We start from the raw sequence: 72,089 nt of genomic DNA, 5'->3' as shown, positions 1-72,089 counted from the left end.
GTATGGGAGGTGGCAGGGCCTCCTTTGGCATCCCTCTTGGTCCCCCACTGTATAGGATATTATATTCCTGATCAGTGTTTTCATTCTAATCAGAAACTTTGTTTGATTATCTTTGCCATTGATGGTTAACTGAAACATATCTGAAAAGTTTTTATTAAATAATGTTTTTGGAACAGAAGGAAACCACGGAAAGAACTTTTGAATTTACCAGTTAGTTCTCTGTGCTTTTTCATGCATAGAAACAGTATGTTTCTGACCCGTTATCTTCACCCAGAGAAGAATCGTATTGTTCTCTGCATTTTGATCAAGAAGACATTTCACTTCAAGTTGATTTAATTCTTTTGTATTTTGTTTTTCACTTCTGAGCATTCGTAATACATATTTAACCAGTATGGTCTCTTCATCAATTCGACTTAAACAATCAGCAAGCACTGAATGATGATAACAGCGGATAATGTTGAATTAAATGAAAAATAGTTTACTGTCCTCATTTCAGGGAAAACGAGAGATTAACTGTAAGAACACTTGAATTAACAGTTACAATATACTGACTTTCTATATATCCATATCGCTTTGGACCTATTTGTATGGAAAATTAAACGTGTAGGTTAATCTCTATTATAGGGAGAAGAAATTCACTGAAACAGTACATATGTACTCTTGTTGAAATTGATGTGTTAATGCTCCCATTGTGACTCAGTGCCAATACAGCAAGGATGTTGTTTGTTGACACGTCACCCAGAAAGAGCAACATATATTTGATCATTGTATGTTACTCTTCTTTGTCATCGGGAGAAGAATCGTGAAATTCTCTTTCAATTGATGATAATTTCAGAGGTTGGAAACCTAGAGTGCTTAAGTTGGAAACCTAGAGTGCGTCAAAGTAAATTGTCCGTATTCAGAGCAATGTAGAAAAGATGTAGTTGAAATGCATTGAAACATTGTGTGAAAAACCTACGAGAGTATGTTTAAGACAATTTGACCATACAAAAATAGTTCAAAAATTACCGGTAGTACATTCGGGAGAAAATTATATTAATGTGAACTGTATGGTATGCGTTTATGAAATGATTCATAGTCAATTACAGAAAAGATGTCGGCGCGGTTAGCCTAGTGGCTTTGCGCTTCGCAACCATATGCCTGGGGAAGGAGTGTCCTAGGTTCGCTACCCGTCGCCGAAGTGAGGAACTTAAGGATCTCCCTCAGGCCTAGCCAAGTTAGCCGGTCTTGGGCGTGGAAAGCAGGGTTCCCCCCCTAGTTTATCTGGGGTTTTTCATCCCGCAAGCAAGCAACCGGCCCCGTGAACACACACGGTTCTACAGCCATAAATACTTAACCACCCCATGAGGGAACTCAACTCCTCCCAATAGAGACGTTGGAGAAAAGGGAGGGAACTCCTTACGAATAAATAAAATAAACAGAAAAGGTATTTTTATGATATTTATTTCATATCACACAGAGATGAGATGCTTCAAAGAGCTGTGAGGGAGATCTGGATGATCAATGCAGGTGACATTCATTGTGTTGCCCTTTGTGCAGGACCCATAGCTGATACTTCTATACAGCTTTGTCTGCAGTGGAAACGCAAATGATCTGTCAAAATTTTCTTTTCAATGGTAACTGAAAATGATCCACTGACATTAAACAAAGTATGCTGCGTGGGATGCTCAGTGAGTGTTGCTAATTTCATCCAGAGCTCGAGTGATTAATCTCGGAACTTTTCTGAACGTAGGTTTTCTCGGATTCTGTTGTTTCTTGATGAAGTATATTTTTCATCGAAATTTTTCGAAAATTCATCGAAAAATAGTTAATCGAAAGACAATTCATTGAATGCAATTCATCGAACAGCAATTCAAAGAAAAAGCAATTCGCCAAATAAACAATTCATAGAACGACAATTTAACAAATAGCAATTCGTCGAAAAGGCAATTCATCGAATCACCAATTCATCGAACGACAACCAAGTTGATCGGTAATTAGAGAGTTCAGAAAAACAGTTAACCGAAAGACAATTCATTGAATGCAATTGAAAGAACGACAATTTATCGAAAAAGCAATTCAACGAATAAACAATTCATCGAAAATCAGTTCATCGAACAACAGTTAATCGAAAAAGCAATTCCTCGAAAGGCAGTTTCCCGAAAAAGCAATTCACCGATCAGCAGATAATCGAAAACACAATTAATCGAAACGCAATTCATCGAAAACCACAATTCATCGAAAAATCACAATTCATCGAAAATACAGTTCGCCGAAAAATTAATTTTTTAAGGCAAGTGGGGTGAAGATGTGTGTGTGTGCAATTTTTTTTTTGTTTTGTATTGTTTTGAGATAGATATATCTTTCAGGTCACTTATATACGGTAAATTACTATTTATCCGACTTCGTTCTGAAAGTGATTTTTTGCGGGGCATACTAGTTGCAGTGAATGATATCCACTGAGGTCAGTGAGGAGGAGGAGGAACACTGATGGTAAGTGAGTTGGAGGTATTCATGAGGAATTCAGTAAACTCGATATCAATCAGCAAGCAGGTAGCGACGGCGCCCACCGCATTATGGCTGAATGAGCGCCCTTATTAAGCCGCGCCGTGAGGCAGGCTGCCTCTATGCTACACCCTGTCGACGGTAGCATATAGGCAGTCTGCCTTCCATCATACGAAGATGGAAGATTTTTTTCTTCCCTAAACTTGGATTTTTATTGCCGAAAAACAAGCAAACCGAATAGGAAAAGACACGCATGTGTTTTAAGGCCAGTTGCTTCGGCCTTAATTCAAAACAACTCAACCCAATTCCAATTTCCTTTAGCACTGTGTTTTCAAACTGTGATCTGCCGATCACTAGCATCCTTCAGAAGTCGAATAAGACTTCCGACCGATGCTCATCTAAATATAACAGCAGATGAGTAATCTTCAAAAAGTTTATAGGTTTGTTTTTTAGGACACTTTATTCATCATTCCTATTTTATTATTTTCCTAGAGAATATTTTAACCTTTTTTTTAACAAACTGCACCGATCACCTCCTCAAAACCCAGAAATATACCAACGCATATACTCATCGATATTCTTAGCCTAATCCTCCCCTTATTAGCTGCAATTACTTGCTTTCGAGGTTATTCGGGAGATAACTCCCGAATAACTCGTCACGTCGTAACGTGTCACTCCTGTTGTTGAGGAATAACAGAAACAGGAGTAAATAAGTAACACATGATTGAAAAATCTTCACGAATGATTTGTTTTTCAAGTTTTCCAATATTTTTACTCTGAATTCCTGTATATTTTGTTATAATATTATGAAAAATATTTACATCTAAGAATCAATTTATTATTATTATTATTAGTAGTAGTAGTAGTAGTAGTAGTAGTAGTAGTAGTAGTAATATTAATGATTAATACTATTTTCCCTCATCCTCCGCAATATAATGATTGTTGGTATAGCAATGCTACTTTACTAAGGAATAGTTATAGAACAATATGGATTATTATTGTCTTTCTTGTCCGATAAGTGTTTCCGGCCTGTATATATGTGTGTTCATGGGACTGATTTGCCTATTTCCAGGAGGAAAAGCCAGGTCATCTCCGTGTTAGGCCCTCATATAATCCACTCAGTTTTCTTTACGAGTTAGAAACATGGCTAAGCGGCATCGAACTCCGTACAACACACAGGCCCATCCTAAAGGAGACATTAATATAAATACGCTTGACCACGCTTCTCCAACCACTAACACATATCTAGATATACCAAGTCAGTACAACATAAACCCCACCATTAACTCCCCAACAAGAGAGGACATACTCAATAACTCACTAACAATATCATGCACTGATCATATCGACATACGGGCTCCCATCCATACATATACATCATCAGTAATTAACTTCAAAATTGCCGATCACTACTTTGTCTCAACTTCGTTTTATTACGTCTTCTACCCCCCCTCCCTCTACCACAAAAGTCGACAAAACTCGATCATACTAAAGAGCATTGTCGATAACCAAGTAAAAAACACAGACTGGAATTCCCTACATAAAATAAATGATCCTGTAACATTATACGAGAATTTTCAACTAACGTTCACAGAAATATATAAAAAAGCAACAAAACCTACACAAACGAGGCGACAAACAGACAACAATCCATGGATAAATGACGACATACTAAATGTTGTCATTTATCCAACTACCAACGAGCAACAAAAACCTATCGACACAAAGTCAACAGCAAACGACGTATTTTCCACCCGTAACAAAATAGGAACTGAAAGAAGCAATCCTACAACTAAAACCAAAGGCCACTCCAGGAATAGACAAAATAAGACTCACAGACCTTATAATACACTTTGAAGAAATAAATCCAATACTTTTGAAACTCGTGAACATAATATTCGACACAGGCATTATGCCACAACTAAAAACTGCAGTAATTACTCCAATATACAAACACGGCAAAAGAAACGATACTCAGAACTAGAGACCAATAGCTACATTACCAATCATTGCAACAATTCTAAAAAATAACACACAGCAGACTACAGAACTATTTACAGAAGCACAACATCATCTCAGAAAACCAATACGGCTTTCAGAAAACAAAAAGCACCATTACATTATTAGAAGACATCGCCGACACAATAAACAAAGCTCTCGACAAAGACAAGTACGCCGTCCTTATACTGCTGGACCTAACCAAAGCATTTGACACACTTGAACATGACATACTACTCACCAAACTATACTCAATAGGTATAAGAGGAACACTGCATACATGGTTCAAGAACTACCTCTCAATCAAAACACAAGAAAAAAATTAGGTACATGTCACAGCCGGGATAAACAAATAAAACAGTGTCCCTCAAGACGCCGTATTATCACCCACCCTATTCAACATATACATTAACGATGTTCATAACATATCCATAAGAAGTCAGATATTTCAATACGCAGATGACACTGCACTACAGTCCACACAGACATTAGGAAGTATGTTGTGATTTCATTTAGCACAACAAGATCTAAATGAAATCACAACATTCTTCCACCAAAACGCAATTCTAATCAACGGCACCAAAACACAGATGTTGATAATACACACCCCAATAATCACATGCCCCGCATCACTATCGATACATTGTCACACATACAGCTGCATTAACAACAAAAATACCTGCCAATGTTCCGAAATCAAACCTGTACAAAATACCTCGGTCGCTATATCGATTCCCATCTTAAATGGACAAAACATATAGAATACCTACACACCAAACTCCAGATAATCGCAGCAAAGCTCTTGCAAGTTAAAGACATTATTCCTTCCAACATAAAAAACTCCTAGCGAATCCCTACTCAGATAATAACAGTCTCTGAGTAGGGAAACAGCCACCTCACAATATTAGATATATTACATAGGAAAATTGTGTCAACAGCGATTTGGACACTTATACGCAACAACCAATATCCGACAAACACATGGCGATACACAGAATTCTGAACATTATAAACCTGAAACACTACATAACATTAACAAGGAATTACTTCAACATCACCTATCGAAACAACAGAGACACATATTGTATAACACGACTTAAAACAACTCTCTACATCCCCACACCCTTCAACAACTCATATGGTTCTTTTGATAGATCACATCAGATACCCACGCAACTCAACAACCTACTAAGAAATTTAAAACACGTAGATAACTACAGAACATTAAAAAACGAACTCTGGAAAATATATCAACAAAGTTAAGATACCATTAACACTAATATACACAACACGCATCAATAGCATCCAATGCCTACATCCCATACATAAACAGTAGCAACAACATAAATAGTGAAGGCTAAATCCCACTCTCTTCATAAAAGCAAACCCAAGCTTCGATGTAGGTGGGATTAACTTACTTCACTCATCTACAAGTAATCCTTATAAACAAATGCAGAAATTTGTTTGTATAATCACTCCTTCTCAAACTTTGAAAAAAAAAAAATATTATACAAACAATTCTGTATAATCTTTATTGTTAATATTAGAAGAACATGTGTTGTAAATACATAATATAAAGGCAAAAAAGTATTATTAAAAATTTTAATTGAAATCCAATGTAGGAATTACAGCACTTAGTGCTGAACTCTGTCAAATTATAAGGTGCAATGTCACACAAGATGTTTATTGTATGTACAAATATTTTAGCAATCAATAAATTATCATTATTATTAAAAACAATATTAATAATAATAATAAAATTATTATTATTATTATTAGAGTGCTCTAGATATCTGAGTACGCACACGTTGTTATTGCTGCTATGTTCTTACAGTTTCAAAGAAAGTTTTAATTCCTGTTTTTAAATGTGAGAGTGCTGCTCGGTAAATTCATGTGACACACGGAAACAGATATATAATTCATTGAAGTTGTCTAAGTAGTATTCAAATTTTCTGTGCTAAAAGCTGCAGACAAGAGTTGACGCTGGTCACTAACCAGTGTCCAGAAAAGTCTAGATGTACGTCTGATGGAAATGATATAAAGCGAAGCAAATACATTACCAATCTCCGGTTTTCAATTGCCAGTCTTCATGTAACAACATGGTAAAAATTTCAATGGTTTCAATGCTTTGAAACCATTAAATTTGCTACTAGATATTCAGACGAAGAAATTACAATCGCCTTAGGGAATATCAGGATTTCTTCAAATATAAAACTTTCGCAGTCTTGCCAACTGTAAAAGTTATCAAAAATGATGTTAATATAATAACTGCCGGTCAAAATTATTTGATGAAAGACACATCATCTGTGTGCTGAATTCATTATTGAACTCGAAATCAGTTCTTCAACTCATTCAAGAACTAATTCGCTAAAACGACAATAACAACTTTTAATCCAGCAACAATATAAAGATTTTGTCATAAATGGTAAACCTTAAACTGTCCTTACATAAAATTTTAATTAATGTAGTTTTTTAGTTCAGCCATGCTCTTGTTATCTCTCCACAGCCGAACCACTTCAGACAATAAATCGCATTCCCACAAAGGCAAAAAACAAGGTTTCCCATGGCACTCTCCTGTTATAGTTCGTCTTACAAGCATGTTCACAAAGAATAATCCCTGATAGGATTATTTAAAACTGTTCTAACAGAAACTGTTTTATCAAGCAAGAAAAGCAAAAACAGAAAAAAATGCAATTTCTTGGGAATCAAAGATGGTAAGATATATTTGAGGAAGTCACAAACTTCATAGTCTACACATGTCGGGGCTCAGGGGGGTATAGCTAGGCTGGCACAGTGTATCAAACAGAAGACCACGATAATAACAATAAATTAACATAAAAATAATCAAAAAAATAATAATAAAAAGAAAACCTTTTTGTTATTTTTTTATCGAAATTACTTTTTCGATGAATTATGAAGAATTCATCAAAAAAATGTTTGGCCGGTGTATCTAACTGGAATGTTGTTTGCATTACGTGAACTAGGCCGCCTCAGATAAACTTAAGTTCAAATCAAGACGCCAACTGGAGGAACGTTTTCTAATCCTTTCTTTAATCGATTTCCGAGTTACTATCGGCGAATTTATTTCGATCAATTGCATTTGCGACGAATTTTCATGCGATAAACTGTTGTTAGAGGAATTGTTTATTCAATAAATTACCTTTTCGATGAATTGCCATTCGTTACTGTTGATCAATGAACTGACTATTGAACGAATTCCTCTTTCAATAAACTGTCGCGGGGTGTTATTTCATCCGTTGAATTTTGTCCATTGTAAAAATCCCACCACCCACCACAATACTAGAGTTTGTCACGTTCCGCTAAATCCAGTCCCCACAACGTCTACTCTCTTCGCCTGCTAAAAATAACTATTTTTGAACCAATTGGTTAACTCCAAATTGCGATCGATATTTTCATTCCGTACCTGCAATCGGACTCTGAACATTCAATGTCCCTAACTCTTCCAGCAATATATGATCTATTTAAGGATGACGATTCTGAAACATAAGCAACCAGACGTTCTTTGACTTTATCAGCGCCTTTCCTCTCTCTATATTTTTATGAACATAAAATTCAATTATTATTCTATTCGAATCAATGACCTACCCCTCAGCCTAATTCGTAAATTTTAAAGTTATTCAAGCTATTCTGTTTTACTGCCTTATGCGATGGTAATTCCGTTACAAAAATATACCTCATCATGGAACAACAGAAGTGGGGAAAACCTACGTTCAAAAAAGGTCTGAGATTAAACACTCAAGCTCTGGATGGAATTAGCGAGACTCTCTGAACATCTTACGCAGCAAACTTTGTTTAATGTCAGTGGATCATTTTCAGGTACCATTGACAAGGAAACTTTCGACAGATCAGTTGCGTTTCCGATTTAGACAAAGCTGTATGGCGGTATTAGCAATGGGTCCTGCACAAAGGTCAAATCACTGAATGTCACCTCCACTGATCATCCGGATCTCCCTGACTGCTCCTTCAAGCATGTTATCTCTAAGTAATATGAAATAAACATCATCAAAATACTTTATCTGTAATTGGCTATGAATCATTTCATAAACGCACACCATACAGTTCACATTAATATAATTTTCTCCCGAATGTACTATCCGTCATTTCTGAACTATTTTCTTTTTATGGTCAAATACTCTTAAACATACTCTCGTAGGTTTTTCACACAATGTTTCAATGCATTACACTACATCTTTTTCACTGATTACTCTGAATATGGTCACTTTACTTTGATGCACCCTGTAATTAAGGCACTGTAATGTTTCCATCCCCTGAGGTGAGCATCATTTGAAAAAGAATTTCACGATGCCTTCTCTTGATGACAAAAGAAGAGTAACCTAAAATGATCAAATATATATTGCTCTTTCTGGTTGATGTGTCAACATACAGCATCCTTGCTGTATTGGCAGTGACTAAAAGTGGCAGCATTAACACATCCATTTCAACAAGAATACATATGTACTGTTTCAATGAATTCCTTCTCCCTATAAAAGAGAGATTAACTTAAACTTTCAATTTTCCATACAAATGTTTCCATACAAATAGGTCCAAGCGAATATGGATATATAGAAAGTCAGTATATTGTAACTGTTAATTCAAGTGTTCTTACCTGGATAAATAGCAGTTAATCTCTTGTTTTCCCTGAAATGAAGACAGTAAACTATTTTTCATTTAACTCAACATTATCCGCTGTTATCATCATTCAGTGCTTGCTGATTGTTTAAGTCGAATGATGAAGAGACCAAACAGGTTAATTATATATTACGAATGCTCAGAAGTGAAAAACAAAATATTGAATTTAATCAACTTCCAGTGAAATGTCTTCTTGATCATAATTCACAGAAGAATAAGATTCCCTCTCTGGATGAAAATAACGGGTCAGAAACATTCTGTGTCGATGCAAGAAACAGAGCAGAGAACTATCAGATAAATTCAAACGTTCTTTCAGTGGTTACTCCTTCTGTTCCAAAAACATTATTTAATGAAAACGTTTCAGATGTGTTTCAGTTAATCGTCAATGGCAAAGATAAGCAAACAAATTGCTCTGATTGGAAGAAAAAAGGCGATCAGGAATATAATACCATAAAGAGTTGGGCACACAGAGGAGCGCAAAGGCCATGGCACCGCCAAAGAAAGAAAAAAACGCTAGAAAAGGTTTCAAATAATCTTTTTTTAATTAAAAGTATATTTTTTATTTATATTGTGTCGTGTCTTCTATTTCTGTAATTGCAGATGCTCAGTCATAGGTCCTATGACTGAGCATCATATGCCATGAGTAATGTGTATTCTCTAATCGTCTGCTCAACTGGGTCCACCAAGATTTAATCCTGAGTGAGGCACTGATAGTATAGCCTACTTGTTTTAATCACATAAATATTTTCAACCCTTCTCGCAAGATAGGAAAATGAGTGGTATCGCCCTTCTCAGTTTTCATAATTTTATATAAAAACAAAATGTGAAATTGCATCACAAATGGTAGAACAACGCCACTAAACTGTAGTCCTCTCAAACCCAATATCGTCTGGTTACAATTGCTGGGTATGTAGAATACGTAGTATGAGTAAATTACGTAGATCCAGCATAAAGAAGTATCTTTGTCTAGCCTATAATGAAGAACCAATCAGATAATTTATTATCAGTTTGTCAATTTAATTGTTAACTTGATGGAATTGGCAGATGGAATGCATGGAGTGAAATTACTTTGTATCGTTTGGTTTCTTCAATTTTGGTTCGATTCCCATCGGAGATGCGAGGAGTTTAAGGATCTTCTTCAGTCATAGCCAATAGCCGATCTTGGGCGTGGAGAGTAGGGTTTTCAACCCAGTTTATTCTGGGGTTTTTCAACCCGCATGCAGGCAAACTGGACCAGTGAACACTGGATACAGTCATAGGACATCACGGCAAGGAACGCAACGGGAAACTACCTTGCTCATAGTCACTTCCCTAGTATGGTAGCATGGCTTCCCCTACCATCCGTAAGGATGAAAGGAAATCATTCCATTCCATCCCAAGTCGTAGGTTAGAAGTCTTGTCACCGTTTTTTATGGTAGGATCTTGTTACTAATGGTTGGTTGCCTATTCTTATTCAGAAGGGAGTAGAGTTGGGCAATAGTTTGCTTGAGTTCGAGGTGATGAAATCTGTGGGCATCATGAAATGCAGGCCTTTATTTTGTTGTGCTCCTTGGTATTTGTCGGATGTTTGCCACAATACAGGTTATCCGACCTGTGTACCGCTTGTATAGGATTTCTCCTCGTCTGCTGAAGAAGATGGCTAAACTAGTTTCCTCGGCTGATTGAAATTCTCTACTTGCCATCTAGCTGCGACTACGAGTTCCTTTACTAGTTCAAGACGGTGAGCTATAGATATAATGAGTGTATCGGTGGCATACAGAGCTGTGATGGTTGGAGAATATTTGGAATATCTCAAGTAAATCGAGAACAGCAGGATGATGTGAGAGTCATTTGATGTAATTCTATTTTCTGTGTATCTGATTTCGTTTATTTTTGCTCTGAAATTGAAGTTATTGAGAGATGCGATTTAATGATTAAGACGACGGGTGTTGGGAAGTTTGCATCGAAAGGTTTATTAATATGAGTGGTGACAGATCCTTTCGATTATTTTAGAAATGTTCGCGAAGGTCGTATTGGAGTTAGTTGAAATTCGAATTTTTAATTGATTTATTCTATGATCTGATAGCTTTATTGTGTTGTTGTTGTTTGTTAGTTCAAATAGATTCAATAAAGATCTGTTTTCGGAGGTCATAATATTTCTTATATTGTTATTAGTTGCGATAGAAAGCTTCTCCGTCTTAGATCCGTCTTATTTGAATTTAAAATACCTACTTTTCTTGGAAGCAATTACCTTTTCAAAATTTCATCCTCAGTTGTCATTCCATGTTAATATTTTAAATTAAAAAGAAGCTAAAGTAAGAATTAGTACAACTCTTAACAATAGAGACGAACATACGATAAACAAAATATACGAGATAAAAATGATCTAATTAGAAAAACACAGAAACGGAGATTGCCATTGTGACGTCACAATTACACTTACTGTATATAAGCCAGCCGAGATCATTGATCTCCTCAGATGAGGACATTATCTGACTACAACGAGGAGTTCAGATAATGGTTTGTTTCTGATTTCGGTCAGGGGGAAAACAAACAACCAATGAGTCTCGGAAACTAGCGCTAGTTGGAAATTCTGCGAGTAAAACACGTAAAGTTATTCACTTTACGTGATTTACACGGTTACTTTATGGCGTTTGTTACTCGTAGACTTTCCAGGTCTTACTAGTGAGAAATGAAAAAATAACTGACGAAGAATTGTAGAAACACACTTCGCGAGTGTGTTACTTTTTCATGAACTGAATCGTCAAGCGTAGTTGGCTCTTTTTATGTCTCCTTTAGTTCACTGAATGATGTTGCATGCTAGTAAATGAAATTTTATTGCCGTCCTAATCTAGATGCTATTAAGTGTGTTTGATGTCAGATTACCCCATCTCTCAATAAATATCATTTTTATTAGTATTTTCTGAGACGGACGGTTGTGGGTTTATTGAAAAGTATTGCATCATTTCGTTTAGTGTGGCTGAAGTGTATGTCATAAAAAGGGTGGGGTTGTTTGAAATTTCAGGAGTGGAAAAGTGTGTGAAGACCTTAATAACAGCCCAGTCCTCCCACGTGGGACGACTGGGCTCATATATTAAGGATAGTGGGTGGGTAGGTGGGTGTTTTTGTTTAAAATGAATAGAAATCTCATATTTTATTCAAAGTATTTTGTTGTGTCTTATTCGGGTGTGTAGTCGACAATTGAATTCCGTTAGCATTGGTGATGGACTATTGTAATTTTCTCTGTTTGAAATGCATGGTATATACAAACGTTCAGTTATAGATATAAGGAGAGGTAATTAAAGGACTAAAGATTGAATATTTGCTATAACGAATTACTGAAACAATATTTGGCTTATTATAACGTGATTTATTACCACTTTTATTTATTTTATTTATTACGTGATTTATTACCACTCACAAGCCAAATATTAATAATATGAATAATAATAGTAATAATTTTTATCATTATTACTATTATTATTAATAATATTGTTTATTATTATAGTAAAATTGGTTGAATTGCCCTGAATATTTTTCCCAATAAATTCTGCATTTTACATGATTAAAAATTACATCAAAATTACAGTCAAATCCTCGTTGGATAACTTTTAGTGGTAACTTGGGTGTTTGTGTCACACAATGACCATTACATGTACTTACAGCACCGGTTAATCCATACATTGTTATGAGTTTATGTTTTTGTATGCTTAAATCTATATAATGAATTGTAGGTATGAATTTCACTCGTGTGAAATTAGTCAAATTTGTTATATTAATATTTTCTTAGAGCAATTAGCCTTTAAGTTAAATTAGTGCTGATTTCCTAGAAATTATAGTATATGATATATTCCAGTTATTTTGTATATAGTGCAATATTAGATAATTTTTATCATTATTACTATTATTATTAATAATATTGTTTATTATTATAGTAAAATTGGTTGAATTGCCCTGAATATTTTTCCCAATAAATTCTGCATTTTACATGATTAAAAATTACATCAAAATTACAGTCAAATCCTCGTTGGATAACTTTTAGTGGTAACTTGGGTGTTTGTGTCACACAATGACCATTACATGTACTTACAGCACCGGTTAATCCATACATTGTTATGAGTTTATGTTTTTGTATGCTTAAATCTATATAATGAATTGTAGGTATGAATTTCACTCGTGTGAAATTAGTCAAATTTGTTATATTAATATTTTCTTAGAGCAATTAGCCTTTAAGTTAAATTAGTGCTGATTTCCTAGAAATTATAGTATATGATATATTCCAGTTATTTTGTATATAGTGCAATATTAAATCAGTGCTTTGATATGGCAACAAACACTCACCTCAATAAAGCTGCAACAAAGATAAACTTGTGAAATTGTTATCAAGGCGACTTCCCGAAATGTGAACAAAATCCGTATCATTTCTTACACACTATCGATAGTATGATGTGTAAATTATCTTCAGAAAAATCTAATCTGAAACAAGTTAGAAGGACAAGAATGATCCCATGTTTAGGATTTTTTGTGTTGGGAATTTCTGAACATCATCTTACCAACAAGTATCTGATCATTTTTGGGTCTAAAATTTTGATATTGATGAGGTTATCGTATATAAATTAAAACAAGACGATGAACGTTATTATTATTACCCGAGAAGAGGTAATGAAACGCTAACTGAGGAAGAAATGTGCATTTCAATGTATTTTCAATGTATGTGCAGTTCTTTTATTAAGATTGTTTAATAAAATATGTGACCTATTTAAAAAAATAAAAATGTGGCTTATTCCAATGAAACTCATCATAGAGTATATTGACAGCACTAAAATCATCCGATATCGTTTGCTTCACAAACAGTCTCTCCAGACTGGCCTATCCTTTCTAAAATTACTGTATCCCTTAAACTGAATATCAGTTATTACGTCTATCTCTACAAACAAGGTCTTACTAGTACAATAACCTGATTCCACATTGTATTAACTAAAGCGAGAGACTCAACCCCTTTGTTCCTTAACCTGCTCCACTGTAATCTACGTGAACCAGCTGAGAACATTCAGACTCCCAATCATACTTAATGTTTTTGTTATGCAGCCCTCAGTTTCCATATTATAAAGTTCCGACTGCACGAAAACAGCACTTTATCTTCATGATGAATTTACTCATAATGAACGTTCCTGGCATTTACAAAGTTACATAACAATGTTGCCCTTTTGGGCAGATTCTCCCTGTTTCCCAACATAATTAATATCCCAAACAAGTAAGTCTCATACCGATTAAATGTTTTCTGACCTCTGATATACCAAACACATTAAAGTGTAGGCTGTTCCTGTTTTTCAAGTCCACACTCATTCCGGACTTCCCAAAACTCTCAATCGTTCTTTTTACTCAGCCTAGAGACCATCATAGCCAGTCATCTTAATTCGTTTCAATCTCATCTAGGAAGATACGTACGACTATCACTCTCTTTCTCTTCCCTCTCCCTTTTTCCGATAAAGGTATCATCAGACAAGTCTTTTGTTATTACTACAAAAGAAACATCTGTTTTCAGTTCATTTTGGTAATGGTTTGTTTTTATTTTACCACCACGAAAAATCAGCGCAGTGACAAAATCACTAATCTGATATCTTATGATAGAATTTACATCCCATACATTATCCTCCTTTTTTATAATCGATTTTACCTACCTGATCACCTTTAGGGGAAACGTTATCAGGCAGGTAAATCCATTTCAAAAAAGAAGGATAGGCCAATTCGGAATTAAGAATTTCCGATGCAAATGATATATGATTTTCAATATATGTGATTGGTTTCAATGGAATACGGCACATGTTTTTTTTTAATGGATGACTTTTTATTAAGCAATCTTAATAAAAGAACTGGAAATAGAAGGGTTAGAAAAATGTACTTTTCTTTTGCAGATTATAGGATTAGAGAATAAGACTTTAATTACAGACAACTGTAGCAGGAGAAAGATAACTTATATTATACATACCTAGAACTTTTAAGGGGATGCAGGCGGAGAGTTTCATTTTATAAAAAATGGGAAAATATCCAGTGAACTATCATGGATGTTGAGAATGATTGCAATGAAAAAGGAGGTGCGATCTAGGTTTTGTCGTGACAGAATTGTAGTTGCTTCTGGATGGTGCTAGTATATATAGGCTGAATTAATTCAAGAGAGGTTAAAACATTAGTGGTAGTGATATGTGTATTCCCTCTATGAGCTTTTGACTACCTGTTCTCTAGTAAGAATAATAATAACGTTTTTCAGTTGGTTATATTTACTGATGATCATCTTGTCAATATGGTCTGATGTTTTGTCAGATGGTCAGATGTTTGTTGATAAGATGATTCCAGAAATTTCAAAAAAAAAAAACATCGAAAAACCTACTTAAATATGGCCCCCTTATAACAGTCAGTAATCAACGATTCGAAGATATTAGTATTACATGTGGAATTTCCAAGAGGATTCTTTGTAACCATTGCATTTATTCATTTCTTTGATATCCGTTGTCTATAATTTAAAATAAAATAAAACTTGGATATGAAATTCCTAAATGTAAAATCAAAATTTCCTATCTACTGTATATGGATGACTTGAAGTTATATGGAAACTGTGAACAGCAAATAGATTGATTACTAAACCTATTCTTATTTTTCATCAGCACGTCAAAATGGAATCTGTTTGGGTAAAAGGTGCAATTTTATCTATTCAACGAGGAAAAATTAATGACGCTAGCAATTTTGAATTTGATCAGGAGAAATATATCAAAGCAAATTTATCTAAGGAGCATCATTCATAACAAGAAATGATATTCTCCTCTTGAAAGTTAAACAAACCCAGCAGCGAAATACGTACGAAAAGTCGGGAAACTTCTCACAACAAAACTGAATGGATTTAGCACAATTCGAGACAGGTTCCTGGACTATAAATTTCCTCGGATATACAGCTGACATAATAGATTAGATAAAATCAGACCTCAACAAATTGGACCACAAAACTAGAAACTTGCATAACGCTTTTCATCTACGAAGTAATGTTTACAGAATATGTAAACATTACTTCGTAGATGAAATTACCGAATGTGTCTACAGAATATTAGGCTGACGGTGTCCGTTGCATGTGAGATAGATTGTTGAAGAAGAAGAAATTACTTTGGAGAATTACATGCAGATTGGCACTGAGAAAATGCTTCAAGCCATTTCACAAGCATGCAATCTAAAGCAGTATGAATTAATTGATTACAATTTGGAATGGAAAAATTACCGATATGTGCGCTGGAAAAATAAACTCTTGCATGGCCAATTTCTTCAAGAAACGGAAGAAAATATCGACGTGAACAAGAAGTGGCAATAGATGCAACATGGATATATTAAAAAGAAACAGAAGGATTTATTCTAACAGCTCAAGAACCAGCATTGCAACTAATGCATTCAAAGCAAAAAAAATTTTGAACGTCAGTAAAACAGCAAATAAAAATTATGTGTTCAGAAATGTGAGACTCTAAAACTTCTGATCAATCCTGTAGCAAAAGATAGCCCAAACTGATTATAAATACCACCATGATAAAGTTGTCCAAATAATGCATTGGCATGTATGAAAAACTATAGTTTTCGTACTTGAGGTTATGGTAGCAGTGTAAAATAAAGGCAGTAGTGAACAACGAAACAGCAAAAATTCCCTGGGAGTTTAGAATATAAACTGTACAGCCGAATGAACACAATAAACTTGACATTTCGATTATTGAACGTCGTCAAGCCTGAATTATTGACATCGTAGTACCCAACGATATCAACATTAACAACAAAGAATAGGAAATCTCAATAAATATCGACATCTATGAATCGTATTATGTGAATAAAGTAACAATCACCCATTCTCTGCACAGGGCAACATCTTTTCGTTGTTGAATGCGGATTTGATCCTTATGCTGTGCCTACACAGATTTAGCAATGAGTGACTCTATGTTGGCACATATTAATTAGTCACACTCTTTAAATATATGTATCATTCATTGAATATCTGAAACAACAAATAGTGAAAGTAAATTGTATTTTATCTGCGGCATCCTAACTCAACTATACTGTCCAGATTCACGTAATCACCAAATGGAAAATATTTCATTTACTCTCTTCGGCTGCCTAGTGCCTATCTACCAGGCACTCAGAAGATCCTCTTATAAATCCTATATAGTAGCATCTTCCAATTAATTCATCTGCTCTTATCACTATGAGTGGAGTAGTTGCGATGTGATATTTTTGGATGTGAAATCAAAATTAATCACATCGCAGATTATATTGGTGTATTTGTCTTCATCCTGAAGGACTAAGCTTACAGTAACTAAAATATGTTGCAAATTGTTCACCCAGTGCTCCCTATTAAGGATATCCTTAATTCAATGGCTTATTATCAGGAATCTATAATTTCTAATAATATTATAAGAAATGTCAAATTACTCCCACTGGTTAATATCATTGGTATTAATTTGTAATATGGAACAAAGACTAATTTTTATTAGTGTTTTTATTGTTTCTGTTTATTGCTACGGTAATAAAAGATATTTTAAAGTTACTGTAAGTTTTATAAACTATGAAAATGATTGGCATAAATAATAGCTACTATCGTAGCAGTAGCTTATGATATTGATGAAGTTATTCAATTTATCTTTTGGAGTCTTGGGTTTTTTTGTTCCCCGTTTCTCTCTTTGCACAATACATCAACGAACTGTTATTTTTATATGGGGCTTAACTAAAATTTTGAATAGAACTAGAAGTAAAACACAATAAAAAAACTCTATGGATTATTTCAGTAAGACTTAATTTTAAAAAAAAATACATTCTTTACCGCAACATTTTACGCAATAATGCTAGGAACAAAATTCATATATAACACACCTTCAGATGTAAGACTTAATTTTCAAGCCTAATTAAAGATAGTAATTAATTTTATTAATTAATTAAATTTTAAAATATTGTTTTTAAATCACGGTATTTATTTATACCGCATACAAATAAGGTTAAATAACAGATCAGTATTAAACACCTCGGAATGTGTGTGTGTGTGTGTGTGTGTGTGTGTGTGTGTGTGTGTGTGTGTGTGTGTGTGTGTGTGTGTGTGTGTGTGTGTGTGTGTGTGTGTGTGTGTGTGTGTGTGTGTGTGTGTGTGTGAGAGAGAGAGAGAGAGAGAGAGAGTAGTGAGTGAGTGAGTGAGAGAGAGAAAGAGAGACAGACAAAAATGGATAGAGTTATATGGAAATTCCGATGAAATTAAAATTGGGATGCATTTCTTAAATCATTGGTACCCATTTCCGCAACTAAAAATGCGAATCTGGCAAAGTCAAGTTAAATAAAAGGAAAAGATGAAGAATAAAACCTCAGGAACAACGCAAAGCTTCACAGAATATCTTGTAATTGATATATGCCAGTGTTGGTTTATTTTATCTATTATGAATATCAGAATTATAATAATGATCACATAACAATGAAATAATATTTTAATCTGTTTGTACTACTTTATAAACCTACTACTAATTAATACTACTTATATTAGTACTACTTAATAATAAACCTACTACTGACAGGTCAGTATCAAATTCGCATATACCAGCCAACAATGCTCGAAAACAATAGAAATATTTGAGTTGTTTTTGTTTGCAGAATAATAGTCGAAACTGGATTGTTTCCGATATTACTGCAAATTGCTGAAAAACAATGCATTAACCGCATATATTGAGATTATTACCTGCATCACACGAACTGTCAAGTGCTATGATATCTTGCAATGGCATTTTATATTTTAATTCTATATTCTATATTTAGGCCATTTTGTTTCTTATGAATATATGATCAATACAACTTACTGAGTTGTTCGCCTCTCTCGTATTTCCATCAATGTATGCAAGAAACCCATGTGTAGATAATATATTTTTATATTCTTCAATTATACTATTATTCTTATATAAATCAAAATTTATTCCCCCCCCCATGCGTATGGCATTATCGTGTTTTAAAGTCTTTAGGACATTATTTAGCTCTGATAGAAATGTATCAATGGCCACCAATGCACGGTATATAGGAAATATATAGCAAATATAACTACATTCATTACTTTGTCATAAATCATCCCAGTTTCAGCACTGTGCATATTTGATTACAGTTTATGAAAACTAAACGTATTTTTCCTATCGTACACAATTAATCCGCCAGAACGATTACAATCACGACAGTTATAATACGTGTCGTAATTAACGAGAGAATAACCATTAATTTCAAGTTGTTTGATCCATAACACTGATTACGTAAGACGGATATATCTATATGTGGTTCGATTTCTGAGAAAAGTAACATTTATTTTCAAAATTTGACCTTAGCGACTTATTTACATTATCATGTAAATTACTGCCTTCTTTGACTCTGTTTGTTGAGGTCGTCTGGTGTTATGATCCGTATCACTTTTGTGCTGTCGTCCTTTCTCATGTACAATTTACCATCTCTTCCCCATACACACTTGAATAAACCAATTGCTCGCTTTTGTTTTGCATCAAAGAAGTTGCTCAGTAAGTTTTGTGAAGTGGTCCTTTATATAGAATGGCACCGCTTTTAACTGTTCATCAAACTGTTGAGCTATAATCTTGTTGAGTAATTTTCTTGCCTCCGTCATCCATTTACTTTCAATATTCTTACTAACTAATTGGATTACAACTGACTTGATGTCTGTTTTTCTCGTGTGGGTATTTTATGGGCGTGCACGATGTTGTCCATTTAACTGGAAGTAGATTCGCCAATTCTTCAGTTAGAGTATGCACATTTTCATTACGAGCTACTGGTAAACTGCTTGTTTCGATATTGTACATGGAGCACTGCTGAATTTCATCAACGTCCAATTTTACCATTTCAATTCTTTCATTTGAGCTGTCAGTATTTTATTTTCGTATGTTAGTTATATGTTTTAGTGCACACATCATTGATTAGTTTTTCATTGCATTCGGCTTTGTTCTTTAAATGCTGAATACATGCAAAGTTGCACTCCAGAGATGATTCAATCGTCTATTTCCGATTTAAATGATTCTTATCGTGGAGTTATCGCCTTTAATTTCTACGTATAATATTAAAATGTTATAAGCAATTTGAATGCCACGATAGGCAAAGAAAATTTATGCAGGCCAATCATTGGGAAAGATAGATTAAATAATGTTTCTGATAATAATGGGAATAGATTGATCAATTTCGATTCATCAAGAAACATGGTAGTTGGTAGTAGAATATTAAATCATAATAACATTCATAAAATAACCTGCAAATCTCTCCAGTAAAATTTTCAACCAAATTGATCACATCTTAATAGATGACAGACATTTGTCCAATCTCGTGTATATCAGATCTTTTTGAAGGGTAAATATTGACTGTGAGTACCATCTAGTCATATCAAAGGTTAGACCCCAAACTGCGAATCTACGGATGACATATGGATCCAATGCCAGATGCAGAGTGAAAAATTTAATGAAGCCTACCTGTTCTAACTGTTAGTGAGACTGTCAGTGATGCATGGAAAACTCTTAGGATCTCATCAAGACAACAGCAGATACAGTAAAATAAAACTAGAATTGAATATAACCACTGGGTCGATGCAGTATGTGACTTTAGAAAAAAAAGAGGCGTATAGTCGAATGCAACAAAAGGACCACACTCGTAAAGCTGTACAGGGATATATATATATAGTATGTCGAGAAAGAAAGAAAAAGAGTGTATGAGAAAAGAAAGAAGAAATACTATGAGGTCGATCTTAGGAACTCGAACATTTCTGAAGCATAAATGAAAGTAAGATCTACTAATAAAAGTTAAATGTAAGAAGGAAAGTCTTCCAGTCTAGAGCAAATATTATTGGAAATATTAATATAAAGCTTTGTACTTAAATATTTTTAATTAAAGAATGTTTTAACACATAAGTTCATATAAAGTATAAAATTATTTATATTTAAAGTAAAAGTTTTAAACATTTTACTGTACTGTGTTAAAATTATGTGATTATGTGTTATGTTTTACTGTTATGTGTTATGTGATTATGTGTTAAAACATTCTTTCTTAATTAAAGAATGTGTTAACACATGCGAAGTTCATATAAAGTATAAAATATAAAATTATTCTTTTTAAAGTAAAAGTTTTTAAAAAAATAACATTAAAATTTAGTCAAAAAAGATAAGGAAAATATATAAATCTTAAAATATAATCTCGACATTCAAATTAGTTTAACTGACAAATCCCACCACCCACCATTGATAATGCAATTTGTCATGCTTCCATTACTCCTGCTCCCCCATTAATGTCTGCTCGCCTCATTCGCTCCACAAATTTCAATTTTATTTTATCCATTAAACTTAGTTCAATGTAAGAATATCACCACCCACAGCGGATACTACAGTTTCTCAAGTTCTGACTAATTATTTTGGCATGGTTTTTATTTTATCTGTTGAATTTTGAAACACGCGACAACTCACCAGAATACTACAGTTTGCCACGTTCCAATAACTCCTTCCCCCGAACTGTCCACTCCTTCGCCCGCTAACAATAACAATTTTTGCACAGATTGGGTTAACGCAAAATTGCAATCGTCATTTTCACTCCGTTCCTTCTCTGGGAGTCTGAACATTTAATAAGCCATCCCTAACTCTTTCAGTAATACATGATGGAACCTAAGATGATGATTCTGAAACATAAGCAACCAGAAGTTCTTTTATTTTATCAACATCCTTCCTTTCTATATATTTTCATGAACGTAAAATTTAATTATTATTATATTCGAATCAATCGCCTACCCCTAAGCCTAATTCGTAAATTTAAAGTTATCAAAGATGTTCTTTTTTACTTACATACGCGATGGTAATTCTGTAAAAAAATCTGCCTCGTCAAGGAACTAGAGGCCTGGAAAACCTACGATCCGAGATTAATCACTCAATCAGAAAAGGTCCGAAATTAATCACTCAAGCTCTGGATGGAATTTGCGAGACTCTCTGAACATCCCACACAGCATACTTTGTTTAATGTCAGTGGATCGTTTTCAGGTACCATTGACAAGAAAATTTTGGACATATCCGCTGTAGACAATGCTGTATGGTTCCTACACAAAGTTCAACTCACTGAATGTCACCTCAACTTCATAATCAGGATCTCCTTCACATTCCTCTTTCTTCGTTTACAATTTTTCTTTGTTTAATTATGCTTATGTTCTTATGCTGTATTCCTTGAGATATGAATATGATTCATATCTCAAAGAAAAAAAAGTGTTTCGAAAAACACATGCTATACCCCCCCCACACACACACACACACAACTGCAACAATGTTTCCAATGGACTTTGACTACAGAATTGCGAAAATTTCAAGTGAAATGAGATGGAAACAAATATAGATCGCTGGATGTTTTGTATCGATCCCCCTGCATTGTTTATTTATTCATTTATTTTTATAGCTAATGAGGATAAAATCATAATTTTAACATTTTTAAAGTCTTCGTGAAGCATCGTTTTAAACATTATTCAGCTATAATGCTCCCCGCATTTTATTCTATTTTTCTCACAATGTAAAACATATTACATAAAAGCAATAATATAACTCAAACATTGACAATTGTATTCTTTCAACACATCACCCACAACTGTTAGTCTGGCCTTCCATCTATCGGTGCCAAAGTGATCCCTTCGTGTGTTCAATAGTAAAAGAGGGCAAAAAAAGAAACGAAAAGGGGAAAAAAAACACTGTTTATACACAATTCAAAATGTGACTGTGTGCTATAAAAATCTGTCTTTCATTTAATTTGTATAGTCTTTCGCTTGCTTGATTTTTTCCCCTTCCCCTTTTGAATGAAACATAGGACTGCATCCCTTGATATTATACTATCATACCATGCATAAGCACGCTACTACTGTCTCAACAGTGTTGCTGTTTAGTAAATAATGTTTGCAAAATAAATAAATAAAGTTTTGTGATTAATTTGTAACCATATACCTGGTAAATTTGTTCTCAGTTGTATATTTGTATCAGATATGAATATTTATTCTTTTTACCGCTGCCTTATATGTTTCAATGTTCCTAGTGAGAGATAAATTTACAAACACAGTTTATCTTTTGGGTTTATGATAAGACACAAAGAAACAAATCTAGGTTTTTCTATCACGGATGTTATCAGTTAGGACGTATTTGTAAACAAACCCACTATTGAGTCACAGAAAGATGTTTAATATTGACGACAATCTAAATTAAAATCTGTGATATTTCTAAAAACTTTACGAATGGGAATGTTTTTTGTTTCATGGGAACCTATAATGAATACTTTGGATGCACAGTTCAAAGTCTTCCTTAGCAACTGAAATAATGCATCTGTTATTATGTCAGGAGTTCACTGGCGATAAAAAAAAATTTTCATTTAATAATCTTTAAATAAAAAATGGGATGATATATGTGATTCAAAGTTAGTTATTAGTTTTTTTTAAATGTAAATATAGTAACATTATTGCTTTTCCTTTGTTCCTCTAAATAATAATAATAATAATAATAATAATAATAATAATAATAATAGAAACAAATAAAAACAGCCTATAATCGAAATTAATTCTGCCTTGTCTTCCTAATCCCCCAGAAATGTATTCGCAGTCTACAACTTTTGCCAGAAATTTTTCCCGTAAAAAAAGTAAATATAAGCACCATAAAAGGAGATAATGGAATTACAGTAAAGCTAAATGCAAATTTAAGATATAATATGGAGAAATAGTACTACAAGCAGGTGTTCTAGAAGGTGAAGCGACTTTCTGGTACATCTGCTTTTTTGAGAAGACTTTCGAAAATAACGATTTTATTAATTTGTTTTACATTTTTCAATGTGCTTCCACGCTAAATTCTGCAGCTTTCTCTCCACAATGCAGTAGTATGAATCTTCTCTTGATACGTTTCAACTGTTAGGCATTATTAGTTGCCTACAAGTCTCTTTAGATTAAACAGTAGTAATGTTTTATATAGTCTGATAATATGAGACTTTTATAGCGATAGGTTTCAAGTGTCTCCTTACGCTGATCATTTAAATTTTACGTCACATCCCTCCTCACAAAAGGTTCTAGCCCATCAGCGCATTTAATGATGTGTGTGTGTGTGTGTGTGTGTGTGTGTGTGTGTGTGCTAGAGGTTTCAAGTGTTATATAATTCTGTAAATCTGCTATAGAAACCAAATATTAAACTTTTGTAGCTATTCTCGCCTCACACAAGTAGGAGATGATGAAAATCATCTCCCACTTCGAAGACGCATGCTGTAGGACATTGCAACACTTCTTTCAACTTCTTTCAACAAAGATTGCTTTGTCAAAAGTAACATGATGGAAGTTGCATCACAATTCCTGTTATACATGCCTTTCAATAAAACATTTATCAAATTAGTTTTTATCTTAACATATTCCAATGCAGTTCGTTTTCTTGCAATTTCTATCATTCTTCTTCCTCTGCGCGTTTGTCCCCTTCCAATGCAGGGTCCACGTGTTACATTAGATACGACTTTTGTTAGTCGCATCCTGTCACCGAGCGTGCCGCTAGGGAGGAGGTTATTATTTGTGACTGTAGTAGCGTGTATTCATGGGGCCGGTTTGCCTATTCTGAGGGACGAAAATCCCGAATTTCTGGGAGAAAAAAACCGTATGGGAGCGGCTAACTAACCATTAGCCGAAGATTAAGGTTCCTCACGTCACTGACGGGAATCGAACCAAGGTCTTTCTATATCTATATCTTTCCATGCCGACTGAGCTACGGAGGCTCTCTTGCAAATTCTACCACTGAATCTGCGAAATACGAAACTCTAAGAACGGCAATTTTAGTCATACGCTTTAGTAAAGTAGTTTAAGGAATCCTTCGTCGTGTACTAAATTAGCGGAATGGTCTCAGTACTGCTGTTGGTGAATCTTTGTAATTAGACTCAATATATCTACCAAATAAATGGCCTCTGCAATTTGCTACTCAGTTAAAATTATGTTAATATGATTTACGCTGTTGAAAGTTTGCTATTTCTTTCAGTTATCAGAGACCGATTAAAACAAAGAATCATTGTATTTCTTGTGTTTCTGTATGGTACTGGATGAGATACTGAGGTTTCTCGGTAATTTGTTTGACTTGAAGTAATTTAATGTTGATCGAAATTGGGATTTAACTCATTTTAAATTTATTTTCTTGCACATGACTTTTTTTTTCTTGTCTTAAGAGTGCTGTGCGACTCTCTCTCTCTCTCTCTCTCTCTCTCTCTCTCCTTCATAGAAAAAAATTGACTTTGGATTAAATCAGGAATGCGAGATGCTTTTTCAAAAAATATCGATCATCGAGTATCAGTGTATTATTCAATAGCTTTTGGCGAAAATCGATCTTTCTTTCTACAAATGAAGAAATTCTTTCAGAAATTATTCTCATAGAATATTAAGATCATGACCTCAAGTGATTTTCGATATAATATACCTACAAATCATGTTCAAGAAAATATAATTAATGTGAATAATTTTTCGCTTAGAAATATTTAGAACACAAGAGCAATCGAAAAGCATCGTTGTTTCAGTGAGAAGTATTTTTTTTAATTGTTTTAATAGGAGTCATTAATGACATAAGAAACGCTTCAGCAGTCACAGCGACAAATCGTTTTCACTTGTTATTGAATTTAACGCAGTCAATAACAATGAATATTATTAAAATCCAGAATATTATAAATCCATCCATATTTTATATTTTATAACCAAATATCGAAAGAAACCTATAAAAAGTTTCAAATTGTAACAGGGAGCTTATGAGAATATAACTTTCGATATCGGAGTTTCCTTGGTTGACACAACTTAAAATACACAAAAGCTATGCTCAAGAGCCAGTAGAAAATAAGGGTGAATCTACCCTCTGTTTTAATATCATACGTATGGCAGGTTGAAGCTTTTCAGCTCACTCTCTACTTCACTAATTCGTTAAGTTTAATTTTAATTAAACTATCTTAAATCTTATTGCATGCTCTTGCAAGGCCAGAAATCAAGGTCTTCTGTTGTGTTATTCCCCCCCCCCTCCTTCCCGCCACCACTGTAAGATTTTTATTCAGTTTTCGCTGCTCTTGTTATTTCTAATTCAAACTGATAGTGCTGCCATCTATGAATCAGAATCTGAGTTTTCTAAACACGAATTTAGAATAGCAATTCAGTTTTCTAAATACGAATTTACAATAGAAGTTCAGTTTCCTAAATACGAATCAAGCAAATTTTCATCACATTTTTTAACTTATTTGTACAAATATATACAACTAAAATTAGTTGTAGTAGTAATCGAATTTTTGGATAAAAAAATTCGACTACTACACAGCATTATAAATATACAAAAGTCTATTCAGAAAATAGAACGGAACCATATGCAGAGTTAGAAAACTGACTTTGGACGAGTGAAAAGGCTACTGTGGAGCGAAAAATCTCGTTACAATGCATTTAACGATTTTTGGATGAAAAAAAATTTAATCTGGCAGACAGACCGATGACCGCTGTCCAACATTGTCATACCAGTCAAGAGTGATGATGGTGGAAAGGAGTGATGGCGTAGGATTGGTCCAGTGGTATTTATTGACAATTCTGTAGATGGAGAGGTGTATTACCTCTCCACGTTCTACGTAGGGCTGCACTTATGAGATTCTCTAGTGTAGGGCTATAATCGTTCCGTAAAACAATTCCCTCCTCTTGCATTGATCTCCTCTGACTTTGTTTAAGGATAACAAACCAAGCCATAGCATGCACTGATGTAGAGAACAGCTTTAAGCCCGATCTTAATTCAAACTGAATACTCATGCAATGGAAGTAGATTGGCTTGTGAAGAAGCGTAACTGAAATCCAGTATCTGACGTAACTTAAGGGGAGAACAGTTCTGTATGAAAAATGCAGGATCGGTTGGCTTAAAAACTTCTCAGAATCATGTGAAAAGTTACCAGCCAGACTAAATGTTGCAAAAGGTTAATGGTTGCCTATAATAAAATAAATTTTCTTTTCGATATTTCTTGAACCTTTGGTACTTTTGGAACATACACCTATCATGTCATAACAGAAAGGCTTGTAAGTAATATGGATTGAGAAAAGAAATGCGAACACAAAGATTAGCCTGGTCTGTTTTTATATTAAATAAAAATACAAAAGAAAATTGTATTTTTATTTAACAGAAAAATGCTTGAATTTACTAAATAAAAAGCTCAAAGTTCGAGATAATAATTTTGTTATTAAGAAAGGTTCCCTTTCTTAAAAATAAAATCCTTTCACATATTTTGAGATTTTTAATATTCTCTCTTGAGAGAGTTTCTACTGACATTGCTTAAACAAAATTTAATCGCGATTCAGTTTATGAATTCAGACAGAACCAAATATGGCTTTTTAAGCACTTTCGGCAACTCAGTACATCATTTATTGAGTTACTTAAAGCAAGCAGCCTGCTTTGGACTCTTTCTTTATGGAATTCGTTTTACTTCCGGTGCTCCTGTTTCCCTTCACAAAAAATCAACTTAAATATATGTAATAGTGTAGTTATGTGCATTGTAAAAGTATTAAATGCAAATGACCTAATTAGTGCATTTATAGCGCTAGCATCCTAGATGTATTTAAGTCTTCAATAATAATAATAATAATAATAATAAATTACTTAACCGAGATACAGAAAAATAACAGATAATTTGATTAGCTTTCTCTCTGCAAGAAAAGTAGAAGTAATATACTACCCCAACACATCAGGCTCGATTATTTACAAACTTCTGAAAGTAGTGGAGCGAGTGCATTTTATCACTGCTGTTTTAGTTAAACAAACAAAACTGTTTTATTGTAAAGGTAGATATAGAACGTCTTAGCAAAAATTGGTGGCATAGTATATTTTTAGACTGTCGATTTCATTCATCAGCAGAATATCAGGATGACCTTTCCATCTGGAGAGGTGATGCTGATTATACGCCGTAAAAATAGTATTAGATGCATATAAAACAACGCAATATTTTGTGTTGGAAATGCTGCCCAAGACACTCTCTCCTTTTTCAAGTAAAAAATTAGAGGGACATTTGCCAGAGAAATAGAGAGAATAGGATACTCGTGGTTTTCCAATTAACCTACATATGATTACGCTTTCCATTATTCTATGGTAAAGGAAATTCCCTACGAGTAATTAAGCACTTTGTGGGGACACTACAAAAAACTTTAACCAATCTACAGCTAGTTCTATATAACATTGTATCTACCATACGGAATTCATACAAACCGCAAGCACAAAACCAGCGTTAAAATCGCAGATGATCTCTAATTTTATCAGTAAATGATGCCTCTGCACAATCAGATATTTCGCTGCTGCTGCCATCTGCATAACATACGCATAGCTTGGATTGTTCGCACTTTAAATTTACTGCAGATATGGTCAGCATTTCTTTCTTTGGTCCTCGTATACAGTGAAAATATGTATTCGAATACTACGATTATTTTCGATCGACATGAGGAATATTCATGTTTGTGACTTAAAACCAAAGATTTTTATAAAACGTTTTTGTTACTGCAGTGTTTTTAACTAGGTGCTTACTGGAACGTCTGTTTATTTACTGTGTACATACTTCGACATCTATATGCGGCATACATGCAGACGTGTAAAGAATTTTTAGTAGGCTATCACGTTATTTTCTCCACATAATAAATTTGCTACTCTACTAAATTACATGACATTACATAAAGGCAGCATTAGAATATTATAAATATAAATTACATGGTTCTTTGTTAAGCTATGCTCAGTAATCCAACCAGAAATCATCCATTATCAGTGACAGTCATAACTTATTTGCAGGAAGGCACGCATCATCATCATCTACTATCTCTTGCCATGTAACTTTTATTGTATGATGCTCTCAGGTAAGAATCTTCACTCAAAATGTAATATAGATTTGAAACGAAAGAATTAACAGTGGTTTTTTTTGTGTGTGTTTTATTGTTTATAGTAATCACGCACAATGCATTTAAAATATTAACATGATACGTCCGTTATAAACATGCTTTGTGTTTCGCATAGTAATTAAATCCATAATGGTGGTTATGTGTACTTTATTTATCACGCTATCAATATTCTATGCATCTGTGTAGCTTGCATGCTATGTGATGTTTTTTTTACTAACCTTTTGTATTTAAAAGCTAATTATATAGTATAATTGACGTCCCTAAGCACTCTCGTTGCTCCCAAAGACAGCAGTAATTTTAAATAACAAATATTATTATTATTTGACACCTCCAGGGAGTCCAAAGACTCATCGGGGGAGGGCACCAGCTCTACAACTCCGCTTCCAATACTCAATCACCAACTGCTCTCAACTAAGCTAATACCATCTAACGCCGACCACCACTGGTATTTCCACAGACAATCACAAACATCCATGCCCACGGCGGGATTCGAACCCGCAGCCTTTTAGCTGGAGAGCGGATGCGCTACCCACTCGGCCAACCAGGCGGGCTATTATTTAAGCATATTCTAGAACTACCAGGATGAACAAATTGCTGTTGTGCAAAAATAAACTTATTACCGCTACCACCAGAAACAAATTCCGTGACGTAATATTTGAATATAATAAGACTTTATGTTTAACATGGGGAAATCAACTCTAATATCTGAACTCAGATATAATTAGTCTTTAAAACTTCGATGTTAAAAAATATCTGGTTGTATCTAAAAAGTAATCAAAAGTTGGTCGCAAGAACACTGCCAATCGATATCTGTGTTAAGAACACAGATATCGATTGGCTTGTTTATTGGTCAACAAAATATAACGTTGAAATGTCATTGTATGTTTGTTCGATTAAAATCAACTACGTCAATGTTCTGTCTCGTGTTATTATGTTTGATGTGTAGTTTCATCTCATACGTTTGAATGGATTTATTGTAATTTAAACGTGTCTTTCCAAGAGCTCATGATAATAGTGTCTGCACCATCCAGGAGATAAACATGTTTGCAGTCATCAATGTTTTGTGGTTTTGTAGAAGGTTTACAGAAAAATTTAGACATGTTGATAGTCAATAAAAAAATCAACACTTGCACGTGTTTGAAATAGCAATTCACAAGCATGAACAATAAATGAACTTTTAATTAAATTTAAAATTACAAATTAAAGCGACGCATCAAACAATGACCGGTCGAGTGAATTGGAATATTAGCAAAGAAATTATTACATTATTTTTAGCAAATGCTCTCGTCTAGTTTTGTTACTAGACAGCCTCATAATATTAATATCTACATATAAAAATACTATGCAGGATGCTATACTGGTTTCTGAATTCTTCAAACAGATTTTTGTGTATAAAAAACTTTAGTTTATTCGCATTGCTGTCATACTGTATAGTATCTATTCATAGTAATAAATGAACGGGATTTTTTACGATATTGATCTCAATTTCATATGCATTTCTTTCTTCAAAATCTGAGTTTAAAAGAAATCCCGTTATTGATATCTTTCTTTGTAATTAATATAAAATAAATTTTTCTCCTTAAAATTTAAATAAGGGAATTGAAAGATTTGATAAATTTCATAAAAGCTCATAACGTGTTGCTCTCCTACAGAAAATATAAAAATATATAAAACAATTTTGTATACAAAATGTAATTGCATATAACAATGTGATCAATTAATTAACCGTGATTTTATTTTGAATGAAATAAAATCCAGTTAAATGGGTTTCACTATACATAATTTTAAGGACCGCGCGGTTAGCCTAGTGGCTATGCGCCTCGCAACCATATGACTGGGGAAGGAGCGTCCTAGGTTCGATTCCCGTCGACGACGTGAGGAGCTTAAGGATCTTCCTCAGCTATAGCCAAGTTGCCGGTCTTGGGCGTGAACAGCAGGGTTTTTTCCACCAGTTTATCTGGGGTTTTTCATCCCGCAAGCAGGCAAACCGAACCCGTGAACACAAACGGATTGCTCAACTCGTCCCAGTAGGGACGGGGGAGAAATAGGGAGGAAACTCCATACGAATAAATAAATTTTAAGGACATAAAAAAGGTGTGTATATTTATAAGAATTTGTCTTTAAATGAAGGATATACAGCCTACAAAAAGGTTTTAAATAACTAAAGTATTTTTGATATATAAAAACATCGACAGCAAAATGACATTTGAAAATTTTCACAAAATATTCAATTAATAAAATTAAATTTATATTAACTGCATTAAGCTTTTATTAAATGGTATGCTGAAGATAAGGGGGGGGGGGGATTTTTTGCTTAAATAATTTAGGTGTTTAATTATAGTTTAGAATTTTGGAAACGGTAATACTAGAAATATTACCGCTTCCAAACAAAGGGCATGTTAAAACCAAATCTTCATAAATGGATGAATTAGCTTTCAAAATCATTTCATATTTATTACCAATTTATTGCTTTTTATCATACGTCAGCCATCAGAATCGCAAATAAGGATGAGTTCGGTCTCAAGATAATTTTGTTTTTCAAATGCCTTTCACTCATGTTTAGTATAAAGGAATTAGCAACCCAAATAATCTTTATAATCTCTATTAGCAAACATTTCTAGTTCATATTTCTGAGAGGCTCATTTCTGGTAAATGAGCCTCTGCAGCCTACACTCTTAGATTCGAATCGCGTCTAGGATGTAAAGAACCTTTTGTATTCTTGTCTCTAAGTTCTGTTTCTATTCTTAAGGTGAATTTGGGGGTCTTGTGTTGTGTTGTTTTGGAAAGGTTATTCCTCTCGGAGATTCAGATAAACCAGCCAGAAAAACACATGCAATTTAACAGCATACATTTACACTCCTTAATATATTTCCCTGTCTTGCCTCAGTCACGTCTGCCTTTTTTCTTTTGGCTTCGAACTGAATATATCACAACCGTTTGCGAGTCTGTATAGTAAAAACGTTTGTTTCAACGCTTACGCAATCCTACCAACAACTAGTTTTCTTTAGTAAGCAAGAAAATTTATCTGCGTATTCTCGTGTTAACTCCAACTAGTTCTTATCTGATTTTCTTGTATTGGTTGAGATTTAATAGTTCTCTTTGCGAATTTTAAACTCAATGAATGACTAAAATACACATTTAGCAAAATAATACTTACGAATTAAGTCGTCGTTATTTAAACCAATTAACAAAATTTTCTTTCTTCGGTTTTAATTAATCGAAAATATTGTCCATAAATCCATCAAAATAACTCACTCTTAGCATGATTACTTTATAAAGAGGCGCAAAACGAGATCTATAGGAAGCGATTTACAGATTACTTAGTTTGGACTCTGCTTAAATTAGCGCCTCACTGGTCGAACGTATTTTACCTTCAAGCGACATGTTGTCATTATAACAGGATAATAGCTCTAACGTTATTAATAAACCCTTACTCAGCCAATCTACACTTGTGGACGAAGAAATGTTGTTCATGTCTCTAGATAGCTAGATAAAGTACCAGCAGAATGCAAAACATAGCACTCGAGTAGATTTTAATTCACCTTCATGGAAATATGTGAAACTTTATTACACCGCACATAATATGCATTTTCGTAAATTTGTTATCAGTTTATCATACGTAACTTTACAATTGCTATAAACGAATTCAATCCTTAATTCAAAACTTATTGTATGGTCATATTCCTGACGCAGTTAGAATACATTATGATAAGGTTTAAATGTATTTATGATAAGTTTTAAACTGCCCAATATTAAAAAAGAAAAAGAAAAGAAAATTTGTTAATATTAAATGCACTGTAAGATCATTTATCTAATCAACTGAGTGATCTACTGTTACGTATTATCTTGCCTACATACGTAGGCTGCCTTCACATTTTTGTATTAACAATTCAGAATAAGTAATCTATAGAAAATTCAAAGAAAATTAGTTAACTTCAGTTTTATCAGTGTACTTCCTTATAGGTTAAGTTCAAAGATTTGTGGATGAATATGACATTTTGTCACTGACTAATATTTTATTAAAATTATTGCATGTTTATTGACATTTTATTGCTGAATTACAAATAATAGTTTACTTCATCCAGGTGGTCGAAATGTTAAATTCATTTTACTCAATCAGTAAAAAGAGTCGAACAGCCGGATAATATCTTTTTTTTATGGAGGCAAGTCACATGATATTATTTATTATTTTTCATTAAGTTCTCTTTATACCAAATATAGATCGTTTTAAGCAAACAAAGTTATGTCATGTCTCTCTTTCTTGACAATTTAACTTGACAATCTTCACTCTTAAGAACGTAATCTGCTTTTAAACCTAACATTCAGTTAACATTACAGTGCTAAGATATTAACCACTACTGCTAGGTATTTCTAAAGTTCTAGATTTACAAACATCATGTGCGTTAAGTCCTTAAGAATCAGCACATCACCTATTTTAAACTTGCATGAATTCTTTTTAAGAAGCTGTTTAAATGAACAGTTCAGTTCGTTTGAACTTTGATGTGCTTCATTATGATTCTTCTCAGAATATTCACAGAAACTCACAATACTTCCTTTTGTTTGGTCGATTATTAAAAAATAATATACCAATTCCGAGTTTGCAACTCTTTTTATAGATGGATTTTGAAGTGATAACTCTTCGGCGCGCAGCAACAGAGTACTAAAGGTGATGAACACTGTCCATCTTCAAAAGTAAAATGGTACCAGAGAAGAATACTATCCTCCTGATAGAAGACACTGGTAGATTGTTTGTGTATTTTATGAATGCAAAAGGCACCTTTGGAATTCTCTATTTCATACGTTCGTTATTGAATGGGAGATGTGATCGAATAAGAAATGAGGCGATACGTTATTGGCCGTACATAGCCCAGTACACAGAGGCGGTACTAACGAAGGTACATGGAAATAATATTCTGGAGGCTATATCGATATTTCTGGCTGTAAAACGGATTGTCAGTAACTTCTTCTTGGGAGTCCAACTAGTCCTCGGCTTGCTATTGGTTGGACGCACTCTGATCTGCAAAAAAAAAAAAAAGAGAATATCAGAGAAACAGAAACATGCATCACGGTTACGTAGTTGTAGGCAGTTCTTTTAAACAATAAAATCATTTACACTTGAAAGCAAGATATGAATGACACATTATTTTAATTAATTTCATTTGTTTTGAATATCATGAAAAGTATAGCGCCGATTTAAAAAAAAAAAAAAGTTAAGTATGTCTGCTACTTGTGATAGCATTTTTTTAATCATAGTATCAAACATTAATCATGCCCTAGGATGCGCTGGAGGCTAAATCAAAAATAAAAAAAAAAAAATAAAATAAAAAAAAAAAAATATATATATATATATATATAGAATTACTAAGTAAACACTTTGCAAGAGTATATCATCCAGGCGGTGACATTGCAGAAATGAAGGAACCGATGGCTTATACGGGAACTGAGATGAATGAAATGGAGGTGAATAACATGTTATAGAACCTTAATGTGAATACATCTGTGGAATTGGATGGTATACCAGCTCCAATCTTACGTGAAGCGGCAAAGGAATTGTCAGTGCCCTTGACCATATTGTTCAATCTAAGTCTCAGCTCAGGATTAGTCCCGAGGGGGGTGTAAAGATGGGGAAAATAGTTCTATGGCATAAAAGAGTCTCCAAGACTGCTGTTGCAAATTAGTAACCGATCACCATATCAGAAATCCTTGTCAAAGTATTGGAGAAGTTAGTCAAGGGTAAAATACCGGAACGGATAGATGGAAATGGAATACTGTACGGGGAGACAGCATGGTTTTGTGAAGGGTAGATCATGCTTCAGTAACTTGCTCACGTTTTATAATACAGTGACGGTTGAATTGGATAAGAGTAATGGGTTTACAGTGATACTGCTGGACTTTGCAAATGTATTTGACAGGATACCACATGGAATTCTAATCAGTAAACTGCTGCGCATGGGGATGGTTATAGGTTTGGTGAGATGGATAGAGGGGTGGTTGATGGAGAGATATCAGAGAGTCGTTTATTCTGGAGTAGAGTCCAAAAGAAGATCTGTGACTAGTGGTGCCACAGGGTTATGTTCTTGGACCACTGCTATTTAGTTTGTTCATTAATGATATAGGAAAGGATCTGAGAGGAACTGTTAGTTATTTGCCGATGATCCAAAGTTGGGGAGAGCATGATGTCAAAATTTTGCAGGATAATTTCGATAGATTGGCAGACTGAGCTAAGGAGAATGGATGTCAGTTTAATGTAGCAAAGTGTAAGGTTATGCATTTTGGGGTGAAAAGATTATCAGCCGATGTATACCACATTGGCGGAACCATACTCAAGGAAATTGACGAAACCAGAGACTTGGGAGTGTTAGTGGATAAGGAATTAAAGTTTAGATGGGTGGGGACATAGCAAAAGTGGCTAAAGCAGTTCATCAGATCACTTGGTTACTGAAAAATATTTGACGAGCAGAGACAAGTAGGTTATTGTTCCTCCTTATCGAGCCTTGATAAGACCCCATCTTGACTATTGTGTGAGCTCAGAACTAGGCACCAGGGTTTCTTGGTAATGGGGAGGAGATAGAGAGGATCCAGAGATGAGTGACAAGATGATAGCTGGTCTATGGAATGAACCTTACGAGAACGGGTTGAAGATTTATGAGTTACAGAAACTGGTTGATAGGCGGAAAGGGGGCGATGTTATTAAGACATTTAAATCACTGTGGGGTTTTTACAAGATTAATTCAGAGAAAATTTTTCAGACCAGGTGTCGTGGTGGGAGAACTAGGGGCCATCTATGGAAACTGAGCAAGAGTATAGTTAGCAACGGTGTTAGAATTATGTTTGTTACTTGGAGAGTGGTGAATGAGTGGAATAAGCTGCCAGAGTCTGTTGTAGGTGCCATGACTGTGAATGAGTTCAAAGCAAAGCATGATAGATAATAATAATAATAATAATAATAATAATAATAATAATAATAATAATAATAATAATATATTACAATGAAACATTCTCTTCACTAACTGTATATGGAACCTGTTGAAATGCAAAAATAAGATACTATGAAGTTTATATGCAAGCAATTCTTTATTTCGAATTCCTCACTTTCTTCATTAATAAACAACGTGATGCGAAGGGAAGGAACAATAAGTTGTATTTAATGCTTTAAATAACTCAGTTCGACCTCACCTCATCTTTTGCAAATGATGGACTGCTCTCTATGTTAAATCTGTAAGCGCCACGATTGGCTATTATATTGGAACAGTCTGGTTATGTTTCAGTCTCCTTTAAGCATTTGGTTTCGAGATTATTATTTCAGATTTAAGCAGAAATATTTACTTGTGAGACTATTGTGTGGTGAAGTTTTAGAATTACAATTTTTATTATTTTATTTATTACTATTTAATGTGTATTACTAGTTAATATATATACATTAATATATATAAACGACCTTCCGGTCGTTTCCGACCTTAGGTGACTTTGTAGCATTGCCCACAAAGTCAGATTTTTTACAGAGTAACTCACCACTGCTTTTCATAATCCCACAATATTTTCCGGGCTCGGGATTGGCATGAATACGTCCCATATGGCTGGGACGTATTCATGTTAGCCATGTGTGTTCACAGGCCCCGTTTGCCTGTTCTGGGGGACAAAAAACCAGAGTTCCCAGATGACAAAATAAATATCATTTTAATGAATTGTTTTTTGTTTTATTTTAATAAAAAAAAAATCACTGATATGAAAATGACATTTTAATGTCAGTTAGCAGCACACACACACACACACACACACACACACACACACACACACACACACACACACACACACAGAGAGAGAGAGAGAGAGAGAGAGAGAGAGAGAGATTTTATTTCAGCAGTAAGTTAGTTGGTGATAAGGTATTTTGGGCTGGTTATTCTCCTGGCTTCTGTAGCTTAGTCAGTATAAATGAAGCCCTTTGGTCGGAAGGACCTGGGTTCGATTCCTGTCCAAGACGCGAGGAACCATCTGGGTTCCTCACGTCTTAAAAAACCCCAGAAACTCGGGTTTTTTGTCCCCCAGAACAGGCAAACCGGCCTCGCGAACATACGCATTTGCAGACATAAAAATTGTTCACCCCCCCCCGGCCATCGCCAGACTCTGCGACAAGCCGAGTGGGATTTCCTATAGTTTCATAATCATAGTGGACCCTGCATTAAGTGGGATAAAAGCGCTATAAAGAGGAAGCATATCCTTCATGTGTTTATTTTCTCCTTACAAAAGCACAGGAATCTTTCCTCAGCACATTTTTGACAACAGAATTACGTTTCTTCATTATATAGAGTAGAAATAAGTAAGTTGCATTGATGTCCTAAACCGTTGGAAGTAAATTCTGCTAACTAGCGATGCTGTTCATCGCTATTCATTTGCTAAATCATTACATGCTCTAAATGGCACGCAATCTTTATGCGTATAATACCTTTGACTGAATAATTCAGCAACCGAACAATCCACTTTATAAAAGCTTGTTACTGTACGTGCATGTTGAATCGAACCAGCAACAAATTCACTAAAATCAACACACTTATACACTCCATTAATGTAATGCAGACTCGCCGTAGTGAGACCAACGCTAGAAATATTTCGCATTCATCATACAAACTTTAAATGCTTTCTTCGTGTTTTCATAAGAGTCCTTTTTGCTAACTCTCACTAAATATGTTCGCTTGTTCCCTTAATTAATGCATAGGATATGAGTATGAATGATTTACGGTTCTACTACCACTATAAAAGCGAATCGTGCATTTGTTAGTATTAAGAAGTATTGTTAAGAAGCACAAAGTGGTACGTGACTAAAATGCATTTCCTCAAACAAGCTTTTAGCAAGTGGGTGTGTAAAAAGGACAATCCGCAAATCAGTTATTCAGACTGCAAAGCACATTCTATTGTTCGATATTATTAGACGGCTGTTGTCACTATCCTCAGTTACCTCCAGACAGTAGTTCAAAATAGAGGCGGCCAAATTCGATTGTATGACTTAGTGATTTTAATCTTTGGGTAGTAGTTCATTGTTCAAATAAATCAAAGAGTCCAAAACGGAAGAACCGAAGATATAGTTTCCATATAAACTTAATGCTCATGTATGGGGTTTTCGTGAAGGAGAAAGTGTAGAAAAAAATGTAAATGAGTCAGGAAAACAAAAAATATAGCAGGGAAGAAATTTATACAAAAATGAAAAACTTTATATAAATAAATAAATAGAATAAAATGGAATATAATAAAGGTTAATACATCTTATTCTACTTACTGTCTGTACATTCATTTTTGCAGGAGTCGGCACGATCTTAGGAGATTTTGCCCTCTCTTTCTCGTTCGTGTAAAGAGCAAGTACCAGGGCGTATTCCAGAAGACTACAGAACACAAATCCGATACATAACGATAACCAGATGTTTAAGGCAACGATATACGATACATTGGGTAGATTTGCTTGATATTGCTTTGTTACTATTGTCAGCAAACTTGTTACTCCCAGGGTCACTCTGGCAGGTACAGCTTCCGGTGGTATCCAGAAAGATAACATGGACATAAACACAATGAGCACAGTGGGCATATAGATGTTGGTCAAGTAATATCCGCCTCGCCTGTGTAAGGTTATGATTGCCTGCAAGCAGTCGGATTGACCTGAAAAGATAAACTGAATGTGAGTGTCATTACCATCCATATCATCATCATTTTCTGGTATACCTTCAAGTGATGAAAGGAATATTTTGATAATTCAACGTAATATTTCATTAATATTTTCTTTATTCATATTTTTTCCATATTAATATATATTTTTTGCGAATCCTACCCACATGAGATTGTAAACCTAAGGTACTATATGTTTACATGTGATTTCTTCGATTCTTGGTCAAGAATTTTTTCCCAAACTTCCTGCATCCATCATGTAGCGTTTTTGAAACGAGTTGTTCGTCGCATGCATATTTTTTGTGTCATTCAACGCTTTATATAGATGTCCTTTTTATACAGTAAACTCCAGAAATTTTGAGAGTTCAATCAGAAATTAGTCCCAGGACCTTCTGCATGTGTAAACGACGTAGTTAAATTTAATTGCGACTATTCAAGTATTCCGGAATAAGCAATTTTGTTAGAACTTTAATAGACAAAATGTCAATTAAAGGAATGTAGTTCTCTTCAAAAAATGGTGAAAATCTAAATCAACCACTTGCAGCATGAATGCACAACCAGTGCAGTCTTGCTGCTAGTCGCGATATGGATCGATTTTGTTGCAGATGGTCTAATTCCATTTATGGCGAATGGAATTGTAAATTTCGACACCTGTAGTCACGTTGTACGTATTCTGTTTTGTTCATTCAGCTGAAAATTATTTTGCAGAATATTTTTTACCTGCATGACAACATTGCTTCCTGCATTTAGTTCATCCAGTTTTAGTCTCCAAATAATTCTTCCCAATTCAAACCAGTCCGAGACGAGTCCCTTGATAAGGAGTTTTAATCAGTTTAACGCAACTGGTCCGCCATTCCTCTGCTGCATCCCTCCAAGGGTATTTTATGTTTGTAGATATGTGTTTACGGGGGACGTTTTCCTGTTGCGAGGTTAAAACCTGGAGTTTTAAATAGGAAAATCTTTCCAACTCCATACGAGACTGGCTAACACACCTTTACTTGAAAACCAATGATAAACGCTCTTCTCTCTTGGATAGAATTCGAACCCAGTTTTTTTTTTTTCAACAAAAGAGCTTCGACTTTACCAACTGAGCTACGGAGGCATCAAAATAATCCTTCCCTGTGTTCAACCATTTTGATTTTTGTCGCTTCATGCTCGATACTTCTCCATTATACCGTATAATGTATAAAGCCTAAAAAAATAGTATCAGTCGATTAATTAGGTCTCTTTATGTAGAACTGTGTCTTACTGTGTTAATTTTGATTATGTTTAAAACAGTTCAACAGTTTGCAACTTCCTAATTATAATTCACAGGTCTAAATTATATTCTTACCAAGAAGGGTTGTTCCGTTGCATATGTTGGCAGACAGCTTACCAATATCGAACTGGGGAAGTATAATGTAATCGTCAGCGATTACATTTTCCTTTTCTGTCCAGATCATCCTCATTTCTTTAGATGGATGGGAAACTACGAAAAATAAATAAGAAACAACGAAAATAATTAAAACTCATGGTGCGAGGTTTTTATCTATATATTAATATAGGAACAATGACATAAGCTCTAAACTTGATAATGTCTTATAAATTAAAGTAAAAAGAACACACCCAGAGCAATTTATAAATTGCTCTGGAAGTGTTCTTTTTACTGAATTACTTCTTTTAAAAAAACATGTTATTTTAAAAGATGCAACAGAGGTTTCTAATCTGTTTCGATTTTTATTTTCGTTTGTGTATAATATGAACTGAAAAATATTTACATTTTATTTTTTCTGCTTCGTATAAGCGTCTGGTCCTCAACCTGGATTTAGATTTGCTGTGTTTTAATTTTTAATATTAATGCTTTTGCATAATACAGTACTTGTTAACGTTCTGACTCTATAAGATTTCAAGAAAAACGGTCGTTTAAGGATTTTCAATTTTTGTTTTATTTACAAGCGATTCAGAACTTTGTTCTTTCTCTCTTTATTGAGTTACAACTAAAAATAAGATCCTGAGTGGAATTTTGTGTATTTCGTTTTTACTTTTATATGCTTGTTACTTCTTTGAGAACAAATATGCTTGTTATAAATGCAGGATAGATATTTATTTAAAATAGTAATGATTTTGATTGTTTGCGAGGACTAGTTCTATCTCATGTCTCTGTCATTTCGATCAAGGCAAATCCCTTGTTTTATAGCTCCATAGGTTCAGAAGTCTTGTCAGACTCTAAGGCATGGCTTTCCACACGGGAATATAAATTAATAGAGAAAGTGTCAAAGAAATGGTTGGCTTGCGATTCGGAGTTTAGTTGCCGACAGTGAAAAACATAAGAAAACACAACAAAATTGTAATAATAGTGTAGTATTCCAGTAGAAGATATAATAATTGACTTGCTAGAATATGCGTAATCAAATTCTAACTTCACTTATGCATGCTCTGAGGCAAATTTATTTATTTTGAAAAAGAAAACAGCCAAAGAATTCTCATTTTTCCTGTTGAGGAATTCTGATTCTCTAATCACTAAGCGTGCTGAAAATAGTAGAAAATATTCTTAGAATTCCTGAAGTATTTATTAAAATTATTTATCCAAACTAACAGGAAAGTCGCATTCTTTCGATTACATCTGAACCCCCCCCCCCGCCTCTTTCACAAACAGAGAAGTGCAGTGATGACCGAAATCCATGCACTGATACGCGGAAAATCCACAGCTGCTTACGAAACCCAGTTAGCAGCTCTGTTAATATTTATAACCACTGAAATTTCGAAACAAATAAAATTAATTATAATTTAGAGTTATATCGACATTATAACCACAGGGATAACCTATTGCTGTTGCCAACCAACCAGTCTCCCGACTCCTCGTCTAATGTCTTTATTCCCACCTGCGTGATTAACTCCCTGACATTATTCATCCGATTTTATTCTCCTGAATCCTATTTCAGCATTATATTAAGCTAGTATGTTTGCTATGCCTCGGTTTTCGGTGGTATCGTATTCGATCTGTTGCTTTGGGAAAGTATCATAATGAAGATGGGTAAGTCAATCCATCCAGAATATGATTCTGAAATATTAAATTGTTGCCAATCCTGGAGAGTGTTTATGCTATTTGTTATTTGGTATACTCTCTCTCTCTCTCTCTCTCTCTCTCTCGTGTGTGTGTGTGTGTGTGTGTGTGTGTGTGTGTGTGTGTGTGTGTGTGTGTGTGTGTGTGTGTGTGTGTGTGTGTGTGTGTGTGTGTGTGTGTGTGTGTGTGTGTGTGTGTGTGTGTGTGTGTGTGCTTTCTTTAAGACAAATAGAAATTCCTAGCTACACTACTTACGGCTCATCATGATAATATCACATTTCTGTGTATCATGAGGAAAGAGATGCAAATCCATATCACAGCTTACTTCCACTGACAACCTAATAAAAAATGTTAAAATGAACATTAACACTTTATACACAAAACAGAAAATATGAATTACATTAATATTGCTATGAAAGTATTTATTCTATCCAACTGCCTTCAGTTTCTTGTTTGTATAATAGACAGGTTGATTCTCCTAATGATTTCTAGAATTGGATTCCTTTTTGAATCGCTAGGAATACGGAAAACCTTAGAGTTGTAAATCGCTAGAAATTCTACTTTCATTCTGAATTGTATTCAGTCGCCTCAGAGATAAGAACGTAACTTTTGATATCTTCACGAAACATCAGAATCTACTCTGACGTTTTGAATATTTTTAAAATAGCATTAATAAAACTATATTTAGTGTAAAAATTATTTAATGATAATTTATAATTTTAATTGTTTTTCTAGTTTCACTTTCCAACATACTTAAAAATCTTATAAAACCATATTAAAGTATTCTAGAAAAAACAGAAAATATTTACAATTTTAGGGGGAGAAATTATTTTATTAAAAGTTTGAATTGTTTTTAAATTATAGTTTTATTCTTCAAATGAGCTAATGTCAGTTCCTCCACAGCTTTTATCATATGAAAACTATTTCTGCTATAAGATTCGGTGTAAGATATATCGATAACTATAGTGTGGTTGCGATTATTCGATACCCTATAAAAAACAGGTGTCAGATGAAATAATGACAATCAGATAGTTACAAGTATTTCTGATTCAAGTTTTTTTTTTTTTGGTTAGATGGATAAAGCAATAATGCTTTTCATATTCCCCTTCATATATAAAAGGAAATGTATAGATAGGGTGTTATTGAGCTATAACTATGGTCATGGCGGGGTAACGTCAATAGTCGAGCTTCAGTTAAAACTTCATTGGCTACAGCATTGCCATCTTTAATCCTCTTAATCTATATTTCCTGAATTCAAGTTATTATAATATGTTCCTATTATTAGTTAGCGATTATAATATTTAAAAACGTGGGTAAAAATTGTTATGAATATAGAAAAATATTTCTTTTTTTTTTAAGATTCCAATAAAATATGAAGTAAAATATAAATTACATTATTATTACTTTTAAGAAAAATAAATAAAATGTTTGCACAAATTGTGATAATGTGGATTGATGATTTCACATCAATCTCAATTTTATTTTCAAACTAATTTTTTTTAATATGTGTAAATCGAGCGTGACGCTAAACTCTCTCAGTCATTCCGTTATTATTATATAAAAAGCAATTTATATATATATATATATATATATATATATAAGAAGGATAAAGTTCTTTGGGACAGGGAAGGAAAAATCTGAAAATCTGAAAAATAATGTACTTTATATTAAACTTTATAATGAATGATAGACGAAAATTGTATCCTCTTTTTAGAGTATATCAAAAAGTATCCTTTAATTTCTGTATTAGATATACATTTTTCTGTCAACTTGTTTAAGTATTATTAAAAGTCTACATAAAACTTCTAATCTTCAAGAATCAGGAAAATCTTAAAACTAAAAATTCAATCGGCAAATTTCACATTTGTGTACGAAATTCTCGTGTATAAACTAACTCGTAATTCATTAACGTGTTGGCTTAAACTGCTTCTTATTGTCAATCCACCCGACGTCTTAAAAAAATCTAATTTTGATAATGATACAGCGGCTAGTCATACTGCAATAGTCCGCCATATTTGTGTTTGTTAAAGTATGTTCTCTGTGGTCGGTTTGTCTGTTTTTAGGGAGAAAAACCAAAGTTTTGATTAGGAAAACTCCGCCTAGGAAAGCTACAGTTTTTCAAACGAAGGTAACTTTGATTAACTGGAAACGCTTAAGATATTACCTTAAAAGCAAAACAAAGCAAAAAAAAAATTCTCACGCCAGAAATTAATGCAATTATAGCTTAATAATTGCATTAATTATAGCTATAATAAATAATTAGCAATTATTAAGCTATAATTATAGCTTAATAATTTCTCAGTTAATAATCCCAACTTTGTTTAGGATTAGATGTAGTTGGCCGAATTAGCATTAAAATTCAAGACCAAACTCTGCGTTCTGTGGCACAAGGTGATTAGAATATATCTTTATACTTTGAAAGATTGAATTTAGAATAAAATAAAAAGATATATTGACAGAGGTTAAACCTAGACCATTAAGAACAAATAAAATTTCTAATGCAGCCGCGCGAGATTGATGAAACTCTAATCTCGGTCCAACTACGTCGTATGAATCCAGATCTGTGATTGTTCAAAAAGGGCTTTAGAAGGCGAGATTTGATATTATTATTATGTGACACCTCTAGGAGTCCAAAGACTCGTCGAGGGATGGTGTTCCAGCAGCATCGAACGAGTTATCCCTTCCAACTAATAACCACGCTCAAACTTGCTTAACTTTTTGCTTGCGCCATTAGTAGCAGAGGCTTTACCAATCGAGCAATATGAAATATACTTTCTCTTTGTTCCTGGAAAAAGTAATTTACGCAGAAAGGTTGCTTATACAAAAGGTCTCGACAGCGTTGAGTAACTGAACAGAATGTAGACAGAATTCGTCAGAATTTCTTAGAAGCGCTAAAGTAAGGTCGGTAATATCAAAAATTCAAAGTTGTGTGAGTTGTTTACAAATAAGACCTGAGACCGATTATATTTTGCAGAAAAAGCGATTGCAGAGTCCGGATAAGAAGTTCATCGTATATGCATATGCTCCAGATTATTTGTGCGAATCCCTCATATATTTAGAACCGCGGATCTAGAAGATCTGAATTTACTACAGATCGGAGTGATTTGCTACAACCTAACCAATCGCATCCCCCTTTCAGGAAATTGATTTTAAGTTTCTCAGTTACAAGCTATCTCATCGTTGAACTGATGGGACTTTCTTGGGGGGCGGGTGGAGTTATAAATAACCAATTTTAACAGAAAGAGATACCTTCTATTCATTCATTCATTCACTTGATTTTCAAATCTATTATGATATGACAATAATAACGAAATGATGTTATCGAACACTTGAAACAAACAGTTTATAATGGTACGTCTTTCAATCTTTTATTATTATTACGTTTTGTAAAAAATGAAAGTGCAAAGATCAATAGCAATAATTGTATATATATATATATATATATATTTATTTATTTATTTATTTATGTGATTCCCACTCACGAAAGGTTGTAAGCATATAGTACATTAGTATCGTGGGTGGATTTTTTTTCTGTTAATTTAATATTTTTATTTATTTGATCAATAGCATTTTATAAGATCAATTTGATCAATTTATAAGATCAATAGCAATAATTGTATATATATATATATATATATATTTATTTATTTATTTATGTGATTCCCACTCACGAAAGGTTGTAAGCATATAGTACATTAGTACCGTGGGTGGATTTTTTTTCTGTTAATTTTATATTTTTATTTATTTGTTGCAGAGTCCGAAAACCTTTCTCTAAAGACCAAACATTGAATTTTTGCAAGCCACTTCAGGCCTCCAATAAATGTTTCTTTAGCTCTTTGGAGAAACAGGAACATTTATAAGGACTTTGCGACCGCTGATGAGCTATGGTGTCTCCTACGGGAAACGGTTTTTCTCCCGAAAAACAGAGAGGACTAATCATTATCAAACTCATTTCTAAAAGTCACTTTATTGGCCATTGGTTATACAGTGTAAAAGGAATGCGGGACGAAATACTTCACTTGTCTGACGAAAATTATTCTTACCTTATTGAAAGAGTCAATTCGTGATTCTTCGTCAGAGTAAGAAACATGTAAGGAATAATAGTTTCCTGGACCTGTCCGTTAATGGAGTTCTTGAAGTATATGTCAGGAATCCAAATGTCTTTCATCCAATTATTATCCAACGTAATCTTTGGTTCTTTTCGATGTGGGGGAATGGAAAGGCGCTTGTCCACCCACATGTTATGCATGGCCATGTCGAACATGATGGACTGTTAAAGAAACAAATATATAATCAATATACCATAAATAATAAGTGATATATAAATAACTTTAAACAACACTGTTTTAAATATTCGGCAATCTTAAAAATAATGCAAAACTTATTTTCAAATATTTCGTTCTAAGTTGCTTCCGCCATACATGAATGTCATTTATTATTTAAAAGTCCACAAAATCATGAAATTAAAAATTACTAGCGATATCGTAGTTCAACCTGATAATCGTGAAACCAAAATCGGGCGAATTCTAAACGGTAACAATAATTTGCACAGATGATGGACACTTACTCTAGGTCTATATATTTGATTTTATTTTCAACATCTTCAGGACCACTAGATAAATGAATTACATAAAAGAATTACTGATATTCATAATGCATTCAAGCAGTATACAAACCGCCATCTACATTATAGTACTTTTTTAACCTTTACAATCATTTATCAAGGGCGTCTCGTCACGTATTATATCGACAGACTCTTCTGTCGTGAGATCTGATCGTGATGCTTTTTTTTAATATATTTTCACAATACAAAGTAAGTCCCCGCTATGGTCGTGGCTTTCAATATATCATGATATGTCATCCCTTGGCTTCGATTGTGACAGAATAGCCTCGTTGACCTGTTAAGTGCTCCCCCATAAGGATGTGCGTAAAGTTTCACTGTTATCAAGTTGTGCCTTCATTGATAGGTACGCGTAAAGGTTTCGAAAGTACTTTTATGTTTATATTATATATACATTAGTTAATTGCTCTCTTTCTCTTGAATTTATTACATTTAAGTCCTGAACATGCCGACAAATAAAATTATGTACAGCGACAATAATTATCCTCTAATGTTTTTTTTTCCATGCGTTAATCCTTACAAGTCTAGTTTTACAAAAAAAATACCAACTGAAACTACACTGTGCAGCACACAACATTATGTCGTAACACCGTATGTGGATTTCCTGAGTAAATGTCACAACATATGTAATCGATGAACACATTCGAATTCACACGAGAAAAGACGAAATGTCAAGGTAGTATCAGAAGGACAACATAAGGATTATTGATTTGGATTTCCATGTCCGTATTTTTTAAAAGTCTACTGAACAGCTGCCACCTGTTACGCCAATTGAAGTCAATAGCACTCTAACAGTAGACTTCACAGCGTACAGTACTTCAAGAAGAGAAACAAAATTCTCAATGGAGAAAAAAAAACTGCTATTCTCACACATCCATTACATATATTAATCCAATATGAAGATGAGTTTGGGTCTAATACTAAAAGAGAGAAATATTGTGCTGCAATGGCAGTAAATATTCAAAACCGTTGCGAGCTAAAACACCAGGTTTTAAATTTTAACAAGTGGAGGAGGACCCCATTAATTTTACTTTAATATTTCTGTGCTCACTCATAGAATATTCCTATGTAAATCATTGGCTAAACAGGTATATTTTAAATATTTTTCAATATTTATACCAGTCGAAGAAAGGTTTAGAAAAAGTTCCTCCAATCGACGACAGGACTTGAACTCAGGGAGGCCTAGCGCCGAGAATGCAAGCACCACTTCCACTGAGCTACAAGTGCCAATAAATTAATTTATTTTCCCAAAATTAAGGAAAGAAGTCTGTATTAATAAAATATTATGATTCAAATATCAGTCAACACTTGTATTTGCAGTTTTTATCATTTGCTAGAACAAAATTTTTTTCAGTTGTCAGTTTAATAAGGTATAGTTGCTAACATCAAAACACAATCTGTTCTCACATTCGCTTTTTCAGTTATAAAATACAGAACCTGCTTATTGTAACTATAAAAAAGCAGACATTTAAATAGATAATTTGTAGCTCTTGCCGTTTAGGTGTTTCTAATGAACTGAGCGAATGAATGAACAATCTCTCTCTTTATAATAGCATATCAAATATTTTTATTATTTCTATTTAGTGTACTTTGATGAACATTTAAGGATAATTTATTCTGGCAGCAAAATTCAATGTAATGATGCACTGAGGAACGCAACGTACACACCATTAAAATTGCGAAGAAAATAAGACAATTGGTATTTTAAATATAAAATAAATTCTGTTGGAATGTATATGTTTACAGCAAAACAAAATTAGAAACCCGCGAAATGTTTAAAATAATGAAGTCAATTCTGGATATATGAATTCAAACCTTGAGGGGCAAAATGATTGTTTAAGATATAACATGTCCGATTTATCCATTCTTCCTAATTTTTTTTGTTTACTCCATCCAAGTAGTTTGTTATACTGTCAAAAACAGTCGACTATTTCGTTTACATTAGTTTACAGGATTTTACATTTGTTAGAGGAATAGCTTCGAAATGGTAGAATCCACTAAAGAATAATGATAAAAGTAGCTTTCTTCTCAATGCAACTCCGAATTAAAAAAGTATTGTAAAAGTTCATATTTGAGAGGTCAACTAGCACCTATCCTTTTGTTTTACAAGTGCAGACATTCATTTGCATTAACATATACTAAGCTTAAATGATTTAAGGATAATTTCTTAATTCGTATTATTACGAGTTTAATTTTTAAGATACAAATTTGAAAATAAATGACTTCTGTTCTTTCGAAGGAAGACATCGCTACCTCTAATTTCATAAGAGTATCAATAATTTATGTTAGTAACAACATACTCATGAGTCAATACATTATGACCACTTACATGGCAGCACGTTGAGCCTCCTTTGGCCAAGATAATCGTTTACACTCGTCTTGGCACTTGAAAGCGTCCTGAGGTATTCTGAACTAACGAAAAAAAAAAAAAAATACCAGGAGGTCAGTGACTGAAGAGGCACTGGCATCGATAAGCGAATGGAGAATTAGGGGCCAGGGAAGGACACGGAATACTTGGATATGCTCTTCAAACCATGTCTCCACAATGCGAGCATTGTGATTGTCACACTGAGCGCTGTCTTGCTGGAAGAGTCCAGATCCATCTGAGCCATATTGTCCCAATCCAGGGGAATGCCTGGCGCGAAACAATCTCCAAGTAAGACGTGAATTTAACAGTCAAGGTTTGTTCGGTAAGGATAATATGACTCTGTGTTGTCTGAAAACAATCCTCATGCCAGGATATCTCCACCACCGCCTTATTTTCGGTCAACTATGCAATCTAATTAGCTAGAAACAAGCTGATGGCCATAATGTTGGACCCATGAGCGTCTTAAAAGTTTTTTTAACCAATCTAAATTGGCTAAAAAAATTTCATAATAAGTTAAGAACATATTATAATAAGGAATTATTTTTACCTAATTATTCATTTTTAAGGAGGTATGAGATGAATATTTTTATTGAAATTAAATGAAAACGTAAGAGGAGAATATTACCATTTCGGAAACATCTACGTTTCGGATATTGACAATGATCAAACGAACGTTAATGACAGCAGGCTCGTTATCTGAAAGAAAATTATAACATAAATACAGAGAGAGAGAGAGAGAGAGTGAATAGAAAGAAGTCCGAGAGAGAGAGGATATGAACAGGGAAGTGACTTTCAAACACATTAATTAATAAAATAAAAAAACAATAATAATAGTAAATAGAGCTATTAAAAATAGTGCTAATCGCCTAAGTTTTCTCATTGTGATAAACCTTTCATGTAGATATCTTCACTATTTATAATTAAAATTAAATCTTACTCAAAGAAACTTCGAAAAGAAAAAGTTAATAATGTCATTTTTATACTGAAATCTGGCACGTCTGGATTGACAGTTGACAATTTATCATAACATCGTTTCATTCAATATTAAAAAGCGTTTGATTGGTTTGTCATGTTTTTGCATTCAATTTCCACAATGCTACGATTCGCTACTAAGCTTATTTCTAATTCAATCAATCCGTGTATCTGGGTGCTCATTTCAACGTCGCATTTGCATTTAAAGCACTGCGTTTATGGATGCATATAACTAAATAATACATTTGAAAATGGAAAGTTCCGAATACTAAAAACGTGAAACATTAATTACAATTGTAACGGTCACCAGCAATAAATCCCATAATTTACATACATTGTGTTTCAAAAATCATATAACGTGTATTTTTCTGGATGGCTTGTGCATTTTCGCGGGATGAAAACCCTACTACCCCAATATCGTACAATACTAGCAATGTTAGTTATCCCACTTTCAGCGAGTTATTGTTATATGCTGCCATATCAGTCATAAATCAGTTCGTGCCCTAATTAAGGCGTTGCAAAGACTTCTACGTACAAGGCTAACATCATCGCACATATTCGGATTCCATTGCATAGTGCACAATAGGTTCTTGGTTATTGGACGGTATACACACTCTCAGGATGAGATAGATGCATTTAGACATGAAGGTTATCACTAGAATGTTATTTAAGATGCATTTAGACATGAAGGTTATCACTAGAATGTTATTTAAGTATTATTCATCCATGTAAGTTGGATCGGGATGGTTCGTTTGACGAAGTCTAAAGCGTACAGACAGACTTATTAGATTGCTGGGACATTCATTATTGAAAACTGGATGCGGTTTGGAGGACAATAAACCACAATGCGGTGCCCATTCTGAAAAATCTACTGATGCAGAAAACTAGACTGTATATATAATGAGAAGGTAAACAGAGGCATCATCACTTTTCCATACTCGTATTAGCTCTATTTCCAATACTTAGAGAACATAAAATCAAAACAGTATTGATCCCCCTTTATCAAGATGAGATCACTACTCCGATTTCCAATTAACATTCATGGCACGCATAAATATCCGGGTATCTATCGTCTATTGTGCGATAGAAGATCATTTTTGTATGGACAGATAGAAAAATCTATCGAGCAACGCATTGAACACATCCGAGATATTAAATACCGAAGGAGTGTGGCCTCGGCTTTGTCATCACATGTACTCAACTGACCCACTAGACGCTTCGATATATATATATATATATATATATATATATATATATATATATATACGACAAAGTGAAGCATTTTTTACATTAACCGGGTCTCTTTCCCGCTACCTGATATATTTATTTACTATATTCCTCTATATTCCTGTTTCCAAGTGCAGAAACACATGAAAGAATAAATTTTGTATAACATAAATGAAAGAAAAAGAAAAAAAAAACAGTCAAAGAAACTTTCTTAACCACAACTTATCGTTCACAATCGCTTTCTCTCATTTTTCCACCCCTTTCTGCTGTTGTATAGCAGTGTTTTTTTTCTCTCTCTTTTCATAGAGAAAAGGCTTAACACCTAGAATATTTTTAAAGAAACGTGCGACATAATGAGAAGAGGTTCCTATGAAATATGTTTCCATGGAAACAAAGTTTATAATAATTTGTTGCACGAAGTTGATTCCGTTATTGATCTATCAATGAACAACTAAGATAGCTGCATATATTCCATAAAAATATCCAAAGCTGTTTATTGAATAAATAACTGCTATTATCCAAAAAATCCATCACAGTACATTTTCTACTTTTATATTTGTAAAATAATAATAATAATAATCTGGCTTGTTGGCAGAACTGTTAACTTATCCGATCTCTAACCAAGGGCACCAGAGTTCGAATTCCAACTGTTTCTCTGCTCTATAGAACATACTTCGGAACCTCGAACATAAGCTTGTTCGAGGTTCCGAAGCAGAATTGAAGCTGTGATCGATGCTAATGGTGGTTATTTTGAGTAAATCTTGTTGATAGTATTGTAATTAACTCTGCCTGTAATGTTTTTTTGTCAATTCATTAAATTTAATAGATACAAAGAAGATTTTCTTTTTCCTTACGAAACTGTCAAATTTATCCCGAACACCCTGTATCTGGTCTCTAGAGCAGTGTTTCTGGATTTTCTAATGCTTAGGCCATCCACGGTAGTAATACTAATGAACTATAGGCTAATAGCTTTTCGTTGGTGGGATTGTGATATAAAAAAAAATGGATATATTCCAATATCTTTACATGGGGAAGGAAACAGTAACTGATATCAATTTTATTTTTTTTTTTGACAACATACGAGAAAGCATATTCTTAATATGTCCTTTCTCCAGAGAAACAAATTCAACGAAATTCATGAAAATATTTTGTAAAAAAAGTATTTTTTTACAAAAACTTCTCACCTTTCTACGTTATCCAAATATTGTTCCAAATTCCTAAAGAATGATCCGAACTCTAACATAGTTCGGATATGCATGAATAATAATGCAACAATGTCATTTACATAGATATAATTCTATGCAAATGATATCATTATTACAAATTATTGAATCAGTATTCCGTTTTTTTCGGAAACATTTAAGGAAAACAAAAAAAAATGTAAAATAAATGAAAACAAAAAGTGTTGCAGTCATTGCTTGTTGACAAGCGTAACAGAAGTGAGGACTTACCGTTAATTCTCGGGGTAACCAGCTTGTCGTAATTTGAAGATAGAATATGAGATAGACTAAGAGGAATTTCTTCTTCTTCTGTTTCGGTATTATCAGCTTCAGTACTATAATTAGTTCATTAGTTTGAATAAAGCATAAAGTCAAGTTATTTTATCTACAAAAAACAAGAAAAATAATATTTTTCTTAAGATTTCATTTCAATACTGTTAGGAATTTTTAAGAATTCCTTACAAAAATAAAATTCAGTCAACAACTATTCGTAGTCAACGGTAAATATAAAAAGAAAAAGAAAAAAAAAGGAAAACAGAAAAAACAATTCCCCTGCTGACAGTATGCTAAATCATTAGCATTTTCTACACGGAACTATTGAGAAATTCTCTGCAGGCTAAACACTAATGGATTTGCGCGTGTTGCTCAAGTGCATAAAAAAAAAGTTCTAGTACTTTTAACATTATTTCTTCATCATTGATTTCTCCTTCACGATGTTCTAAGTGAAGGCGTATACAGGTTCGTAAAACGCATTATCGATTGAAGATATTTAACGTTTCAAATATGAAATGGGCTGAGAGAAATAACAGCACTATATGCGAGCAACACCACCGGTTTTTCTAAACTGCTTTAGTTACACTTCGACATGAAGATCAATTTTGCATGACAGGATTTCACGCTTTTTTTTAAGAACACGGAAGTACCAAATTAGCACATGGTTGCTTTTAAATGACACTATAAATTTCATAAGGGTTTAGGAGATAAAATGGAGTTAGCCGTCTCATATGGAAATGGCAGGGGTGGGATTAAGCTGTTTTACATTACTATCGAAGTAATTAAGGCTATAAAGTACGTCTATTAAGTGCATGCATTTCTCGTCAATTTCTCTGTTTTTTTAAGATAAAATCCTTCGCTTTCATATGAGACTAGCTAACTCATCTTTAATTAAAAGCGATGGATTTGAACATCGGTGTTACGAGAGAGAGAGACAGAGAGAGAGAGAGTATTGCTAATTCCGACTGAGCTATGGAACTTGTGTAACACTAAAAGAGGATTTGTCTCACTAATAAAATCTCATCCACCTAACACTGGTGTTGGAAGAAGTGAACAACCACATGTATTCATTGGAAACGTGTAGAAACAGTTGAAATTTGAATAGCGAACGCACTTTTCCAAATAAAATCGTGTACATTTTTAATCAGACATGTTGCGAGCATAGCTTATCTTAGCTAGGTGACAAATATCTTTGTTACATTATAGAGAAAAATATTCTTCTTCTTCTTCATGTAGCTTCCTCAGTGAGAGGCTGCAGCACCATGTCCTTCCAGTTCACTCTGTTGGTAGCTTTCCTTTTTGTTTCTGCATAGCCATGTGATCCTGTCCATGATCTTATATCTTCAAGCCATGTCCTTCGTTTTTTGCCTCTTGATCCTTTTCTCATAATTTTTCCTTCTAAAACTGTTAGTATCCTCTGTCCTGCTGAACCTCTCAGTATATGTCCTTCCAATCTTATCTTTCTCTGGATCATTTCCTGTAATAAAGATCTCTGTGTTCTCATTCTCTGTAGACATCTGTATTTGTCACATGTTCTGTCCATGGGATTTTCAGAGCTCTCCTATAGCACCACATTTCAAAGGACATTATCTGTTGCCTTACTCTCTTCTTGAATATCCAGGTCTCATTTCCATATGCGAAACTTGGCCATACTAATATTCTTATCATTCTTTTCTTTGTCTCGATACTCACAGAACTTCTGAGCAGATCTTTATTTTTCCATAATGCATCTTTAGCTATGGCTGTTCTTATTTTTATTTCTTTATCTTACTTTCCATCTGCAGTAAATTAAGTCCCTAAATATTTGTATTCTGTTGTATGTTCAATTTTCATATTGTTTATGAATATTTATGGCTCAGATCTGCTTTCTTTTGAGATTTTCATAAATTTGTTTTTTTTTTTTGCATTAATATCTAATCCAAATTCTTTACCTTCTTCAATTAGTAGCTGCAGTAATTGGATTAATTTGTTTCTATTTTCTGCTATTAGAATGGTATTATCAGCATATCTAAGATTGTTGTATTTTATACCATTGATACTAATTCCTGTTTTTTTGTTTTTCAATCTTTTTCATCACTGTCTCACTATAGATATTAAATAGATTTGGTGAAAAGATACAACCTTGTCTAACTCCTCTTTTTATTTTCACTTCAGAAGTCTCGGAGTTAAACAGCTGCATTTTCTGTTTGGTGTAAATCATTTTTATAATCGTAAGTACATGATCTTCTATGTCTAATTTATCTAATATATTGAACATTTTGTTAGGTTTTACCCGGTCAAAAGCCTTCTGAAAATCTATGAAGCACAAAGGTTAAATATGTATAGAAGGAAGTGGAATACCAAGTGGTACTCATTAAAATTTTTACCTTGGGTGGGACGAAATTTTAATATGAGGAAGATCTTTGAGATAACTCGTACATTCCAAAAAATGTTAATGAATTGATCCTGCCACTATGATGCCCATATTATGCGAAGAGCATTGAACCACTATGATTAAAGCAGTTCTAATGCAATCATACGATTCTATGATGTTTCTACACGTTTCCGAACCAGTCAGATGTTTGAAGACAGTTGGTTTCAAGACATATGATAGCGATGAACTCCAATTTCCAATCGTAACAATGAACAATGGATTGATGAAGTGAAAAGCAGTATGCGAATTCCCCTATAGAGGCCATCTTCCAAAAAGGTGTCTTCACGAAGAATGGTGAACTATGTCATGGATTTGTTATTTGTTATTTGAATTTAATATCGAAGCAATTAATGATCATGTTTTACGCACAAAAGAAGTGTCTTCAATATTCAGTAGAATATTTAGATTTTGGGTTTGTGCCTTACAAATCACAGTTGGATACATGTTGTAAAAAAAATGTTTATAAAAATATATTAACTTGAAGCTTATTGTTCTTGAGGGTCTTTATTATTACTGAATTTTACTTAGAGAGTTCTCTGACCATTTTTTCATGCTTTCACAATGCAATGTTTAGGAATCCTAGGTTTCGAGAAACAATAAGACGAATCACTGATGGAAAAATTACATCTGAGAGCTTGTTTATAATTATATATATATATATATTTAGTTCTTCTACTTTGAACCTGTATATATTGTTCTTCTTTCTTCTGAAGATTTAGTGACCTAAACTTGGTCATGCGGCTACGTAGATTAGGCATCTGATGAATCATTTAGATCGGTTATCACCAAAAGACATCACCTGAGAATTCCTTAGTCTTCAAAACTAATTTTTTATTTGGTTGATTAAATTTCCATTATGAATTTAAAGTTGTCCGCAAGACCAAATTTTCCATAACATTTTCAGAAGTGTTTACGGAAAATTAAAATGCATATTTATTTAGGACTCAAGATTATCATGAAATATTTGTTGCGAGATTGTTTATCTTTTCTGGGATTTAAAATATATTTTGTAGAGCATAATTCTAAAAATCTTCTGACTTACACCACAGCAGGTACAGATTAATCAAGTCGAATTAATGTAAGGTCGCCCCCATATATTGATATATAGTTTGACGTACGGATGACAGTCTTCTTTAAATTAAAGTCCAAGATTTGACACATGCATTGTGAAAGCATGATTATTCAAATAAAGAACGGGAGTTCAAAATCATTAAATATGATCAATGGACGAGCAAATATGACAACTACCGGGGTAAAATTATTTTCACACTGCTTGAATTAAAAAAGTTATCGAATGAGGAAATGCAATAAGAAGAAAAGAAAAATATAGTTACACATCAAATTGACATGGATATAGAAGGGAAGTAAACTGATCAATCATTTCAGACAGAGTTGGAAGAAAGAACAGAATATTGAGTTTCACAAGATACGACACATACACATACACACATGCATATATATATATACACACACGATGCTGGCACAGTATAGTACGGAAAATAAATTGCTCACTTTGTATGAAAATATGACAGATGTGAAATATTGGCCTATTATTAGACCCAAAATCTCCATTTGGGTGACGCAGGTGAATGCAAAATGAATCTGCGTTGTAGTTTCCCACACTTCCCTATAAGATTTACTCTGATTCTATTAATATACTTATAATTAATTAATATCAATCAAAGGTAGTGATTGATATTAATTAATCAAATCAAAATCAAAGCACTTTTTATCAAATAAAATCAAATTATATTAAATCAATTTCTAACTTTATTCAACTTTTTTGGATTTTCTTTGAATTACGCCAAATCGGTATGGTACGTGTTTGGAAACTGGGGAAGTACAGGTTGTTGTTATCCGAAGTTTGACTATCTCTTCTCTAATGAAACATTTGAAGAAGGGAATAAAAAATTTCCATATTAAAAAAAATACATTAAATAGAAAATAATTGTCTTGGGTTTTTCCTCTTCCTGCTTCCTCAGTGGGAACAACCTAGTTGCATATACGTTTCTTTAAAACAATTGCAGACATATTTTCACGGCACCTTGTACCACAAGTACACCCTTTCGTATTGGCGAATATCAAAAATAAATAAATAAATAGTAGCTTATTATAATGTGAAAAACTCCCATTAAATCTTTCATAGCATTGATTAGTTTCCTTTTGTAAGATGGCGTAATGTATTTGTCCACATCTGTGTAAGATGCGTCACCTAGAAAATTGATGCTGCACATATATTTCGTTTAGAATTTCGAATAACTTGGAGAAAACAGGTCGGTATTACTTTTCTTTAGTAAATTTGTTTTCTATAATAGAAAAAACAAATTTACTAAAGAAAGAAATCAACTTATTCAGGTGAAGCCTAAAATTGCTCTCTCTCTCTCTCTCTCTTCTTTTTCTCTTTCAGTCATGCAGTTCCTATACTTACGACGCCAGTCCATAATATGGTACGCTCTATTGAACTATTATTATTCGCTCAATTTTTTGACAATTACAGAGAAGATATTTACTGTTCTTTGTAATCGATATGTTACCTTCAGCTATCATGTATTTCCTGCATTTTTCTCTTTGAGTATAAATATAACATCGAACGAATTCTCTATTTCTTAACTGACTTGCTTTAATGATAGCACAGTTGTCACTCACCCGTTATTTTTAAATGTGTTCTCATATTGCAAGTGTAATTACAATTTCGATTTTTAATAGTTTTTGTCTGAATTGACCTGCGTCAGATGAAGACCCGAACGATTTTTTTTTACTAAAAAAAAAAGTAATCCAATTCAAAACCATATTAACTTCCAACAAAATGTCACTGACGACCCATTTGGTGAGAGGCTGAAAGAATAGTACAAAAAAAAAAAAAATCAGCTAACGCCTTTTTATTCCCGTATACGGGGAGTAGGCGAGGCCATTTAGCCCTATCTAACTTTTGGAGACTGAGTGGGCAGTTCAATCTCCACTGTTACCAATCAGAGATAGATGGCCCAAGGCTATCACTAATTAAGCGAATTAGTCGTCTCTCTTCACTAATTATCACAGTGAAGAGAGACGACTCAAATGTGCCGCCATCTCGTGGTCCCTAACCCTAACGCAATAAATTTAATGTCTGAAATAATGTGGGTTCTACGGTCAATTTTCTTGAGTTTACAGGACGAAAAACCTGCTTGCCCGTGCCAGAGATCGACTAACTCGGGAAGCGGTCGAAAAAAGGCTTAGAAAAATTTCCTCTAGTCGCCGACTAGACTCGAAACCAGGTCTTCCTTCGTGCGGCCAAGCGCTGTGGTGTGCAAACGCCACATCCACTGAGCTACACAGGCTCTTGAGAATAGTACAAAAGATCACCAAAGTGTTAGTGCAACAGTTTAAGTGGGAAATAGCTATTGAATAATAATATTTCAACAATGAATGTATTAGTCATATTTTTTTTATTTCACCTGATAGTTCTCAATTCTGTTGTTTATTTCCTAATAAATAGTTTTTGTTATATTAGGAAATAATATATATTATTTCTTAATATAACAGTGTTTTTTTTCTTCAAGTGCCCTACTCAGCAGAAATCAATTATGCTGTAAAGATTAAGCATTTAAGATAAAATGCACTGATAAGAACTTTAGCACTTGAGTGAGAAAGACAAAATTTTAAGAAACTGTTATATTCTAGAACGGACAATGACAACACGTATATTTCTGCTTAGTTTAAATACAATATCAGATAGAACCGAAGAAAAGTGCCAATGTTTCTGTCTGTCTGTCTGTCTGTCTGCGAAGAGTGTATTTAGTATTTAGTATTTCCTGTATGCTGCATAGGTTGGCATGGATATTCATGGGGGGGGGTTCAATCTGATACGTTCACAAATAAATGTTTGCTGCGTATGAAATTCGATTTCCAGTAACAAACTCCGATCGATAAAAGTGCTTTGATGAAATTAGATCGAAGGTCTAATTTCATCAAAGCACTTGTGTGAACGTTTAGTATGTCCTGTATTTCAGTCATTGGCGTGCATGCATATTTTCAATAATCGACAATGAATGAAGTTTAAAAATATCTTTGATTCTTAATGATTGTATGTAATATTATTATGATTTGGGGGGGGGGGGGAACACACCTTGTGAGCTACATAATACCGTTGAGGATTAGATTAAGGAATCGGTGTAGAACTCTGTGGGCCGAGTGTGATATATTTAAAACCTGTGATATTCGCACGATTTGTTGTGGGAAGGCAGAGAAAAAAAACGATAAGGAAAGTAGGAGGCGAAGGAACATCAAGATTCGCGATATCAAGAACATTTATTTTTCGATAGTAACGCACTGGAGAGCATTCACCTGGAAGTCCTTGCAGATTTCTGCAAATATTTGCAGAAATCAGCATGGACTTCCAGGTGAATGAGGTAGTTATGATTTGCATTGGGCACAAGCGACTCTTTTCAAAGTGATTCAATCCCAGTGGGAATGAATACAGCCAACAGGTGGTTTACATAATCAGCACGTGAATGTCTCATGGTGCAGTCCACAGACCCATGACAGTGATATATTAAGATGAAAATGTGGTCAGCAAAAGATCCAATATTGGAAATCATCTCTTTAATTAATTATCATGCAACCACAATAGAGACTGAATGATTATGCATTGAAGCTTGGTCAGTTCATCTGTCCTGACCCCCTCCTCCTGTGACTTCTGGCTCTGGGGATTTCTCGAAGATAGGTTTTATCGAGATCATTCTGATAACTTGCCAGCGCTGAAAGACAACATAATGCAGCATGTGTCCGACCAGCTGCGTTCCGCCATTAAACACGCTGTGCAAAGGATGCAGTTTGTAGAATACCAGGAAGGGCAGCACATTGAACAGTACATCCCGTGAAAGCATAATGGAAATGAATAAAGACGTGTTATTTATGATTGTGTCACTTTTGTCCTTTTTACACACACAGAATAATTACCACATATTCATTCGGTACATCATACAGCGCCCCTGATGGTATATTTTGGAACTAGTTTTTACCTCTCAGATATCGCTTTAGCATGACGCACAATGTATGCCTGCAAAGTTTCGTAGCAAGGAAACTTTAATTTTGATCATCCTGTATGTGGAAGAGAAGTAAACTTGTCATTTGAAGGATATTATTGTCCTACCACAATATTTCTAACCAGCGCTTTATTTTACATTTCGGAATCATTGGCTTTGAATCAAATGAATAATAATAATTAAATTATGTAAGATTGAAATTAGGTAAAATTTGTTTCAAAAGGAATTAAATTCAAATCATTCAATTCTTGATCAGATATTTTCCAGTAAATCTCTAACTGATGAAATTTTAGCATATAAAGGCAAGTCTCACAGCCTAGGAACACAGTTAAATTCTACTTCCACTTCTCTTGCAGGATTCTCTAGTACAATGTTTCTCAACCTGTGGTCCGCGGACCACAGATGGTCTGCGACGATGGGACAAGTGGTCTGCAGGCAGACTTAATTAAATAAATATATATTTTTCAGTTATCCAAGCAAATTAAAATTGAATAAGTAAGTAAAAATTATTGAAATCAAATAGAGACTTCAAAAAACAACAAATAGCGTCAGAATGTTCAAAGGCGGAAGCAATTGTTGTTCACTTCACCCCTCTTTTATTCATCGTCATTCTGCCACTACAATAATTTGTAGCAGCATAATAACATAAGAGGGGAAGTGAACAACAATATAGTTTTATTGCTTCCGCCTTCCCGTGCTGTTTTGTTAGATTGAAAGTGAACATGTGTTATCCCCATTTCAACTAATGGCTTGTTGTTTATTGATTTTTATTACTGAAGGTTTTCCTCCTTCAACCAAGACTCAGTATACTTTCAGAAGTGCTAAATGATACTTGAACAAAGTGTGTCGTGAGTTAAACCCCACCATTTATATATTTAGATATTTTTCGGAAACGTTTTTTAATAATGGAAAAGTGGCTTGGAACTAGGACTTTGAAAAGAAGAGCAAATGAAACAGGTGATGCTAACCCTAATTGTGATAGACGTGTTGTAACGGCAAGTAAATCTGATACTATTAAAGTAGAAGAAACAAGCAGTTCAAAGAAAAAATACAGTAGGAAATATAACAATTCATATTTGGAATTCCGGTTTACTTGGTATGGAGATGAAAGTGAACAGAAACCTCAATGTATTTTGTGTTATGAAGTGTTGTCGAACGAGTGCATGAAACCTGCGTAACTACGACATTTATGAATAAAACATCGTGATGTGAAAAATAAGAAAATTGGAGGGGAAAAAAAGCCAATTTCAGCGACGCTTAGCGACATTATGGGTTCCATTTATAGCAAGGCAGCGCAAGCATCTATCTCTTAAGTTTGCGCACAGTAAAAACAGGGAAACCTCATTCTATCGGGGAAAATTTACTACTTCTAGCTATAAAAGATGTGGTAAAAACTATGGTTGGCAACAAGTTACTAAAAGATGTTGATTTGACTCCTCTTTTAACGATACTGTAGGTAGAAGAACTATTGATATAGCAGGTGACGCAGAATCTTAATTAATTGAAACTAATGAATGAAAATTTTCAGAATGAAACTTTTGCTTCATTCTGAAATTCGTTGGCTTTCCTGGGGCAAAGTACTAACAAGATCATTTCAATTAAGGCAAGAAGTTTTATTTTTTGTAAATGAACATAATTCTGATTTTGTATCACTCCTTTGACGAAGCATGGTTATGAACATTATCCTATCTTTCAGACATTTTTTTCGAAATTAAATGAACTAAATCTCTCCCTTCAGGGAAATTCTTTAGCTGTTCTTGATGCCTACAACCAAAATAAAGGCATTCGAGAAAGAAAAAAAAATTGGTGTTGTGTATTAGTTATGTAAAAGACAGACAATTTGCATATTTTCCAAAATTGGAATCATGTTCAGTGAAAATTATATTTTTGTTGATTCAGAGTTTCTGGAAAAGTTTTGCGATCACTTCAAAACTCTGAAACAGAATTTTGAAACATATTTTCTGAATAACTTTTATAAGAAATTTCTGTAGGTGTGAGGTCTATTTCAGGCTAGGCTTACAATCACTAGAAAGACCTTTCGTTATCGAAAAAAGAACAGTTAATTGAGCTTTCAAGTGGCAGCGGGCTTAAAATGCAATTCCGTAATCTTGGTTTGGCTCGATTCTGGAGATTGCTCTCAGTGAGAAGTGAATTTCCCGAATTATCTGAAGAAGTATTGAAATCGTCATGACGTTTTCTATAGCTGCCCTCGTCCCGTTTAGCGAAGTTCCGTATCTCGTACGGTCGCGTGCGGGAATATGGCGCTGAGCACACCGAATCCGTCGCATGCAGACAACAACATCCATATGGTCATGGATTGTACAGACATCACAACGTAACGAATACAAGCAGCATAAGGAGGGATATAAATAAAATCACCACACGATTAATGAATCTGCCAGATTTACGATGACCACTGTTGAGCCTCTGGATAAAACAGGACGGATATAATTAAAACCGCCATCATAACACTATTAGTACAAATCACATGTGTACGGTATAAACGAAATACGGTCGCTGTCGGGAAAATGCGCCCGACCACGTGAATAACACTTTGGGACTGATATCTTGGGTTGGACTGTTAATAGATATCGAGAACGACCTCACAAAACAGGATGTCTTAAATTTTTTTGCTGGTCATGGAAAACTCGTCAAGGAAATAAAGCGTTCATATCGGCCGGAAGTGTGTGTATGGGAGGGTCTGTGTGTGGGTGTGGGTGTGGATGCATTAGGGGCATTAATGGCTTTGGGATGTTCTGAGTGAAATTTTTGGGTATATGCAGAGGATGGTTTGGACAGGACAAGGGATGTCATCCATGATGGAATCCATGGATGTCAAGTTCTTATTCAGTATTATGTTGAATGGAGTAAGAAAAGAACAACATTTTCCCTCGTCTCACAGCTCACTTAACGAATGGAACAGTTTACATGTCACAGGTCGAATCACAGAGTGGTGAAAATAAAAGTACGTTGTGCGGCTCATGAGTACGATGAGTATGGGTAGATGAATGGGGATGACATATAAATTATAAAAGTTGCTGTGGGTTGATGAATGGAAATTAAAGATAAACGTCGTTGTGGGAAGATGAACAGCGGGATGGCGCTGACATTCCCCATTCATTTGCCCATGGTACCAACGGCACTAAGAAACTTATTGTGAGGTGAGCTTAATGAATGTGGAGAGATGAATGGGGATAACATATAAAATATAAAAATTGCTGTGGACAGATGAAAATGTCAGCGGGACGGAGCTGTCATACCCATTCATTTGCCCACAGCAAATTGGAAACTGATACCTTTATTTGTTTAATAAAAATTAAAACTTTGTTCAGTGATGATACACTTGTAGTCGTTTACTTCCAACTTAATTAATTATGTTTCAATATTTAGTTAATTAATTATTTTCAACTTAATTAATTATGTTTCCATATGCTTTTAGATTTATTATGTTATAAAAGGCACAGTTTTTCCAAAATATTGGTAATCCCCACATCGTCGTCGTCCGGTAGCATCCTCTAGCAAGAGGGTTGCAGCAGATGAGCAGCTCTTCTCCATTTCTCTCTGTCTGTCGCTTCCATCATTCTTAAACCAGTCCATTCCACGATGTCATTAAACCACTCTCTAGTTGGTCTTCCATGTCTTCTCTTCCCCTCAACTTTCCGTTGTAATATAGTTCTTGTCAGGTGTCCCGAAGAACCTCTGAGAAGATGTCCTGCAAATCTAGTCTTTCTTTGCATAATATTCTTTAACAGTGTTCCTTCCATCCCAACTCGTCTTAAAACTTCTTGATTTGATATTCTTTCTGTATAGCTAATATTTTCCATCTTTCTATAACACCACATTTCCAATGCATTAATTCTTTCCATATCTTTCTTTCTTAGTGTCCATGACTCACTTCCATAACTTGCAATACTCCAAACTGTTGTTTTAACTATTCCAATTCTAACGCCTATTTTTTTAGTGTTCTTGTTTATTAAAATTCTCTTCATTTCCATAAATGCCGAGTTAGCTTTACCTATTCTATTTCTAATGTCCAACACTGAAGTTCCTTTCTCTGAAATCCAGCTACCTAAATATTGAAATCTTTCCACTTCTTCTAAAATCTTTCCTCCACATCTTTTTTTTACATTATCTCCTATTTTTCTACCCATTATCATTATCTTGGTCTTTTTTGTGTTAATTCTTAGTCCATACTCTTTACAAGAGTTTTCAATTCTTTGAATAAGTTGTTGTAACCCATTTTCACTTTCTGCCATCACTACTACATCATCCGCATATCTTAAGTTATTAATGATTCTTCCGTTTATTTTTATTCCTTCTTCTACATCCTCAAGTGCCTCTCTTAACATTTGTTCACTATAAAAGTTAAACAATAATCCCCACATACATTTTTAAAAAAATTACATAACTTAGTGGTACATAGAATTGTTTTAGGCATTTTACTGGTCCTTGGGATTAGAAAGGTTGAGAAACGCTGCTCTAGTACATTCTCTTGATAATCTTTGCATACACCTCATTGCGACCAATCAGGGCATAACATACACAGACTTGAACGAACTTCTTGATTTCATTTCTTGTATAAGTGTGAAGTGAATATTTCACAGACCAGCTTTTTTGCACTTCTTATTGCAGGTATGGTCAAGGTCTTTACAGAAGTTGCCGGTGAGCATGGCGATGCTTCGGGTGTTAATCTGGAGAAACAATATGTTCCTAATTTTAGTCTACAGGCCTCGTCTCTTACTACATATCACTATCGATTAACGATTCAGCTTCAGACTCAACGATACCAATTCTCATCCTTAGTGCACTCCACTTATATATGTCCTATTTTAAGATGAATGGTATAAGATAGATATGAAAATTAAAGATATGAAAGGAGATCATATGAAAAGTACAAAATTCCTAAATAAAATGCGTGTAACAAATTCTATTCTACTTAAAACTAAGCTAGGAAAAAGAATATATTAAAAGTTTATAATACACGACCAACAACATTATTTTATCGAGATGAAATTTGGACAGCTAAGGGAAAAGGTGGGCAAAGATTAATATCGGTTGGAAGGAATTTCAGGAAAAAAATGACTAATTTGAATAAAATCAATAAAAAACGGAAACTAAGAACACCGTAAAGAGTGTTAACATATTAAGTCACGATATCCATAAAAAAAAAAAAAAAGTTTGTTTATATTGCAGTTTTCCGAATTTTTCTAGGACCATATGCATACAGCAATGTTAATAATTCAGTTAATTAATAGCAACAAAATCTGAGGAACAGTAAGATATTATTTTCCAGGTAAATTGTACCAGCTCCTATTTTCCAAGTAATAAATTAAAGAAAGGAAAGATTCAAATTCAAAAAGATTCGCCCATCCGTTTATACTTTTGATTTAATCAAAGATACAATTACAACATCGCAATAATTAAAACATAATTTCCCTACATTCTGAAGGAAAAACAAGCACTCGTTGTTTTAAATCCGTTTTCAAGAGTTGGTCTAATATAAAATTCCCGATCGATATCGTTCAGAAATTCTTGCATTTCTCAAACGCAGTGTTTCTAACAAACAACTTGCCTCGCACGATTCGTTGTTTCAAACTTGGTATTTTAATTTGCTGCAGCTTTGTCTTTAATGAACGTTTGCTTCACATGCAATTTACATTTAATTAAAAGGACTTAAAATAAAAGAAAAACAACAAACATTGCAACATTTGTAAGTTTATGGCTTTTGTGAATAGCACGAAATGGTAGACGATGAAACAAGAAAAAAAATTAATGTTTTTACGCTATTCCGTTTTCTTTTTTTAATTATATTTCCCTTAGAATACTTATAATCATTTAATTTTGGAGAAAAAAAAATTACAAGAAGTATGGCGCGTGAATCAAATTAACGTGCATATTTAAAGCAACTTTCTGTTAATTAGATAATCAATATAATATTGGTTATCTGATGAGCACTAAATATAATATAGTGCTATAGTAATGAACAAAATATATACGTTTTCATCTTTTTGATGTTTTTATTCATTAATCAGCTTCCAATGACCAAGGCTTTTTAGTTAAATGATTTTCATATCAAAAATTCAAAAACTTAATTCAGTTGTTTTTATTTGATTCTATAGATAAAGAAATATCTATTATTTCTTTATCTATGCAGTCTATTTTAGATTATTTTGTTCTTTCAAATAAAGAATAGTTTTTGTTACAAATTTATTCTCCTCTGACTTCCTATGATTTCTTATAAGGAATAGCCAGCTTTTTTAAACCACTACTCTTTTCTTAAATCAAAAATGTTATCTTCTAGTTCACTTGGCTGTTCTTGTAATCTTAATTTCGGCAATTAAAGGGAAGCTAATCCTACCTCCGTGTTATACTATATCAGCTAATAAATGTGCTCTCTCTGTCCTGTTTTTTTTTCCCGAGGGAAACAGGCATGTTTCTGAAATAAAAAGAGAAATTAAAAATCAGTCTAAGAGTGATTAATTCTCTTTCGCGAGATTGGAACTCAGTGTTTTTCCAACCCACACAGCCTTGTTTTTCAGACTGCGTTATGCTGAAACTGAAGTATCAATTACAAGGAAAAGTTACCCTCCAGTTTCAATATAGATAGGTGTTACGTAATATAATATATATATATAAAGTGGTTTATTCAGCACTTGTGACAATCTCATATTCTCATCCACAGTGCTTGAGATTATTTGAACAGGATAATTCTTCTTAAACATGATTCAATAGATTGATTGAAAATGATTTATAACAATTATAAATCTTTATGATTAATATGTACTTACCGGAATATACTACTGTTACTCAATGATAAAACCATGATATAATTTCAAAATTTCTGACAGCCTACACGTATATTCATGTCCAACAAATAAGCTTCACATAAACAATACAGTTGAAATTCTCATGAAACAAATGACAGAATTATTACCATCAGAAAATTATTATATCCGGTATAAAAATTCACACACACACACACACACATGTGTGTGTGTGTGTGAATTACATTTTCAAGAGATGAGATCAAGTTACAGAGAGAGGAAAACACTTGCACCTCCATCACAGACATTCGATTTATATTTCATTAACAAAACTAAAACAAATGTTCCTCTTTTCTCTGAAGATACTTGAAGATACTTTGGTCTTTCCGACCAAAGGGCATGTGTAATACAAATGCACCCAGATGTTAGAAAAATGCTCAGAATTATGCTTTATAGAAATCTAATGTCACTTTTATAGCCTACATAATTATTGAGCAATTCTTAATAATATCAAAATTTAATTTTGAAGCAATTATTTCAATGTAGATATTTAATGCTTTTTGATTGACATTAGTAATACAGAGCATATTAATCCGAGATGTTCAAAATAAGTAACTCGTATAGCACATGACAATAACCGTACTTCTAAAGTGAGTTCAAAAGTTTGTCATACGTATATTCACAATACGGAATACAATATTCATCTAATTCCACGTTCGATATTGCCTAAAATATAATAACATGTCGATAATTAGAATAACTCGCCTTCCCGCATATCATTACTATTTAAAATTTGTGTACAGAATTTTGCTCTTAATTTTAAATTTGTTCCACGATCCATCTCGTTCACAAATTCTTACTTTTTCTGAATACTCTGTTCGTATCGTATAAACTGTTTTGCATGATTCTATACGCTCAGGATTGCAGCCAATACATAATAGGGGGGGAAGCTCGGGACGTCTCTTATTTATAATCCTACGTCAGCCTTTAAACGACCGTTTAGTTAGCATGCAATTTGCGTGTTAAGTAAACGGACTTAAAAAATAAATAATAAAGTTACCAGTACAGCACGTGAATGTCTATTGCTTTTGTTAGTGGCAATAATGACTGACGGCGTAGCATAATGAGAAATGAAATTTTAATTATTTGTGTTGTATATGAAGGTCAGAATGAAAAGGGTTTACAGGGAGGTTTGATCTGCTCTGATTAAAAAAAAAATTCTATTAGAAAATAATAGACGATTCAAAGTAAAAGGCTTCAAAACGTTAGTGAGTTCGGTCACTGATGTCGGGTAATTCGACCTGGTAGCAATCGGCGTTCAAATTCATCCTACATACGTTCGACAATATTAAGATCAGGGCTATCTGCGGGCTAGTCAAGTTTGTCAACACCCATATCCTTGAATCATTCCTGAACAGACATCGCGTTGTAGATAGGGAATTGATTGGTTGGGTTGTAGTTTATTGGCGCAAGATCAGCAAAGATCATACTGTGCTTCGCGTACTGCAAAGGTACAGCAATACCGAAATAATCAAAGATAAATTAATAAATAATATGTATGTACAAAAATTAAGTTAAGCAATGCAGTATCTAAAATTACATAAATAAAAATAAAATAAAATTACAACAAAGGTTAAAGCAGTACACAAGGGGCGGGGAGGGACTATGTCGTGTTGATATAGGAAATTACTTCATCGAACTGTTGCCATAAAGCTGGAAGCCCAGAATTGTGCAGATTGTCATTATAGGCTACAATATTAAGATTCCTTGTCACTGAAAATAGGAGCCCAGCACGAATCATGAGTAAAAGCCGCAGATTGTCTCCTTTGCTGAACTTCACGGTTGCCACAACACATTCGGACAGGTTCTCCTGTCCAAACCCAGCCTCGTCCGTCGGGCTTCCAGATGTTGAACCATGGTTCATTCCAGTGTTTCTACTGCTGCAAAGACGAATGGCGGCGAGTTTAAACAACTCCATCCGTTCGCAACTCGTACATCACGCGCAATCTGTACTGAATCGGTGGTAGATAGCATTATTTGTTTTAATTACGATGGCAAGGATATCGCTTTAAGAGAGTGTTATTTATTTAAAATAATAAAAAAAAAATTGAATTGCCATTCTTTAAAAGTATCGTCTCTTTGAAAATAAAAATTAAAAAAAATAATAATAATAATAAATAAATAAAAACTTGTGGTAACGTGAACCGAAAACCTGGAAGTGAAAGAAGCTGTCTATGAAGAAACCAGATCGCTATTTGAAGCGATTATCGCTACCGAATCGTGTGGATACATCAAATGATTTCATCTGATGTAACCATATGACTACTGTAACTCCTGAATAATTTCAGGCGTGATAGCAACTACCTATTAGTCTTCTGTTAGGGGATAAGATAGGATGGATGAACCCAATATGGCCCAGTGTTTTTTTTTTGTTTTACTCTTTTTATTATTTCAGATATAATTTTAGATATATTTCGGGAATATTAAAATATTCCTGATCAATGTTTGGTTCAAGTATTTTTTACCTGCACGAAACACCTTGCATTTCGTTTATCACGAACAACCTGCTTTGCACGTTTTCTTTTTACTAAAAATAGATATACTACAAATAGGCGATGAAAGATGTTAAGTGGAACTCGATGGAATAGTGCATTTTTGATAAAACAATTCAACGTTATCTACATAGCGCGGATGTAATCATTAAGCCGTTTATTTTATTTTATCATTAGTTTTATTTTATTTATTTTTGGTGGGGGAATGCTTACATTTCTAGTAAATGGGGTGGTAGTAACCCCACCCCATTTACTAGAAATGGGGTGGGGTTACTTTTCCGCAAGGAATAATCATAGTTAATAGCCACTTTGAACTGTGCCTCCGTAGTGCATTAATGAGGACGATGCGACATTTGTAATTGGTTCCAAATATCCAGATTTGAATCCCGTCGGTGATTCAAATCTGGCAGGCAGGTGAGTTACAGTGAGTAGGTAAGTGGCAATTTGCAATAAAAAAATTCGGTGTTTTTATCTCCGGAAACAGGAAAACCAAAAGTAATTAATAAGCGTAATATTCTAGCCTTAGAGCCTTAGGTGACATCTTGAAAAAACTGCCAACCATAACTGAACAGTTTGGTGCGTTTGAAAATTGTATATTTCAGAATGATTTAACCATGTCAACCGGTTAACAAAAAAATGTCAGCAGCTTTATTTCCAAAGATTACTGGCTAAACATGAAAGCTATTTTCGCAATGCAACTAACATTTTATCCTTCCCCGCTTCCTATGTCTTAAGTAAAGGAGCATCTACAGAAACAAAACACTGGAACGTTATCATAGCCTGGATCTTAATCCTATCATGCATCAAGACCGAAAAGAGAAATGCAGAAATAATCATAAACATCAACTGTAATACCATAACCAAGATGTGCTGCAGTATTTTAAGGGTAAAAAACATTCACAACAAAAATACCGAGGAAGCAAGAAACAACACTTTGATCATGCATAATCGTTTCATGTCGTATACTTGCATGTTACTGTTCGGTATCATTTATGCATTACGAAAAGTGTGATCAGCTTGGTAAGTGTTGTATCGTTTTTTTTTTTTTTTTTTTGCAATTTTATAAATATTACACACATGCCAGTGCTTTTCATGCTACTTTGTTTTTGGATTTTGTAGAGAAGTTATGTTATCAAAGAAAAAATATTTTCATTCACAACTTAATATTTCGTACACTCCTAAGAGCAAAAGTGTCGTTTCGTTTACTTACTACAAACATGAACTGCCTATGTTCACGTTCATGTTACACCATAAATTCATCCGAAAAGCCACTATTATCCTTCAGTAAAAAAAAAAAAAAAAAAAAAAAAAATAATAATAATAATAATAATAATAATAATAATAATAATAATAATAATAATAAAGAAAGAAAGAGCAGAATGCCATTTGCCGTTCTGGCTTGAACCGACCAACTGACGGGAAGAATGTTATATCTGTTTTACAAAAGAAAGAAATGAAGGTTATCAACATCCAACCTTTAGTTAAGTTAGTGCAACACAGATATCAAATCATCTTATTCCTGTTTCATCACAGGAGAAAATTAGTAAGATGTTAAACTACTTACGGATGACAGGAAAATGCAAGCACAGCGCGTGATATCCATCAACAGATTGTGATCCAAGTTTACATTCCATTGTATTTCCAAAAATGACAACAAATTTAGCTTAATAATAACCTGGTATGCGTTGTGATCTGAATCTGTCCAAGCAGCAAGCAGATTTTTTAGATTCAGATTGAAAGAACTGTCTAAATGGTATAATAATGTCATAATTAGAATGCAAATTGAGAGTACCAAAGAATAGTATAAGAACGAAAGTTATTTAGAGATGCATTTAAATTTGAAGCCGGTTTTATTGCTCTAAGGATACAAAAAAAGGTCTTCGTTACCTGTGACTCATTCTTTTCGTATGAAAGAAACTTACAACAACAACGTCCTAATGCTAAGTACAGCCGAATAAAGAACCCTATTGACAGACTTGTGGTGATTCGAAAATTATCATATTTTTGCTTAAAATGCAAAGTGGTTTCCAAGAAGTGGTTTTTCCTTTTTTTATGGAACAGTAAAGTAAGAGAACAACTTTGTATTGTTAGTGAGTGAACAAAAGGAGGACTTCATTCCTCGGAAACATAGTGTTCGTTTATTAGCCATTAGCGAATCCTGAGTTGACATTTCATTCATCACTGCATATAGTGTTAAAGATACTGAAAACTTTTCTAAGGACTTTGAAGAAAAAAGAGTGATTTACTTTTCTTAAATGGAGCGTTTTCAAACTTAAATGATATAAAGGTCAAAGAATATATCTTTGTAAGGCTGTAAATCAGATAGCTTTTTCCATTGTAACTTTCGAATTCACGTTAAACTTCATTGAATTAACTGCATGGAAATCCTTTAAATCCATAGTTTAAGCAGTTTTGGACCAAAGAAAGAACTATCAATACTGATAGAACCTGTTACATAACTATCAAGATGCTAGATGTCATACTACAATGTTTTAGATTCTCATATTGACGTTAGTGATGAACAAGGTAAAATATTCTATGAAGATATAAGGAACATGGATCGAGGAAGACGGATTTCTGTCGTTGTGGATCATTACTAATGGTTGTTTTACCAAAAGGAAAATAATGCTCTTCTTACGAGTAAAAGATAAACTCCTGTGTAATGCATTTAGAGGCAGAAACGTAGACTTTTTTTTAAAATAAATATAACGAAAGAAATCTACCACCGCCTTTTCTTTTCTTTTTCCTATTTAGGAAAAGGAAAGACAGCATGTCTCCGCCATTCATCATCGCCTGGATTCAGTGCATTTCTGCGGTATATTAGACGGAAACAATGTTCGTAATCTTAACTATTATTTAATATTCTGGATGTGGAGGGAGATGCTCCACGATTGATTTATAGATTTTT

General features: G+C 33.9%; 1 protein-coding gene across 1 annotated transcript; it reads right to left on the bottom strand.

Annotated features, from left to right (window-relative positions):
* Positions 1-33,902: 33,902 nt before the first annotated feature.
* On the bottom strand, positions 33,903-68,607 carry LOC150093805 (glycine receptor subunit alphaZ1-like). The gene is made up of 6 exons (XM_090412520.1): positions 68,320-68,607; positions 45,791-46,017; positions 42,003-42,085; positions 40,038-40,172; positions 38,325-38,761; positions 33,903-34,070 (listed from the first exon to the last, which is right to left on the bottom strand). Exons 1-6 carry the CDS (start codon positions 68,605-68,607, stop codon positions 33,903-33,905), a joined length of 1,338 nt encoding a protein of 445 aa, XP_090268646.1.
* Positions 68,608-72,089: the final 3,482 nt, after the last annotated feature.

This window comes from Typopeltis vanoorti, chromosome 23 (assembly GCF_054136105.1).
Source record: "Typopeltis vanoorti isolate ZY-2024b chromosome 23, IOZ_Tvanoo_1.0, whole genome shotgun sequence".
NCBI classification, from domain to species: Eukaryota; Metazoa; Arthropoda; class Arachnida; order Uropygi; family Thelyphonidae; genus Typopeltis; species Typopeltis vanoorti.
Note: the sequence above shows the minus strand (reverse complement) of the source record. Positions and strands in the feature narration are given on the sequence as shown.

Coding starts and splice junctions, on each gene's coding strand:
- LOC150093805 (XM_090412520.1), bottom strand. CDS start 68,607: ATGGAGTTGTTTAAACTCGCCGCCATTCGTCTTTGCAGCAGTAGAAAC. Junction 46,018..68,319: donor TATGGCAACAGTTCGATGAA/GTAATTTCCTAT, acceptor TTTCTTTAACAG/TCCATCATGTTCGACATGGC. Junction 38,762..40,037: donor CAACGGAACAACCCTTCTTG/GTAAGAATATAA, acceptor CATCACTTGAAG/GTATACCAGAAAATGATGAT.